The sequence below is a fragment of the Cajanus cajan genome, chromosome 5, assembly GCF_000230855.2.
Source record: "Cajanus cajan strain Asha chromosome 5, NIPB_CcT2T_4, whole genome shotgun sequence".
Taxonomy (NCBI): Eukaryota; Viridiplantae; Streptophyta; class Magnoliopsida; order Fabales; family Fabaceae; genus Cajanus; species Cajanus cajan.
This window is the reverse complement of record NC_138521.1, coordinates 61455663-61527751: the sequence shown is the minus strand read 5'-3', so window position 1 is coordinate 61527751 and position 72089 is coordinate 61455663. Positions and strand designations below refer to the sequence as shown.

Genomic DNA, 72089 nt, shown 5'->3' with positions numbered 1-72089 from the left:
ATTTTATTTTATTATTGTTCCGGTCTAAAGAACATATTAGAGATCACTCAATCTCCATCTAAAAGTAGAATATTCAAAAAAAAAAAAAATTATATCTTCCCTTTAATAAAAGGATTGTATATCTAGTTATTATATTTTTATAAATCCTAAAAATTTTAAAATTTTGTGATAGTTTATTTACTAGTTGTTAGAATAGTGGATTGAAGCCTAACTCAACCTTACAAAACCGGCTTGTAAGGTGAGGGTTGCTTTCCACTTATATATTATTCAATTGCCTAATCTCTAGTCGATGTGGGACTTGGGTTTTTCCCAATACACCCCTCTCACGTCCAGCACTATTGGGCTTGGTACGTGGATAAATGGTGGGTGACCCTTTTTAATGATCTAGGATTGGCGGGACTTGGGTTTTTCCCAATACACCCCATTCACACCTATGAGGCATGCATCAATGGTGGGTGGCCCATTTGGGTTTTTCCCAATACACCCCATTCACACCTATGAGGCATGCATCAATGGTGGGTGGCCCATTTTTAAAGTGGATCTAAATGACTCTGATACCATGTTAGAATAGTGGATTGAAGCCTAACTCAACCCTACAAAACCGGCTTGTAAGGTGAGGGTTGCTTTCCACTTATATATTATTCAATTGCCTAATCTCTAGTCGATGTGGGACTTGGGTTTTTCCCAATACTAGTAAATATTATATTTTGAAATATTAAATAACTAAATTTTGTATCATTATTTATATATCAAATTCATGTCAACTTATTCTTAAAGTCGACTTACTCAATTATACTCTTTTAGTCAAATTTCAGTCTAACCTTTTTAGTTAGAGATCAAGACTTACTCGATTATACTCTTTTAATCAAATTTCAGTCTAATCTTTTTAATTAGAGATCGAAATGATATGTTTGTCCACTAAATACTAATCTCGAGTCTAAAACGCATATAAACTAAATTGAACTATTTTTCTTAATCTAATCATCACAATCAAAAATTGTGACAATACACTTATCCACCAATCTTAAATTTAAAAAACGTAATAGTTAAGGTCGAAACACCCTCTAGATTAACCACCATCTCATTTTATATATTTAAAAAAATTTAAACATAATATAGAGAGATTAAAAACCATTTGTATTTACTAACTTCTAATAAATATTTTTAGAAAGACATGTTCACTATTTTAGAATTATGTATTAAAAAGAATATTAAAACTAAACACGTCTTAAAATAAAAAATTTGTCTTACAATCTCGTTTTAACTTTGCCTATGTTAAAGTAGAGGTTTACATCATTCCCCTTAAAAAAGGTCAATCTTTGCCCGTGTTAAGTGTGTGCAAGTGGGTGACTCATTTATTATAACTCACTTTGTTTAAATTTTTTGAAAGTTATTAAATTTTATCAATTTAACTACTAAATTGATAAATATCATAAAATGAATATGTATAAAACTTTATGTTTGATTTAACTTTAAAATAAGTAGAATTTTTATTGAGTAAAACCTTTTAAAATATAAATAAATACCAGCTAGAAAATTCCTTTGCTAAGAATAAATAATTTATCTAAACTTTTCCATACATAATCCCAAATAAAATATCCCATCAATAAAATTAGTGAATTTCATATTTTATAAAAAATATTAAATTTAAGATAAAAGTAATTTAAAGGTCAAAGATATAAACTTATAAATTAATTGATATAACAAATGTTTTAATTAATGATTCAATTTTCTTAAATAAGATCTCCAATCCAATATTATAAATGAAAAAAGTGATTAAAAACTTCCATTAATAATGATTAATTTATCAAGAAAGTTAATAAATATTTCACTAAAAAACAATTTGAAAATGAATTGAGTTGATAAAAGTAATACACAAAGAAACCAAATTGGAATAGGAAACCAGTTCCTTTATAAACCAAATATGCTTCCATTCCAGTAACTATTTGTTTTACCATTGAAGCAGGTAAAAAATAGACAAGGAATGAAACTTTTGAGTTGGCACATAGGGAGATGCAGATATGATATGATATGATATGGGCAATGACACCGCAGGGGAAGGGACTAAGGTGGGGTCCATAGGGTAAGAAAACTGATTAAAGAGTCAGGGTTACGGTGCTGACACTGCAAATAATTGCACGCACGAATAAGCCACCGACACACACACCCCCACAACAATACTATAAAATAATAATAATAATAATAATATCACCTACTACTCAGCACAATTTGAGTGAGGGTAAGGTAAGGGTACCATTTGTATACATACCCTATTGCCAAATTATAAAACTCAAGAACCACACCACCACTAGTAATTAGCATGCCACTGAGCATGTAGCAGATTTTACTGGGACTAAAACATCACCACCACCTTCATATTGGACACTAGAAGTAGCAGTAACAGTAGCAGCAGCAGCAGCTTCTAGGCGTTCCCATGTTAGTCTTCTCTTCTCTGCTGCAGCACTTGCACTTGAATCTTCTTCCTCAATCCTGCGTTGGCATGCATCCACCAGCTCCTCGTCCATCTGAGACAGCATCTTCCTTATGTTCTGAGTCAGGTTCAGCACTGCTTGGTTCCAGTGACTTTCTGCATTATGTACAATGGCTGAGAACACTAGAGGCAGTATCACCTGTCGGTTTTGCGTTATCAGATTCAGGATGTGCTCATTGTTCCATAGCAAATGAGCTCGCTCAGCCACCTGAATCAATAATTCAACACATCAATATATGGCACATCACCAAAAGACATTATTCAACTCACTCTTGTAATGCTATAGTCAATTACATTATAAAATCATATACACCCTCTTCGGATAAACTTCTCTATAACAACTTACTAAGATGCACCAAGTTTCTTCACGAGTTAAAATCAACTTTGAAGAAGTTAAATGAAAAGAACCAAAGAACCTTATCTGATTCATGCTTAAAAGAGTTTTTAGAACTTATGTACTGATGATAATAAAGAGATTATTCCAGTACACAAGATCTCCAAAACTTTTCTAAATTTGTTTTCTACTAAAAAAACTCTTCTAATTTGTCTCTCTAAACAGACGTTAACTTCTTATTATTTGTTTATGAAAAGTTTATCCAATCAAGACGTTAATCTACCTGATAATGAGAACTATTAAGGCAGCAAGCCATTCGTCGAAACAGCGGGACCATGATCTTCTGGAACTCAGCCATGCTAGTCATTTCCAAAATCTCTTCCAACTCACTTATCAACATTAGCTCCTTCTGGCTATTTGTTACTGGCCAATACTTCAATAGTCCCTTTATCACAGTGCTAGCCAGTCTTTGATCCTTGTCTATGAACTGTACAACACAATATGTTAACTGTTGATGATAAATGCCAACAGATTTAGGTTTGTGCAAAGGAATTAAAGCCCTACACAAAAATATTTTATGCTCTTCCTTCAATGGCAAAGCAAAACCACTAATAACACTCCCAAAAATCTCCAACAGCTCAGCGATTCCATTATGCCGCTCAGTCTCAAAAACAAACCGGTAGATGATGTTGCTAACGGATTTCCGAATGAAAGGCCTATGAACCATGAATTTCCCATAGATTCTATGCAGGATTGTTTTCAAGCAATCTCTTTCTCTAGGGTCCTCAGAATCAAAAAGGTCAAGTAATCTTAAAATAAAGGCATGATCTATATGCACTTTTGCCAACTTCACATCAAGGGAGTTATAATTGATGAATTGAAGGAGTAGATCATAAACAACTTGTAGGTGAGACCAGGCAGGATCAAACATAGGTTCTTCATCTTCTGTTTCTCCACCCGTGGTACTTGTCCGAAACTTAGGTGGGAAAACCCTGAACAAATTAGCTGCACACATTTTACACAATGCAGCAATTGCCGGCTCTGTGAACTTAACCGATCCAGAAGAAACAAAATCAACAAGCTCCAACAACGTTTGTCGTTTGAGATCTTGCTCTGTACTGTTCTTATCAGGATCACTCATATCATAAACTTTGCAGCAAAGATTTAACTTACTAATGAACAGGCTTTGCTTCTGTGTATTTGAAACATCTTTGAAAGACAGACAGGGGTCAACTGCTTCCACTCCAGCACTCATGCTTGCAGGGAAAACAACGGAAGATACCCTCTTCACAACATTTAATTTGCTTGAAATGGTGCTTCCGACATTTGTACACTGAAATACATTCCCAAAACTAGTAGTATTGCTAGAGTCACTCCTTGCAGAATCTGATGAGTCGGATTTTGGCACCTTCTTTGGCAATTTGCTAAGAATTTGCTTTATCATGGTGGCAATCTAGCCGATAAACCCTGCATCCAACTTATCACTCTCAATTAAAAGCTCAAAAGCCTAGGAATTCTTTTAAGTTGATTCCATGTGACCAGAAAATCAGCTCAAGTTAATGTAATCTTTCAACAACGTAACAAAAAATGGAAGCAAGGCATATATATACAAGAGTTTCACAGACCAACTTAGAGATTACACCAGAGCATCAAAAGGTAAGAACTAAAGAAAATGAACAAATCTTTTACAAGTAAGAATATTATTAAACCAGAGATGAAGACTACCAATGTCATATGCCGGAGAAGGTTAATAATCTGAAGAGTAACGCAAGTAAATGGGACATTAGCACAGAGAGAGGGAGAAGATCAAGAGAGAAACACTACTCCTTGAACAAGGGGATGTGCCAAAGGAATTGAGGATAATCAAAACATAAGTTTTTGAAACATGGTATTAGGTATGTCTTTCAGAACAGTCAGCAGCATATTCCAGCCAGATCTAACAATTGTTTATGAATTTGTGCCAAGAGATATCATAGAATTCAGTACATTTGGGTGAATCTCAGTAATTCCTCAACCACAAACAACAATTAAGCACACCCAAAGCTGTTGCAGAATACAAAACTAATCATGCCCTGCAGCACTGACCGAACATAAAGCTGTAACTAGTTCATTTCAACAAATTTTGGAATGAAACAACAAGAGAAAGGAGGGAAGAGAAAATACAAAAAAAAAAAAAAAATTGTAAACGACCCGTTTAAAGCAAGAAATTGACAAGCCTAGAATCAATAAAAATTTGAAGACTTTACAGAAGCAGCAATAGTGGGTGGGTAAAACCGAGATCTGGGTCTGAAAACAGAAGAAGAAATAGAAGAATCACAACCACCTGAAGAACCATTAAAGACCTTGTACCTGACAAAGATCATTACCAGTACTAGAAAGAAATTAAAAAAAAAAAAATCAATACTTGAGTACATAACAATTCAGTTAAACTCCAAGGTGAGTTCAAAACAGGAACCCCACCAAAATTAGTATATTTAAGAACAGCTGTTGAAAAAGAGAGAGAGAGAGAGAGAGTGAGTAGCAGAGAAGACCAACCTGATTTCTATGAGACAGAAGCAAACCAAGTTCAGAGAGAAAGAGAGAGAGAAAAGGGAAGCTAGTCAAAGAACAAGAAGTAAAACTTTAACGGTTAGCATAAAGATGGAGTAAGTTGCATAGGTGAAATGAGAAGAGAGAGAAGTGTTGTGGAGGTGAAGAGAGAAATGTTGTTTGATGAATGCTAGATTTGGAAAATGGATGGAGAGGGAACATTTTGATGAAGCAAAAACAAGATGGATCCCTCCATGAATGGCACTATGCTCAGAATTGCTCCCTACTTTCCTCGATTCAAGAGAATGAATAAACGACGCCACATGTTAAGTTAATGTCATTACAACCGCAGCTACAACTACATCACCACCCAACCCTCCATCTTAATCTTCAGTTTACACTACAATCCTGCACAGTGAACTCAATTATATTATATTATACAAATTATTTTACTTTAGTACACATTGTGGAACCGATTAAACAAGCGAACTGCATTTCTTTCTAATCTAATAAATTTTCTAATTCCTAACTTCTCTTGCCACATATATGACCGCCTAGATACTAGATTAATCACTTATCAAATAAAAATTACGGTGCGAGAGTTTATTTTAAAAAACAGTGAAATAAGTATAAAAAAAAATATCTAATGAACTTTATTTTGTTAAAATAATAATAAAAAAAACTTTAAAAATTAACAAGTTAAATTTTATTTTTATATATTTATATAAAATTTGCATAATATTATAAGTGTTGTTGGTATTAGAAATGAAACTTCACCTACAAATATTGTATATCATAGTATCTAAGTTTTTGTGCAATGCGACAGAGCTAGTTACGAAGGATGTGGTACTTAGTGTGATTATTGTAAAAAAAAAAAAACATTATATATGATATTTGGTTATTTTTGAATACTTATTTTGGTGGGACAAAAAGGTTGATAGGGGTAGCCCTACTTAGGGTGGCTTACGTAAAGTGAAAATGGATGAGCGATTTCGAGGCAAGATTTTTGGAGTTGGGAGTGAGAGAGGTAAATGAATTGTGGATTATGAATGAATGAATGTGGAATGAGAAATTGAGAATTGAGAATTGAGAATTGAGAAGAGAACAAAATAGAGAATCACAAAAAGTAAGGGACAGAATCACCGCAAAGACAGAGGGAAGAAAGAGAGGAAGAGGGTAAAAGTAAAATGGGGCAACAATATCATCATTCTTCAGCACAGACGAGACATAAAAATAAAGGGTTAACTAATGCCTTGTATTTTTATTTTTATTTTTGGTTTCTCCATGAAGTATCCACCGTGGCTGCATACACAATGCAGGATTCGAACTCCTGACCTTATTTAAGCGTGAATCAACCCTTACTGTTGAACTACACGCTTGGGGTTAACTAATGCCTTGTATGCCACTCATTAATTACATTTTTAAATTTTTGAATTATTACGATTTTTTGTTTTACATTCATTTCTCTCTTTTCGTGTGTCTGGAAAAAGATAAATACATTAACTACTATTTGAGACCTAGTTCATTTTAATTGAAATTAAAAAAATTATATTTACAATTTTTTGTGTTTTTTTATTTATTAAAACGTGTGTTTTTTAACATTGTTTTTAAATTGATATCTAATCATACACATAATTATTAAAACGTTGAGAATGTATTTAGCATAAGATTTAACATGATTAAATCACTCAATATCATTTTTTTAAATAAAAATTATCAATAACATCTTTAAAAAGTATCTTATTATTAAATGAAATTTATGTATGATCTAACGTGCAACTCTCGTTCTATTTAGTAAGACTTGCAAAAATATTATCTAACAATATAATTGACGTTGAAAAATGTTTTAAAAAAATTATGCTTTTTATTATTAAAAAGATAACATAAAATTTTCTCACTTTTGTGCGAAAATTTTTACATTTTAGTGTGACTGTAGACACATGATAAACAAAATTAAGAGATATTTTTATATTTAAAAGAAAAAAGTTGTCATTATAACAAATATGTAAATAAGTGATAGTTATGAGTTATTACTAGGCATAACAAGTCATTGTTAATAGAGGGGTTTAGTGTTTGTTAAACAACTATTTATAAGTTATTGTTAACTAAATTAATGTTAACCGATTTGCAACAATGAAAAGAGATGGACATAAAAAAAATAACAACCTAGTCATTGTGTAAGTAAACATTAAAATCCGCAACTAGAACATAAAAGAGTCATCAATCTTCAATGATGTGTTTTTAAAATTTTCAAACTTTCGTCCCCATTTTAAGTAGGAAATGAATTCAGTGGCTTTGAAAAATCAGAATTATAGTGATTTTCTTAATTTTCAACCATCATATCAATATTTCTTTCAAATTTTTGTTAAATGTCCTTAAAATGTTACAAAATAAATAAAATATTCCAATAAAAAATAAAATATAAAAACAATTTTATTTTCCAGACTTAAATATTTTTTTCCATATAGTGTACTTATTCTTTTAGACCCTACACTATTCAATTAATAAATAATATCATGACGAGTATATAACAAATAATCTCTTTTTATAAATTAAAATATACCCTACTCTAACTCTGCATGTTATTTATTAATTGAATCATTTATTGTGACATGGAGCAAATATCACCGCATTTTTTCAAAAATTGTTCAATTTTATCATCAATGTTCTAAAAATAAGCAATTCATTTTACATTTTTTTTAATCTATAGATGCTACCTCAATTGTAATTAAATAATTCACATAATTCTTATTTCAATGCAAGTTTTTATTTTAAAATTATTGAACTTACAAATTTTTTTTTTCTCTATGATTTTTCTCTTATATGTATATTTAATGATGAATCTACGTTATAGTGAGGGTAGAGAGATGCACTTCCTCACTTAATTAAATTATAAATATATGTTTACAAATATTATATTTACACTTTTTAATTTATATGTTGAACTTATTGATATTTTTTTTACATTTATATTTTATTATATATATATATATATATATATATATATATATATATGAAGAGAGTTCAAAAGATACTGGTGTAATTTTTATTAAGTGTTATATCGTTCAATAACTTTATATTAAATGTGAATTTTATAAATTCAACCGTTAGATTGAAAGTTCATATCAATTTATATGTGTATGTCAAATTTTATTAAAATTGAACAATAACTTGAAAGTAATCAAAATGTTCATATTTTAGTATATTTTAAAATAAATATATTACGTCAATTTTGTTTTATAAGAATAAAGTATCAAATTATCTTAGATTATACCGGTGTCGTATGAATCCTCCTCTTTCTATATATATATATATATTGATGATTATTATTAATTCTTATTTTCTTAAAAAAAATTATCTTCACTAACTTAGGACTTGGATTCGTGTACACTTACAGATGTCAAGCAACTCACAAAAAATATAACTATTATTTTTAACCAACCCAAAATTACATATGATATATTAAAATAATATTTTATTATTAAAAAAACTCATACCTAACACTCATAATGTTCTTGCACGTTAATTTCAAATTGAAAGTTGATCTTATATTTTCAATCATTTAAATCTATCTCTACTGTTTCCAACAGACGTAGTATATCAGATTTTATATGGAAGTTTAATAAATATACATCGTTATTATAAAAGCTTTTATATTAGAAATTATAAAAACTTTTATATCAGAATTATATTGGATATGATTTGTAAAATAACTATTATCAAATAATTTTTTTTTTATATATACAATAGTTTATGATTAAGCAACACTGTAAAAACACTTTATATTCTAATTTCTATTAAAATAACATAGTGGGATGAAGCTAATTTATAATTAAAAGTTCATGCACTTTATAATAATATTAAATCTGATGGTTATAATATAAAGAGAGAGATGAACTTTTTGCAGCATGGCTTGACTTTCTCATAAACATGGCACGGGTAGATAGATGGAGATCAAATTAATGCAAGACATTACTAATATAATGATAGTCGAGTATATATACTAATGAAACCGTGTATCGACCACGAGGATCAACTGAATATATTAGATTTCACAAACACCCTAGTTCATTCAGATTTGAAACCAAGAGCAAGTACCTCTTGTCCTCATCTATTCAGATCAAACCATGATTATTTGGATGACTAGGGTTTTACATAAATGTGTTAGTAACACCCAACCACCCATGAGATTGAGACTTGTGTATATAAATATGGTATCTCCTTTGTTATTCATACTGCATATGATGCATGTCCAAATATATTTATAACAGCCTTACTTACTTTTCATTGATTGAATTAAGCAATTACTGAAAAGATAGTTTTAAAACAAAATTAACAAATTAAGTAGCATATCAAAATACGACACGTAATTTCATAGCAAATATATATAATGAGCACCTTCACATTTATAACAAGAGCACAATGCTTGTGAAAGTCCCCTTATCCCAATTTGAAAAAATCTAGCCATTTCATGAGATGGAAATGACAGTTCCAACTGTTGTTGTCGTGGTTCAATATAATTATATCTCGCACTGTCACCCTTGAACAGGTTGATTATGAAGATGACTTGTTCTCTTTTTTCCCTAAAAGATCCTTACTGTGACTCCCATCTAATCCAATATGATCATGACATTCTTCCTTTTCATGCCTAAAGCTATGGTTTTAATCACGAACTAGCTTATTCAAATAAGAGAAATTTTACCGTTCAATGAATGAGACAAAGTGAAGGGCTTATATGTAACTATCTTTACACTAGCGAAGTAAATTACGAAATTTAAGTTGTATTTGAATGCATAATAGAGCCAACCGAAATCAAATATGATGTAATAAAATTATTATATATTATTAAACAAAATGGAAGGATTATTTGTTTTAAATTTAAATTGATCAAATGATAATAATTTTTAATGTATATATTCATATATATGTGACATAAAAAAGATAAAATTGAAAAGGATTAAAGGTTTCTATTAGAAAAAATATACATTCAGTTGAATTAACATGTAACTTTGAGTTTGAATTATATGAATACAAAAAAATTATTGAGGGTTAATTATGCCATATCTTGAAAATTTCTTACTCCAATACCAATTACGGATGTTATAGTTGCATGCTCCAACAACAATTATTTATAAAAAAAAAAACTATGTGTTTAATACTTTAACAATGTTGTTTTACATAAATATTAAAAGCATTGTTTTTAATTCCCTATATTGCAACTATGTAATTTTACAATTTTGAAACTCGTATGAAACAATATATTTTCCACAATTAATAAATAAGTATTATAAATTTAAATCAATAGATTATATTTTAATGATTAAGATTAAAAGACAAAAATACACATAATTTTTTAAATGATATGTAAATTTTTAATTTTTACCATTCATGATTGTACAACTTGAGTTAAAATTGATTATTATTTCACATACCAACTAGAAATTCTTATTTGATTCACCATTTTATAAATTTAAATTTTCTTTTAAATATTGTCAAGTTTAAAGCTAATTTTGACCAAGACTTAAGTTTGACTTTGACCAAAGTCCAAGGTGGATTGACAATTATCTCTCATCTATTACAATGAAAATAAGTTGAATACATGAAAAATACTTCAACACTTAAGTTAATACTGATTTTGACAAAGTAATAATAGGTAATAAATATGTACCTAATTAACACTATTGATGTCTATATTTACATAAGTTAATAGTGACTTTGATAAAGTAACAATAGGTAATAAATATGTAACACTATTGACGTCTATATTTATAGAATAAAAGTTGCGTTGAGTTGAAGTGGGTTCTCTCATAACTAGGTGCACTAAAATGGCCTTGCACCTAAGTTATTAATTGTATTGTGATTGAATTCTATCAACTTTTCAACCAACAACTTAAGTTGACCTTTTTTTTTGGGCAAAGGTGAAACATTTTGGCATATTCAGCCTCAAGCATACGTTTGACACAATTGTCTCCTAGCTCGACCTATTACTGAAATCAAGTCCAAGGTTCTAAATTCTAAATTACGGTTTACAACACATGTTATGACCATAATATTATTGTTGCAGTGCTTTTTACAACCGCAACAATCCGCAATTGCGGTGTGTTTTTAAATCATCGAAAATTTTACAACGCAACTGTAACAAATCCATAACACCATTTTATTTATTTTTAATCTAATAAGTTTGGTAATATGGGATGTTAAGAGAGGGAGGGAGGTAACTAATGATGGTTAGTTGGAGTGTTGGAAAGTGTATGATGCATTTTAAGAAAGAGAGAAAGGAGTTTGGACTTTGAAATGAAAAATTAAGAAAAAAAGATGTTTGATTAATTTTTATTATTATAGAACTATTTATTTATGTTTAGTGCAAATATATAATAATTTCACGTCGCAATAATTACAATTTACATCACAGCACTCACAATGGCCATAATTACAACTGCAACCGCAATTTAGAATCATGGTGAAGCCTTTTAATAAAGTGAGCACACTTGTTATTTCTTTGGTGTTGGGATGTAGGTCTTTTAGAAGGTAAAGGGGATAATTCAATCTAGGCATTGTTTCAATCACACCTCTTCATATGTTTGAGTCATAGATGTTCCTGTTAGTTAATTAGAAAAACATGCATCCCCTTCAAATTGGAAGTTGTACCTCGAGCCTTCAAAAATATGAGAAAATGTGGGGTTTTGTGTTACAATCATGGTAATTTAAATTCTTAATTGTGGTACCATTGTTACCCTTAATTTGAAACTAGAAAAATTGGTTTTACCCCTACAATAATGCATGTAATTAGGGGATTTCTTAAGCCACTCCCATGTTTTTCCTTCTTTGAGATTTTTATACTCTACAAACCTTTCTTCTTCAACTTTTCGATCATCGAGGCTACTATAAATCATCATTACTTGCAAAGACAATTGAACAAGTATGTCATTTCTAATAGACTCTATCATAGTATATGTGATATCTTTTGACAAACTTGACACAAGTGAAATCTCCATATATAATCTTGTAAAATTGTTGCTAAGTGTTGTGTTGCGAAGTGAGAACCTTAAGGTGACTCTCTTTTTGAGATGAAAGGTCAAGCAAAGGTTATAGTGAGGAGATCATAATTGTGGACCAATCAATAGGGAGAGCTTAAAACCCCTCTCCCCTCAAGGTTTAGGGAAAGGTTCTACATAAAATTACATAAAGGGCTCTAACAAAAACATCTCATTCAAAAAGGTATTTACATGTTTGTTGAGATCCTTCTCACCTATATTATTCTAATATCCCACGAGACAATATGCTTAATAAAAGGATGTTGAAAATTAAAAGTATGATCCAACATTCCAACATGAAAGTGTCATAAAATGCACTACCTTAAGCTCAATTCATATCAGGTCAAATCTTTAACATGATCTTGCTAGAACTTGCAATGTTGTATTGAGGTTGTTCATGGCAAGGACAATCCTACAAGAAAGGAGTATAATTTTAGGGCAATGAGTGTTCTTAATTTATGCATTTGTCTAATTTGTTTTTTAGGTGTTGTTGCAACTAAACTATTTGCTCCTCAAAGTTGACAAATGAAGTCATCCTTGTCTTAAGATTGACTAAAGTAAGACATTTATCATTTATGCCCTTTTAAGATGGTTGTAGCATGACTAAGGAATGCATTTTTCTCATGTGACCCTCTAAGTTCACCTCAAGTCGTGTATAGTTACGTATTGATGTGATTCCAACTCAAATTAAATCTAGTATCATTAATCTCATTGAAAATTGTTGAGAAAGGTTAATAAACAATTGAAAAAATAAAATAAAAATTAATGAAATTATATATAGTATATGAAAGAAAACATCACAATCACATTGATGAGTTGATGAAGATTTGCCATAAAGAATGGATATCTTAGATAATAATCCACGTTCCATGCAAGAACCAAGAAGAAAGTTATTTCTCACATGCTCAAAGCTTATCAAAATCAAAATGATCAAAAGTGTGCTCTAAAAGCTAGTATACAAATACAAAGATCACTAATCATACTAAAGGATCAATACTAACACACTAAACCAATTATAATAAGGCTCGTGATATAAATACATCATATTTTTTATAAATACACCTCTTATCTTTTTTTATAAAAAATTATAAAACGTGCTTTTAATTAATTTCCTATTTTAAGTTTTATTTTTAAAATTATTTTTTTTCATTCACCCTTTCCTTCATTCTTCTTCTTATTATTATTTTTCTTTTAGTTCATCTCTCTAGTCACTCTTTCTTGATTTTTTTTTTGGTTCTGGATTTTTTCTCTATGACAATCAAGATAGTCATACCATATCTTTGTATTTTTTAAAATTCTATTTTTCACTTTCAACTCTATCATTATTTAAATTCTAATTTTTCACCCACCTTTAATAATGTTCTCCACATTCAATACAATGTACAAATTAATAATGTGTTAAATTATATTTTTATTTATTAAAATTTTGTAATTTATTTAATACTACTTATGCACAACAAGAAGAAATAGCTAGTTGATTTTTTTTAGTTATGTGCATCGATAACGTATGAAATGGATGTCACATGACAGAGATATTTAGTTGAATTTAATTTTTATCATGCTTTCAAAAAAACATTTTGAGAGTTTGTTTTTAATGTTTTAAAAAGTACTTTTTAAAATTGTGTTGCTTTACGTAATTTCAAAAAGTTTTTTTTGGAACATTAATTTTAATATTCCTAAAAGTATTTTTCAAAAGCATGTGAAAAATAAAATTTTGAAAAATATTTTTTAGAACGCTAATTTCACTATTTCAAAAAATATTTTTAAAAACACTAAAATTAATGTTCTAGAAAATTTATTTTGAAACTAAATTTAATATTATGCTTTATAGAAGTGTAAAAGGGGAGAAAGTGCTTGGAGAAAAAACACGCATCAGACTGGACACCTTTAACATTATCAAGGAAGTCACACCCACCTACAACATTATTGCACACTTTTTTTACGACTTAAATGCATATGAAAACTAAAAGAGGGGAGAGAAGATAACAATGTAAAAACTAAAAGGGAGGTGGAAGAAAGTAATGTAGAAAATAAAAGAATTAAAACTACTTATTGAAAACCATCAACTTTGATACTACTGTTACGCATCCGAGGTTCACACATGATTCTATATTGATATGATATTGTCCATTTTGTGCTTAAACTTTTATAGGTTTTTTTTGTCATTTTTCAAAAGTCTCATACTAATAAAGACTATACGTACTTTATAGACCTTTATTTCTTTTCATAATTCAGGGACTTTATTTATATCTCAACACCATGGTTGACAACATTGGTAGTGTTATCGCTATTGCTACTCCTTCACGTGTTTGCCTCTACAAATCTTAACAAGGAAATAAGACTTTATGTTAGGGATGACAACGGGGCAGGTCGGATACGGGTTTCATGATACACATCCCCGTCCTCGCGAGTCAAACCCATTCCCGTCCCCGTACCCGTACCCGTCGGGTATATGATTTTCATTCTCATCCTCGTCCCCGTGGGTATCGGGTATACCTGTACCCATCAATTTTTTATTTTTATTTTTTATAAAAAAAATATGATATTTTTAAATTAATTTTTTTATATTATATTATAATTATAATTAAATTATTTCTCTATCTCACATTATAATAAATAATCATACATAAAAAATATTAAAAAATTTTAATATAATTAAATTAAAAGTGAATATTAAATTAAAAATGGGAACGAAGACGGGTACGGGTACAAGACGGGTAAGTACATACCCATACCCGATTTAATATATCGGGGTTTACCCGTACCCGTACCCGTACCCGGTCAAATCAGGTATTCTCTGTCAAAGTCGGGACGGGTTCAAGTATTATCCACGGGTACGAGTATATTTACCATCTCTACTTTATGTAATGTGTTAACCTATTGAGACTTAACCCGCTTCATATGATTGTGCAGGCCTAACACAATCTCATACATCATTTTATTCCAATGTCTTTTTTGGTTTGTGTTTCCATATTTTGATTCAAAGAGCAAAGCTGTGGTAAAACATTGAAATATGAAACATGCAATAACATTTTCAAAGCAATACAAAATCATTTTGAAAGCTACTTAAACGAATGGAGGATGTAGGGAAGTTTGAGTAATGAATCTTGGCGAAGTGATAAACAATTGACAATTAATGTTGCAATAATAGTTCATTTCAAGAAAGACATGCATTGTTGCCAGAAATATTAGAAGCAATGCATGTGGTGGATCAAAAGAAAAATCTCAACTCATCCTTAAATCATTGGGTGTGTAACATCGCAAGAACTAACGAGGAAATATATAAAAAATAAATAAAAAATTGATACAACTACCCTTCAGTTCTTATTAGTGCTACATACCTGTTTAATGTCTCGTAAGTCTATTCAAGTTTTTTTTTCATAGCAAGCCTACTCAAACTTTTTGCATTTGCATGTCAATTTATTTAGGTGATTTATATTTCATGACGGCTACTTTCATTTTTTGACGGCTTATTTATGTCACTTTCATTTTATGTTAATTGTCTAGGCCTTTAATTTCTGCCTATTTAGGTTCTATGCATTTTTTTCGCTATTTTCTTAAGTCTCATAGTCATATGTCATTTTAAATCTTTGTGGTCACTCTTTATTTAGTTTTGGGTTTCATACCCATTCTTTTTATGGTTTTAAGTCCATTTTTATGATTGTGAGTCCTTGTGCCCACTAAATGTTTTTATGTTTTTAGGTCCTTGCGCCCACTTTTTTATGATTTTATGTTCATACACCCATTGTTTTCACGGTTTTGGGTCCTCATGTCACCACTTTTATATATTCAGGTCTTTGAGCTCATTACTTTCGTTTTTTTTATATCTATATCCATTATTTCAATGCTTTCGAATTCTCACAATCGCTGCTTTTATTATTGGGTCCTCCGCACATTGCTTATATGTTTTTGAGATTTCACGCCCACTAATTTTATGTTTTTAGATCCCTATGCCCATTATTTTGTGATTTTAGATATTATGCCCATTATTTATATATTTTTGGGGTCCCGCAACCACTATTGCACCATTTTTTTTTTTTAATGCTCGAGTCCTTATAGTTATTGCTTTTAAGATTTTGGATCATCGTGCCTACTATTTTTATCTGATGGAGTCTTAATAGTCATTGTTTCATTGAATAACAATAATTTATTTTATAATAAAATTTACTAATAAATAATGAAAATAATAATAATAAATAAATAAATAAAATATTATCCTTTATAATTTTACTAAAATTTACGATAACAAAAATCAAATCAATAGAGGTTTGGTTAGTTATATGGAACATCCTTTTAATTCTTAAGAGGTATTGTAACAGTCCGTATACACCAAAATGAGAAAGATTTAGATATTTGTATATGTGTGAGACCGTACAGTGAAAGGTGATTTAAAAAAATTAATTAGTATTACCTATTCCAACATAATGCTTCTACTTTTCAATAGTTCATTACTTAAAAAGTTTTGTGTTAATATGTGTGGACAGTTGCTAATTCTAAAGGCAGACGAACATCTCAGAAAGGACTATCTATGAAGGATTTTAACCAATAAAGGAGTTTGATTAGCAAGGAGTTGTGTGAAATATCAAGAAAGTGTCGTGGAGTGGAGCCGTTGGGACATCAAATTTGAGGGTATTACAAATGGTATTAGAGTCAGGTTCTCTAGCTTAATATGGTGTGGTTCGAGGACAAACCAAGCGAAAGATTGTTAGGTCAAAAGACAATTTTAGATCTCTCAAATTATAAGTTTTAATGATAACAAACATAGACACTTTTCTATAGAAAAGTTTTTCAAATCATTCATTAAGACAAATAAATATAAAATGAATGCACCAAGACGTTAGTTATCTTGACATAAAAAGTCTAACAAACGAAACACTTCATCTATAGGGCATTTATTTTGAATTCATATCATTTATGATATTTGATAACTAAATCAATTTTCGTGCATATGATTACTTAACAAATCAAATTAAAATAGCTTCCTCGGTACCCACAATAAAATAACAAAAAAGGAGGAAGACATCCTTTTCAAAATAAATAAATAAATAAAAAAAACAAGCAAATCCCTTGAATTATGGAAATTCTCCAAAAAAAAGACTATTTTGTATTGGCACACACATGGCTTCACCTATTTTGTACCTAAAAGGTGATAACTAGCTTTCTTAATCAGATAAGAAGTGACAATTTGGTGACATGCATTTAATGCAAGCAATTAATGCACTAACGGATACTTCTTTCCACAAGAAATAAAAATTGAAAACAGATGAAGCAAACATATGAGAGACGCTCAAGGATTTACAACAATTATCTTTCCTAAATCACGTATATAAGGAAGTTTGTAAACATCATAGAAAAAGAAGAACACACATCGTAAAAATCACATTCATCATTTCTATGTATAAACCTTGTACTTAATATTGTTATATCAGGTCTTGAAAGTAAGATGAATAACACAGTTATCTTTGCCAATTTTAACTTTGTATTATTACTTTGAGCTTGGAGAGACTTATCTGTAAAAAAATATTTGATTTCTTTGAGCCTGGAAAGACTTGTTTGTAAAAAAATACTTAGTCATTTGAAGCATGGAGAAGCTTTGTATTAAAAAATACTTTGTTAGTTGCTTGAAGAGGCAAGTCAAAGAATTCTTAGATTAAGCCAGAAGTAATTTGTGAAAAAATAATTGTATCTTGGTAAAAGATACTGAAACTTGATCAAGTTTGATCAAGAACTGGATGTAGTCTTAGTGGTTGAGACGAACCAGTATAAAAATACATTGTATTATTCTGACTTATTCTTTCATTTGCACTTTCATAGTTTCACTACTACTTCATTGTTTCGAAAAAGTGTTTTTTTGATTGACATTATTTAACCTCCCATTTTAGTGTCTTTCTTTTCTCCATAGAACTGGTGGGCTTGTAACAGCCCAAAGACACCAAAATGAGAGGAATCTAGAGATTTGCACAGGTGTGAGGTTGTATAGTTAAGGATGACTTAATACCTTAAAGGAATTAATTATTACTATCTATATTAATAAGATGCATCTAGTTTTTGGTAGTTCATCACTTAAGAACTCCACAACTAAGCGTATTTAACTTGGAATGATTTACGAATAGGTGACCTTATGGAAAGTTTACCTAAAAAAATGTTAAGTGGGGACAAAATACGCTGGAAAGTCTTTGTTGGTTTGTAAGGATAATCGTTATTTCTAAAGGTGGACAAGCACCTTAAAAAGTGTTATCCATGGATAATTCTGACTGGTGAAGTGTTATAACTAACAAGGAGTTATATGAAGTATCATTATGTGAAGTGTTATGAAACTGAGTCGTTGAAATTTCAAATCTGGGGATGTTAGAAGTAAATTTTGCGACAATTTGATATCTTAAAATCTTAATTTAAAACCTAAATTTTCTAAGCAAAGTTTAAACTCCTTTGAGGAAAGTAAAAAAAAAAAATTTAAAAACCTTTAAGGAATTAACTTAGGTGTGACACCTTTGTTGATTTTATTATAGGACATAAGTTGTGATAATTCGAGAATCCTAAATTACAATAAAATTATCCAACACACAATAACACAAGAATTGTGGAAACTTTAATTCTCTATTCACCGAATGTAGGAGCATGAAACTACTTATTTCAAGCCCCAAAAGTACAAAATTAATCATTATAAAAAAATAAATGAAATTCTCATTTTTGTCATAATTTTTATTTTGTTTTAGAGTAAGATAAATAAATACTTTAAAATTTATTAGTATTTTCTTATTTATAAGAGGCAATCATTTTCAAATAGATGTTGTAGAATGTTTATACATTTTTTTTATACTATTATGCAGCGGGGGTTTCTATGCATACACATGTTTGTGTATTGGTAAAATATTTTTCACTTTAAGTTTAAGTCCTCATGGTTTTCCTTTTGTTCATCACCTAAAAGACCTCTTACCAATGAATATTGTGTGTTTATAAACTTATATTCATCCTATTATTTTAATAATGTGTGACTTTAATTGTATCTTAACAATTTTTAAATAAAGCACCGCGGTTTACCCCTATTTATAGTGGAAGCTAATCCACGAGTATATTCGATGGTGACCCATAAAACTTAATCACGTTCTACATACTTGCATCATCGCTCCATCATGAACTCATGATATTAGGACACACATTTTAACCCTCTATGTTACCTACAAGACTCTCCTCCATATATGGATCCCACCTACCAATTTCATCATACTCACCGACTTAGTCACCTAGTCGACCATTGACTCTAATACTACTTATTGAGCACTTACGGTTACCATATACACATGTCTCCACATTACTAAGTTATTGTCCACTTTGAACATTAGTCTTTATGATTTTACTTTTGGACATCATTCAAATGTCCTCTTGTTTGAACGATATGGCATATGGGACTTTGAAACTTTGATTATATCCCAACATATACAAAATCAACTCTCGAACCCAAATTTAGTTTTCAAAAACTATTTCTTTTTTAAAGGAGTTTTCTATTAAAAATATCGGTGACCTGCCTTTTTTTAAAAAAATATTATTGAGTTTTTGTTATTTCACCTCCACGTGTCTTGTTATAATAAATGGTGTTCCCAGAGTTTAAATAACTCGTGAACTTAAATCATTCCAAATATCTTATAACAATTTTTTATTCTTAAACTCGCAATCCAATGACTCCAACACAAGTGATAATATATTTTTTAATTGTTGCTATGTCTTAGATTATTTTATACAGATTAAGAAAAATTAATTAATAGATGAAGTGAATAATTATTTTACAAAACTAACCTTGTAATTGACATTCTTTATTAAAAATGATACAATGCAATAATATTTTTTACATAATATTATTAAAAGTATAAATGGAAGAAGAAAAAAAAGTAATCAATACTACATTAAAAAGTTAATACGACATTTTATTTTAGAACTTACTTTTTCTTTTAATATGATACTTATGGATAGATGAAGTATTTTATCTTTTATATTTATTTATTTATTATTATTAGTCTTTCTTCTAGAATTTTTAAAATATTTTTAACATTTAGAATCTTATGGACCAAAGATTGATCAAGTTGGTTAAGTTCGAATTTGACAAAAAATATATATAAACCAATCCAAATCAAAGTATTTTGGATTATTTAGATCACTAGTTTAGTTAAATTCAACCTAATTTGGATGATTTCACATGTTCGTGATAGTTTAAATTTTAAACATAAGTATTTTTTTAAAAATTATCTTAAAAATCAATATGCTTGTTAGGGAGTCTCTTAGCTTAAATTCGTTGTTTCTAGTACCAATGTAACACGAACCTATTGAACTAGACTGGTTGCGTGTAATTTGATTTGTCTCCTACACCCGTTATTTGTATAAATGTTTCTAAATTACCCTTACGACAATGAGAACTTCTAGAACACCTAATTTGAAAATTGAAATGTTAAAATTGTGTTCTAGAATACTCGATCTGAAATAATAAATGTATTCTGAAACTAGGCCTGAGCAGAAAATCTCGCCCCGACCGAAACCGGAAGTTTCCGAGGTGAGTTTCTTAGTTCGGCCGGTTATTTTCGGTTTTTTCAATTTTGCGGGTTGTTAGACTCAATTTATAATGGGTTATCTTGGTCGGGTTCGGGTTAAAATATTTGAACCCGTCGGTATCCATACCCGATCGACCCAAATTCTGCTCACAAACTAGAAATCCTAGCCACCGCTCCCGCTACCTGTCCCGTCAGGATCATCCCCCTGCAGCACCCAACCACCACGTCCTCCTCGCCCACGCTGAGTGAAGCCTTCGCGTGCTGGACCGCGAGGCTCCAGCGAATGACGTCGCTCAAATGAAGGGAACGGTTTCGCTCGCATGGACAACGAGGTTCATCGTTGCAGCCAGAACGAACACACTTACGCTTGCTGCTGCGAGCTTCGTACTCCTCACTGCGACGCTATCGGATCCACCGCAGTCATCACTGTCATCACGCGGAAGAAAATCGTCGTCTCCAACTGCGGCGACTCCGGCGTTATCCCCTACCACAGTGAATTTGCCATCCCTCTCTCCTCCATTGTTGTTATCTATTTTTATTGTTTAGATTTTGAAAAAATAACAAATAAAAATAGGACCCAATCTGACTAAACCGACCCAGTAATCCGAGACCCGATAAACACGAAACATTGTTACGATCGAAAATGGGTTAATTTTTTTTTGGTCGGTTTAGATTGGGCTAAATATTTTTGACCCGAACCCGTCCGAACCCGACCCGTGCTCAGGCCTATCCGAAACACTTATGCTGAGTTTTGGAACACCTATTCTGGATTATTAAAAATATATTTCAGAATTGGCTTTCCGTAATGAATTCTTGATACTATTACACCTATTCCTTTTCCTTTATCCCAACCAGCAACCTCACAGTTTTAACTCTTCGCCTCCGTAAATGGATTCCGAAAGGTAGTGGAAGAGCCACCTTTTTTCTGTTTGGAAAAAAGCCTCTCCTCAAGAGTTTAGAAAATAATCGACGATTCAGATTCACCTATATACACGAGTCTGAATTGGAGGAACTATAACTTGCAATTAGAAATCAATACATGTCTCCAGTTATAACATTTAGTCAACTGGATCAAATTTAGATGATAAATCTCTTTAGATAATTTTTTTAAAAATTCTACGATATCTTTCTTGAGGGATACCGGTATGAAATTACTAATTTCATTCTAAATTTGATTTTTTTTTAATAACTTATTTATATAATATTTTATATTTTTTAACTATTTCTATATTTTTTTAAGTATTTCATCCTTTCATTTTTTTTTAAATTATTCATTCTACTTTTATTTAATATAATACAATTTTTTTGTAACAGTATCATTATATACTTAAAAAAGTTTAATTTTAATAACTTTTTTTAACATAATTTTGCTTTTTCACCTTAAATTTTTGAATTTTTTTAATGTAAATTAATTTTTCACTTTTATTATTTGTTAGTTCTTTTCTTTCATTTAATGTTTTATAACATTATTAGTCTGGTAATTTTAATCTTTATAATTTTGTCTTACTTTTCATCGTACAAATTTAATCTAAATTATTTATTATTATATAATTAAATTAAAGTTTTCAGACCTTTTAATAGTCCAGGTACCAAAGCTCCGTCATTTTTAAGGGTATAGTAACAACTCATTCATAAGCACTACTAAGAAAAGACTACAAAGAAGAAAATAAAAATAAATAAATAACCTAATAAATTAAATAATATCTTTTGAAAAAAGTTATTGAGAAAACTTACAGAAAAAAAAAATCATCCATGAACTAATTTTAACTTTTAGAAAAAGTTATTTTATTTTTTTTTATTTTCATACAAATCCTTATGAAAAAAATTATCAAAAATTACAAAACATTATTGAATCTTTTAACAGTTGAAATAATGATGAAAATCATACACTTTTTTTTATAAACTATAAATAATAATATCTACTCCCTCTACATGTTAATAAAAACTATAATCATGTTTGTTTCTTCTAAGATACACATTTCAATTCATAATAACCAAAATAAATACAAACTTAGATCAAGGAGCAAATAATTTCAGACTAAAAATAGTGTTCTAAAAGGCACGGCTCATGAGCCCAATTATAGAGTCCTAACAAAATGTGGTCTACACATACGTAGGACAGCACATGTACGTGCCCCCACATATTCGAGACTCACCCATATGTATTATTATAACACGCTTGAAGGAAAAGGGATATTTTGAGCATAATAATTTCCATGTGGCATAAATATAAGCTGGAGCATAAAATCACGAATGTATAGGAAGGAAAAGTCATTCTTGCATACAGGCTATACAAAATTAATAATTATGCCGTGTTCACAAGGAAAACTGCATCTTTGATTTGGCCAAGAGAAAAGAATAATAATATACATGCCTAGCTATTTTAATAAAGCAATAAAATATTGAAGACAGCCTAACAGTAGTGCAATCAGAGATGAAATGAAATATGGTGCAGAACGAGAGAATAGAGCAGCAGCTAATTACAATGAGAATGAGATTTACTGCTTCTTTTCCCCTTACCCACCAAAGTAACACAAATTAGAAGGTATATATATATATATATATAAAGACATGTAGATTGGACAGACACAAGCAAAACTCTCCAGAGGCCTGAACGAGACTAAACATAGCAAGGAGACTGATGCAACTCCGACCATTAACCATTCAAAATCTTAGGTACTTTCTGCTGGAACCTGATTGGCAATATCAAAGTTGTTCACAGGTTTGGGCCTCCACTCAGTTCTAGCCCTCACAATTTCCGCACCATCTTCAAGTCGAAGCAAATGCTTGCACTCAACATGTCCACTGTGAGCTAGATTGCCAGTGTCGGCACCAGATACAGCAGTAAGGGAATGCAGCACACTGTCCCTACCACATTCCCTCCTATACTCTAAAGTCATGGCACAAAGCTCATGACTCTCCAAGATTGCCTGTGGAGCACTCTGCAACAATCAAAGGACAGTCCATTGGTTAAGAGGCCTGGCCTGATCAACCCAATGCATAACGAATAAGCAATTGAGCATACCAATCTATTTATCTCCAAGCATAAATCAACAAATAATAATTATTAAAAGGAAGAATACAAGTGATTTACATAAAGGATCATACATCACCCCTATTGCTCAACTTTCTGTAACCCCCCAAGTACTGCATATTACAACTCGATTATACCACATTTCAATTTTCAAGCCACCACACTGTTCCTCAGAGGCTCACAAATGAATACCAACGAGCCATCAAATGCCCATAACCATAACCACTACAGAAAATTGAACAATGACTTCAACCATCATATCAGTCATTTCCATAAACCAGTTAAATTACTGGTACTCAGATACCTAATTCCCTCGCACAAAAATAAAAAGACACTTATTCACAGACCCAGCAAATGACCTGATTCTAATCAGGTGACAATTTTCATTGACCAAGAATTCACTTGGCCTTCCACGTTTATGATTACAATTTAGAAGACTCCAAAACTTGTGCTATAAGAGATGTGCCCAATGAAGAATTGAATAAGAGAAAAAGAGGAAAAAAAGATTGAAGTTTATTAGAATACAGGAACAGAAGACTACCTCCAGAATCCAGCCAATGTACTTCACATTGTTGACATGCTGATTGACATCTAGATCACTCCATCTTGGCTGGAAAAATTAAGATACATTATGGAAACTAATTAGAAAACTTCTGAATTAATTTAAGAAAATAAATTAATGACAGCAATTACAAAAACCTAGTTGACATACAGTTAAACCAGTACGAATATAATCTGCTGTTTTGTCATCAAGTTTAGGCAGTTTTCTATTATCCTCTTCCAGAATTGGATCAGAATCCACAAAATAAGATCCTATCTCCTCTCTGACTTCTTCTGGAATTTTAGACAGCCTCCTTGTCAGCTTATTCATCATGACCCAAACACTGTAGATCACCAAAACAAAACAACCAGCTCAGATAATGCTTACATGATACTAATTACAGGTTCCAGGGCGATGTATGTGTACAGATGATAAAGTCCCAGACTTAATAATCAACTAAGAAAATACTAAGTTTTGTTTGATCAATTTGAGGCTTTCACCTGCAAAATATAATACACTTAAATCTGTAGTTCACTAACTTTTTTAATATTGCAAATTGCAAATGATTACCTCAAATTTCAGTCATGACAAATTTGTGTCTTAAGAGAAAATAAAAACAGTGGTTTCCATAACTTACGTAAAAGTTTGAAAGATTCAAATTGTGCCCAATCACTCATCATGCACATTGAAATTCACATCTTAAAATTTGCTGGAAGCAGAATTGAAAAAGAGAATTCCAGAGAACAATTTCTACCTGGAGGCTCTTGTCAAGATTTCACCAGTTTTGCAGTCACGTAAAACCCAATCACGACGCATACCATTCTTCCCTGATTTAGAAACCCAAGTGTCTACTTGAACAACATCACCCCTGAAGCAAACAAAGACACTCAATTTCAGATTATTAGATTCAGAATAACCATGATAATACTCTCCTCGTAGCTTATCTAACTTCAACCCAACACCAAGATGCCAAAATAATTGCACACTTTCTACATCTACTGCTCAAACAGATCCGATCATCATGTATAAAGCTTGTGTTTATCTGATCAAGTGTCATCCCAGAAGAATTTCACAAGTATTGTGGCTTTCATAATTAAGCTTCCATAATTACCATGTGTATTTAGAGTGATCATTTCTTAAAAAGATTCACTAAAATGGATAGAGACATAGCATCTTAGCAAGGATACATTGCAAATTGCACATATAACGGGTGAATTTGGGCAACTTACCACGTAGGATAGCGATCAACCACAACCTGCATCCGAGTAACTACCCATATCAAGTTCTTCTTGCACATTTCTGGCGTAGAACCAAAGCCATCACCAAGAATCCCAGCGGTTTTAACATGATTAAGTGCGGTTTCCTGTTGTTAAGCAAATAGTTGAGAACTATAAATCTAGTATGAAAAATATTAACAAGATGATAGTATCTAGTAAACATACAACCGTATTCTTAGTTATAACATATTCATATCCGAAGATCATAAAGATTCATTTTGTATGAGAACGAACTTACCTGCAAATGGTTCATTACTGTTTCTATAGATGCTGTTCGATCAGCACCAATCTCATATGATCTAATAGGAAAGTTTTCACGAAACACGAGACCGTCCTGAACAATTTTTCCTATCCCAAAGGGGTCAATAAGCATGTCAGGTCGCCTTGGCTTCCAATCAAGCATCATCCACTGCTTTTCAGCTGCCAAGAAAATTGTTGTGATAGCAGCAAGAAGCATGCTCCAATCAGGTAACTGGTTGATAAAAGTCCTGGGGGGAGGTGAAGGTAAATCATCCTCATGCTTCAAGCTTTCTACAGATGTAGCAACTGTGCTACCATTAATTTTCGAAGGGGCTTGCGCCTTTGCCTTAACCTGCAAACCACCAGAAGACGCAGGTTTGGATTTTAGTCCTCCAAGGTTCACATGACAAGAACCATGTTTGTTGCCTGCTCCACCAGAGTCTGGCGAGGGTGTGGTAACAGGGAAAAATGAAGAAGTAGCAGCAGTTGCCACCATAATGAATTTCTACGGCAGCTGCATGTAAAGTTTAAGCAAGTTAGATGGAAAAAAAACAACATAAACATATCTTCCCTCCCACCTTCCACAAAAATGGGGAGAAAGAAAAATAGACAACGAGAAAGAGGCAAACACTATAAATTGAAACAGAGAAAAAAAAAATAGAAAATGCGTCAACCGGAAACATCATTATACTTCAGCCCAAATAACAAATAATCATCACAGACAGAAGAGAGTGATAACAAACACAAACACTTTGCTAAAATCAATGGAAAAATAGAGTAAAATGAAAGACAAACTTGTTTTTAATTAATACTATTAAAAAAAAAAAAGTTGTCATATTCCTACGACAATTCAAATAATAATTTATACAACAATATTTTTCTTTCTATTTCTCTCCATCACATACTCATCACACCCCCATACTTCTCTATCTTCTCTGTCTTTCTCTCTCATTATTAAACAATTAGTTGTAAAATTAATTTTACAAATAACATTTCTCTTTGAAAAAATAACAACTCCAAACAGTAGCTCCATTTTCAGAACAGATCCATAAAATTCTCCTTACTCATGCCCTCTATATTCAATCTCATTAGAAACTCCTAATTGAGAACTACAACCTACAACTTTAACCAGTCGTGAATCTCAACCTCCGCGGATAACGAACCAAAGAGCTCACACGCATTTTTTTTCGATTTACTATAATCCAATCAAGCTTTAGTAAAAAAGAATCGTAGAGGGAAAAGGCTTATAACCCTCCCACCCCCTCCGAAAAACAAAAGCCCAATTCAAAATCAAAACCACCAGTTTAAGTATCTTAAAGAAAAAGCTACAAAGTTAATAGATTCTATTTCGGCTAAAATGGCAAGTCCATTCCATCACGTGAGAGATTCCAGAGGTAGAAATCTAGAAGGTGGAAAAAATATACGACAAAAAAAAAAAAAACCAATCAATCAAAAAGACGCGAATAAAAACAAAATCGTCGGATAAGCCGGCGCAGATCTGACTCGGAATCCTGAAAACATCGCGAACCGCAAAATGCACAAACGAAGCCGCAGCTGTAAACACCCCCAAAAATAAAAAACAAAAAAACGAAGAAACAAGACAATGCAACCACAGCGAAAATCAGAACTCCATTGCCTCAAAAATTCAGAACGAACACGCACGACGCATCCAGCTTTGGCTAATTTTTTATTTATTTTTAAATAACTACAAAGCCGAAAACTAAAAACAAAAACGAGAAGGTTCGCGTGAAACGCGGAATTTCATACAGTATGAGTGGAGTTGGATCTCAGAAGATTAGGGAAAGCGAAAACGGAAAAACCGAAACGGTGAATTGAGTGAAGCGCGGAGGTGCAGCTAGCGAAGACGTAGATCAGAGAGAAGAGAGAATGAAATAGGAGATTTGATTTGCATACCTGAAAGAGAGAGGAGCGGTGAAGAAAGCAGAAGAAGAAGAAAAGGTGGAATGAGAGAAGAAGGGCTATTGCGTCATTTGAGTGTTCTGGGTTGGCGTTGGCGAGTTGTTTCCCTAATATTGAAAGAAGAATAAATGGAAAAAAGGGCTATACGATACTCTCCAATTATTATTATTGCGTTATGTGTTGGATTGGGTGTAAGCGAGTGTGTGTGAGAGAGTGAGAGATAAGAAATAAGCGTTCCAGCCACCACCTTTTATACTCTCCAGCTGGCCCTCCCGCCTCTCTTTCAAAGCTCCCACCTAGTCTCCTCTTCATATTACCATATTGCCCTCTCCCTCTATATAAATATCTTTTTTTTATCTTATGATTAAATAATTTTAATAATCCTATGTCTATAAATTAATTAATCACTTCTCCATGCATAGCATACGTTCACGAAGGAAACGTATGGTTCAGCGATAAAGATTGATTTACACTTAAACAAGGTCAGAGATTCGAATCCTGCTTTATATATATAGCCGTGTTAAATCTTGAGACCAGCTATCCCACTTTTTGAGGTACCTCCAATGTAGCAAGAAAATTAATCACTGCTATTGATGGTGAATATTCTAAAGACAAACCAAACTTTCAGGAAATTTAATATAAAGATAAAAATTGCTAAATGAGGTAAAGTTTTGGAAGTTAAAATGTAGGTCAAAGAAATCATAAAATAAGAAGTGAATAACAAAGAAAAGGGCTATATGTTTCAAAAATGTCTATAAATCATGGTCAATATCCATTTCCTCCTCTTCCATAAGAAAACAAAGAAACTAGCTAGAGGAAACAAAATCAAAACCTTCTTCTATTTATTTTACTTTTTGGAGGAGTCGCGTGACATCATAATCAATGGCAGTTCGGTGAACGACATTTCCCCATCCCATGTTTCTTTTTCTTCTTTTTTTCCAATTTACCTTTTTTATTTTTTCCTTTTTCACTTTCTTTATTATCATAATTACTGAATAAATGTCATATAATTGATGAAGAGAAAAAAATGTTTAATTACTTATTTAAGTTTTTTTTAAGCAGAAAAGTATTTAAGTTTAAACAGGGTCTCTTCCACGTAACCTCTTGCCTTGGTCTCATTCTCATATGTGTGGAGAGCGGTGACTTATCTTGCCACACTGAATCCGTCTTTAAAGAAAAAATGTTATTCTTTGTTTAGGTTTTTAACGCTCAAATCACACGTGGGATCGACGATTTTGCCCCAAAAATAGGGGGGTTACGGAAAAATGGAAGGTTGGTTATTTATTTTACTTTTTTCAATGCTCTTATGTGGCTAAGTGGTTAAATTTTATTGGATTAACAGTGTTAGTGTAAAAGTTACACCAAAAATAGATATACTATTTTTTTTTCTACAAATTAGGTTATAATGAAAATGTATAATATTAAGTATCTTATGTAAAATATATGTTACATTTATACTAAATAATTTAAATTTTAATATAAAGTTTTTAATTGACTATTAATATTTTTAAAATATTAGAATTTAATTTAGAATATTGATAAAGAAAAATATTATATTGAAAAAGATAGAGAATTAAAGTGATTGAGATAGAATTTTTTTAATTAACTATGAGGGTGATTTGTGAAAAACAACTACAAATGAGAGAAAGGAAAAGATGTTAAAATATATAATTGAAAAAGCGGGAAAAGTGAAAATCTCACTTTTCAATTATATATTTTAATTTATAGTATCTGAATAGATATGTTATAAAATATAATAACTATTGCATTAAACATTTTTATTAATTCAAAAACAAATAAATAATCACTTTCTTTTTTGAAACAGAATAGTTATTTTATTTTTATTTTAGCAAATAATTATTTATAAGATATTTAAAAATGACATATCATTATGAAACATAATTATTTTAACTATTTTTCTACCAATTCGTATATATGAAAAACACCTGTTAAAATAAATCAACCTCTTTATACTATGCACGACTTCGTGCTTGTCGAATCTCGAAAGACATATACTATGATTGTTGGTGTGGATTTAGTTTAACGATAATAATTGGAACTAGAGTCCCAGAAAATATTTCACTGGGAAATTGAGTTGGATTTGTCTCGGTAAAGTTAGAAATTTTGAATGAAAATAATCAATGAATTTACAACAATATATCTAACATCTGCATTGCTTGTTAAATGTTAATTAGTCTCTCTTGATTATAATAATGTAGGATTAGATTATTATTAAACTTTTATTTTCAATTGAGTTTGAATTTTGAAGTTTGAAAAGTTGAAAGCAGGTGAACCAACATATTTGTTTTGTGGTAGCGTAGAGTTTGACCTTTTGGGTCTTCAGAATCTAAAAAGCTTCAAAGGAACATATTTTACTGCACTCTAGATGTTTCCATGGACGAAAGAGCTAATGCACATGCAAAGTGCCTATCTCCTTCTTTTCTTTTCTTTTCTTTTCTTTTCTTTTCTTTCTTTTTTTTTAATTTCGTTATCCCATAATGAAGTGGTTACAAAATGAGTCTAATTATTAAATAGGATTTATAAAGTATGTCTCTGTAACATGGACAACTGTTAGAAAGCCGTCACCAAAAGTATTTCAAAATTTATTCTTTGTCGGTCTATATAGTATTTATAAACTCATTCTTTCTTTTAAAAAAATCAAAAAGACTTTTTTATTTTTTATTTTTTGGATTCAATGTATTTTTAGTAACTGTAAATATGGTAAATTTTATTTTTAGATTTAGAAAATAAATGGACGCTTTTTGAACTTTTATTTGTAAGAAATATATAACATGCATATCCCATTGCAGGTTCTTAGAACTTATCTCTTGTTTTTTTCATGAAGCATATCTACGCAGAAGTTGAGTGTAGCCAATTCTCAAATAAAGTAGCTTATGTAAGGGCAATTTCAAGAATAATATAACTTATTTTAGGTTTTTAAGCGGGTACTTCAATGCCACTTAGAATATAAAAAAGTTTATTTATTTCTGTTTTAAGGAAAGACTGTGATTAGAGTTCTCATTTAATTTTATGAGCTCGCATTTTTTTTATTTAAGTTAGAATAATAATAAAAATGGGTTTTGAGAGTTTTATAAAATAACTATTCTTACACATGTCAACATGTATCAATGGTAAAATTTATAAGAATGGTTCTTATATTTAAGAACTTAGTTAATAAATTTTATTGAAGATGTTCTAACTAATTGTTGTTTAACATGAAAAAAAATAACTTTTGATGACTCTATTAAGAGTTATTGACATAAAAATTTATCGAAGTTCTTTAATATAATGTAATATTATTGTAACACTATTATTTTATAATTTTATTGTTTGATTTGGTAGATGCTGCTAAGAGCTTTAAAGATCAAGAGACTTTAAGAGCACGTTAATCTTCTGGGGGTTAGACCAAAGGTAAGTATAGTCAGCTCAAGAAAGGAGTAAAATAAAACCAAAAAGTTAGCTCATAATTCAAGTTTTTCAAGAACTTTAGAGAGAAGCTAGAGAGAGATTTTTCTCTTCATTCTCCTTTCTTTTTTCTTCTCTTCCTTTTCTACCATTTTCTCAGCTGATTTTAGGAGAGGTGGTAAAGAATCCGAGCTTTAGGGTTGGAACTTCAAGCTAGTGGTGTGTGAAGTCGTTTCTTCTCCTTCCCTTCTTTGCAGATTTTCTTCGAGAGGCAAAGGAAGCTGTGATTTTGAATTTAGGTGTGCATTGTGTGGTTGTGATGATTGGAATGAGTTGATTGAAGGTGTTGAGTGATTAAATGATAAAGTTGAGAAGATTTTGTGGTTTCAAAGTGAAATATGAGAAGATTAGTTTATTCTTAATTGATTTTAGTTGCGTGATGTTTTTGATGATGAAATTATGTTGTTTAGGTCATATATGTGCTTTTTAAATCATTGCATGTTGGAAAGTTTGCTGATTTTTAGGTAGATTAGAAGAAATTGGATTTTGTAGAAGTTTTGGTTGTGTCGGGCGTGAGGAAAAAGAGACTCATCTCAAGTTGGATTCACGTCTAATGTAGGTTGAATGATGTCGGACATGAAGTGAGAGACTTGTCTTTGCTTGGATTCACGTCAAGCATCAATGGAGTGGCATCAGGTGAGAGTCAAGTATAAAGCTCTCTGCTTGATTAGGGTCGAGCGTGAGTGGACAAGACGGAGAGCTCCCTACCTCAATTATGTTGGGAACCTAGTGAGTGGAGTCAAGCACAAGTCATATGATGAAAATTTGTTATTTAATGTTGTTTTACAATTGATTAATGATGAATAAGTTGTATGATGTAAATTTTCTTGTTCAAATTGTTTAACAGTTGATTTATGATGACATAGTTGTATGAATGATGATGTAAGATGATATATGTGTTGTTATGTAATAGGTTGGTCATGTTGAAAAGTTGTGTGTTGTTTTAAGTTGCTTAAGTTGATTCTTGATGTTCTACCAAGTTATAAATGTTGTAAAGATTATGATGTTTAAGTTGTTTAATGTGATAAGTTGCAAAGTTGAATGTTGTACAAGTTGTATGTTGCTAAAGTTGTTAAGTTATTAAGTTATAGATATGTAGGTTAGGTACATGTCTTAGCTATGATACATAAAACTATAAGTCTCATTGTGCAGATATACGTTGTGGTGAACCCATTTGAATTATTTATTTATTTAAACTTATTTTTATGTGATTTTAACTATGCATATAACATTTTTTGTTTGAACTTCAATTGCATTAAATATTATTTTTATACAAGTGAATAAATGAGACAAATTTCAAATTTTGAATCAATCAATAAAATATTAAAATATTGTCTCAAAATTAAAAATAATAATTATTTTAAAATAAAAAATTGACCTAAATTTAGAACGTGAAAGACTAAAAATGAACATTTTGTAAAATAAAAGACCAAAATAATTTTAACAAATAAGATAGAGGATAAAAATATAATTTAACCCCTTTTTTTAAAAAAAAAAAAATTATTATGTTTAGAACTAGATCCAGCTAGTGGTGAAATTTTGGAAAAATTTATTTAATATTATTTAAAACATGTACAACATTAAAAAAAATATATAACAAAAGAAAAGGTAAAAAAAAATTGAACTAAAGGAAGTAGTAAACATTTAAATTTTTTAATTTATGAAAAAATTAATATTACCTTCATTTCGATATATTATAATAAGAAATAAATGTTTAATTCATCAATACTAATTAAAAAAATTAAATTAGTTAATTTTAATTAATAATCACATAACTTAAAATATTATTCCAAATGTGAATTTAAATTGTATCCATCGTAATTACAGTTATTGACACTGTATATTCATAAATAAAAAAAATAATATTAGTAGCCTAATAAATACATAAACTTTCATGAAAAATAATTAAATAATTTATTAATAGATTCATACCAAAATAAGGAGTAAAAGGATATTATCACTTAATATATAGGTACGTTGGTATGTAGATAGTTATGTTTAATCACGTGTTATATAAATATTAGCTAAAATTACATTAATAACAGGCTACCTAATACTTTATTGATTAATTAACTTTTTAATATATTTACATCATATTCAATGAATTTATTTTCTAATTTACTAGTTTTGAATAAATTTTAATTAATAAAAAACACTATTTTGATATAATAAAAAGAGAATTATTAAATATTTTTGACACCCCTCTTGTCTATGTTGATATCACCATACAAAGTAGCTCTCAGTACCTTAGTTGATACATTTTTTAACTGTTTAAAGGAAGAAAAAATGTTCTTGCAGCAAGTAATTCACAGTACACTGACAATGAAATATCACCATACATCTCCCAACAACTATACCAGGGCCAATATTTTGTCCACGACAACCCTCTATTAACAAACATCTTAGTAATAAGTTAATTTTTAATGAACAAACTGGTTATTTAAAATTTTAATGCAAATAGCTCCTCGTATTTTAATTATTCATATGATTCAGTACCTACAACATTAGGTGCACGATAAAGTTAGTGTATCGTAAAATATAGTTTAATATGAAGACTAATTTTAATGTTTATATATATACATTATTTTAACTATATTATTAATTACGAGATTTTTAAGGGATGGAACTGGGTAGTAGAGGTGTAAATGAGTTCAATTAATTCGTAAATCTAAACTAATCTAATGAATTTAGATTTTTTTTAGTGTTCAGGTTTAACTTGATCAAAGTCATCAATATACAAGTCGAATATTGAATTTTTTTTTTACTTGTGACTTGACTCGACTCAATCATATATAAGAAAAAAAAATAATAACCACAATAATAGTAATAAGTTAATGTTTAGATGATCGCATGTTAAACCAACACTCTTTATTACTTTTTTTTATATATTTTTAGTTTATAACATTGTAACAATTCAATATATTTATTTTAATTTTTTTATTAATGTTAGTTATTTGGACAAATAAAAATATAACAAATAAATAAATTTAGTTTAAATTTTAATTTATATCATTATTTACTTTATGAATTAATAAAATTATATTTATAAAAAGATATCAAATATATTACACATATTATAAAATATTTAATTTTTATAAATAAATAAATAAATAAATTTAATTATATTAACTTAATTGATGTAACATAACCTAAATCATGGATATTCATATTAGATTGAATTGAATTTTAGAAAATATATAAACATGACCAATTTCAAATGGTTAAAATTTGATAAAATAAGATAACAAATTTATTTAAACCCAATCCAATCTAATCTAATCCAGTTATAGATGTAGGGTTGGAATTAAATAAATAGAGAAGGTAGAGGCTACAACAGGTATGTACATAGATATGGTGTTAAGTTAAAAAGGTTAATTACCCAGTTTTTGACTGAGATATCAGATATGACGGATATATGTCAAAATCATACACGCTTGCCTACATATGCTTAGGAAACAGATAGAATCGACTCGGTTCCCAATCAAGTTTTGTTCTATAGAAATTCTTACCACTTTGAAACAATATGTAACACCCCCAACTATTATATCCACAACACATTAAAGTGAAATGTAGATAAATTTTCTTATGCAAAATTACTTTTATAATTCGATAAACTCTGCAAAATCTCTTGTTCGTATATGTTATGTCGATAAAAGTTGAATTTTTATCACATTTAGTTTGTACCAAATATTCAAAATCAAATCTATTTGTTCTAGATATTTTCGAGCTTGACATGTGGTCCAATGATAAATGTTTAATTATTATTATATTAAATATTTTATATATACAAATGCCTTACTTATTCAATGCTTATTTAACAAATTTTACATAACTGCTAATTTATGCATTAAAGTATTTATAGGTAGTCACTATTGTCTTGATTTTTACCACTGCGGTTATCACAATGAAATTAACATTTACGGAACTTCATGAAATGTTATTTAATTTATAAATTAAAGCTAGCAAGAAGGCTGAAACATAATTTAAAACATTTTTTTAAAGGTTTGTAATACTAATATTTAATTTAAAAATTTTAGAGTTCAATTATTTTTAAACATGTCACTGTTATTACAACTTCAAAGTAATCTAGTCTTAAAATATCTGCACAGGTTCACAAATTAAAAAATTCTGTTATTGAATCTAAACCAAGCGGATACTATTCCCTTAATAATTACGTATTATTTTTACATCATATTCTGGCTAATAATTCAGTGGAGTGTAAAATAGATAACGTGGTGCGATCCATAAACTAATTCTCCTTTCTGAAGTAATATTTTTATATTTAGTTTCGCTTGCTTGAGTTGTTATCTTACCATTCTTTATATATATATCTAAATATAATTAGCTGTCACATGCAAAAAAGAAAAAGAAAAAAAAAGAGGAATAATAAATGAATAAATAAAGCAATATGACTTTGCTCATTAAAGCTGTACATTTGACAAATAGACATTTTGATGGGTCTGGAATCTTTGCGAGAGGCCTAGCCCATGAATTGGTGGACAAAAATTAATACAATACCATTAATGAAAGATGGTTGAGAGAATGAGAAAAGAAAAAGAAAAGAAAAAAAAGAGGTACATAACAAGAAGAGACATAAATTGTAAAATTAATTTGGCCTCTCACTATTAAACATCCATTAAAATTAACAATAATATCTTATTAATATTACCCCAAGACATTTTCTTTCTTATGGTTATGGCCTATGGGGCTCCATAAATTAAAGGGTAGGTTGGTTTGTTGAACTGTAGTCCACACACATCCTCTATAACTTCATCTGCTACTTCATTATGCCCACGTATCGGTTTTGGGCTGGCTTATTATTTTGACCTGAAAAAAAAACACACTATGTATATCTACGAAGTTTTATTTAAAAATAAAAAATAAAAATAAATAAATAATTTAAATAATAGTTATTTATTTTAGTTGGATTATCTAAATAGTTTGACCGGAAAAAATAAGATAAAAATGTGTGCAATAATTTTACCTAAAAAAATAAGTGTAGGTTAGTAAAATGCATAATTAGCATCTATATATAAAATACAAACAACTATTTTATATAGGAATTTTTTTAGGAATTTTTCTTTGATGAGAATTTTAAGAAATTATTTTAATTTAATATTTAGTTTAATTTTTATTTGTCATAATTATTTATAAATTAAAATTTAATATTTTAAAATAAATTATCAATAAATAAATATAATATTATGTTTCAATATAAATTATTTATCATAAATTTATAATATGATTCATATATTTAAAAATATTTATTTATTCAAAATTTTAAGCATAATTTATATATTTAAACATATTATTTATTTATATATATATATATTATTTAAAATTTTAGTTATATATAATAATTATTTAATATATGTATTACTCAATTAAAATATTATTAGTATTAAATTGTAAACCAGCATTAGTATTATCTTAATTTTATCATATAAATTAAGTGAGATAATATATAATTAGTAAAATATTAAATAATCTTACATAAAAATGGAGGACAAAGATGATAAAAGGAGATAACTTTTTTATATAATAATATAAATTTGATTGAGATTTTAAACTTATTTAGATAAAAATTAGAAGTATTTTTGATAATTTTTTTTATATAATGATATAATATTTATATTTTTTAATAAAAAAATTATCAAAAACACTTATCTTAACATATTGTTTATAATTCAACCAGCTGTTAACGTCTGCATGCATTATCGCGAAGCATATATATAAATGATGGGATATCTTTACAAGGTATCGTGTCATGAATATTTAATTGATTGAATTTTTAATACTCAACTATAAACTGATTACCACCCACCTAACTAATTTTTGAGGAAGATAAAGAATGGGTCTCAATCTTTGCTTAGTAATTGTTTGGACCCTTTTTCGGCCATGCACGTTGAGCTAAGAAACACTTCATTTGTAATATTTTATAATTCACAAGTATTTAATTGTAAAAATGTAAAAATAGATTAGAATATTATATTTATACCCGTATGTAAAACACGATAAGAATCACTTGTTAGATTAATTATTTATTTAATAAGTTAAATAGATCAATATTAATTATATTGATAATTATTTCTTTAATTGTTAACATATTGATTATGAGTTGAGTTATATTCGATTGATATATGAAATGAAAGTCTCTTTTATCGTATAATATGTTACTTAATACTTTCCTCATTAGACTAATACATTATTTTGACTGAACCAATAGATTGAGAGTAATTTCTTTTAATTTTAGTGATCAATCAAGTTATTTATTTTATTCATATCTCATGAAAAAAAGGCTAAATGCTTAATTTGGTCCCACTTTATTTTTTGGTTTCAATTTAGTCCCAAATAATTTAAAAACACATCAATGTAGAACTTCTATCCAAATTTCACAAACGACGTTTACAAGAGTCCTACGTGGAAATTCCTACGTGTCTTCCTTTCTTGCGTGGAGAGAAGAGAAGAATCCTCCATTATTCCAACGTGGCTCCATTCCCACGAGAGAGAAGAGAAGAATCGCAGCATTCGTGAAGAAGACGTTGTGGAGAAGAGGAATCGTTGATTGTGAGTCAGTGGTAATGGCTTGGTGAAGAAGACGAACTCGGGTGTGGATCCTATTGACATCGGGTAAGTGTTCTTTTAAGGGTTTTTGATTTAGGGTTCGAGTAATGGTATTATTGGGTTGTTGTTTGAAGATGGGTTTTGGTTTAGGGTTTGAAATCGTGTGGGACTGAAAATTGGGTTTTTAATAAAGGGTTTTGGTTCGTATATGGATTTTGGTTTTGGGTTTAGGGTTTGAAATCGTGTGGTCCCAAACAATGGGTTCCTGACATGTTGTAGTGTGTTTTGCATATGTTGGCCTGTATAGATGCATATGTTGGCCCACTGATACAGTCATAGACTGATCCTAATTTATTTGCATATGTTGGCCCACTAATGTTCAATTTTTTACTATGTTGGCCCACTTGTGTGTTGGTTGTTATCTATGCATATATTAATTATGTTTTGTATTAATTTTTAATTATTTATTTATCTATAATTGAAAATATACATTACAATAGGTTTATATTAAATTATGTGTTGTGGATTTTTATAGGAGTTGCTTGACATGGAAGAGTATTTTGAGGTAGTTGTCCATCATGGGGGGAAGTTTGTGAATAGAGGGAAGTTAGATTATGTCGGCCATGATTTCACATGGTCATGTGATCCTGATAGATGGTCCTATTTTGAAATATTGGATATTTTAAGGGAAATGGGATATATTACAGTGGATAAGATGTGGGTGGGGTTGACTTTGAGAATGGGTTGAAGTTGTTGTTTGATGATAAGGGGGCACAGAAATGATAAGGATAGCAAGACAGTTCGGAAATGTTAGATTATATGTTGAACATCCCACATTTGAAGCTGAAACTATAAAAAGTTTAGAATCACCTGCTGTTGTAACAAATGATGGGCCGGTGCCTAATGATAGTGGGGCTGGTCCTTTTGTTGATGATGAGATTATGATAGAGGTTGATGTTGGTGGTGATTGTGGGGTTGGGTGTGTTGCTAATGATGTGAGTGTGGCAGAGGATGGTGTTGGTGATGAATGTGGGGTTAGGGCTGAAATTGTGCCTGAGTTTGGGACTGTTGGTGCTGATGAGAGTGTGCCTGAGGATGTTGTGGGTAATGAATGTGAGCCTACAAAGGGTGATGATGTTTGTGATGATAATGAAAGTGAAGATAGTTATTGCAGTTATCCTTCAGTACATTTGGGTGATACAGATGAAGAAGAAATTTCAGATATTGATTTATTTGAGGTACTTGTTAAACCTAGACATAATGTTAATGTTGATAGGGTTGAAGGACCATTGGAAGTAAATCAGGTTACTGATAGTGATGAGTTAGATTAATTGAATGATTTTGAAATACCTATGCCTGAACAAGTACCTCAAGAACAACCTAGTTGTAGTAGGAAGAAGAGAGGTAGGCCTAAGAAGATTGTTGAGCCTACAGTTGAGTCTACTACTACATATGATAATGAATATTCAGATGATGACTTGTTCAAAGGTGATAAGTTTGGAGGAGGAAAAAAATGTATTCCATGAGTAGGGGTATTTCAAATGAAGAATATGAATAAGAAGAATTAATAAGTGAGTTGGATGACAATAGTAATGAAGAGGATACTGGAGGTTCAAATATGTTTCCAAGTTTTAAGATGCCCAATAATATGGAAGATTATAAGTGGGAAGTTGGATTGTATTTTTTGAGTAGAGAACAATTTAAAGAGGCAATTACAACATATGTTGTTCATTTATGAAGAAATTTAAAATTTACAAAAAATGATAAAAGAAGAATAAGGGTCATATGCAAAGAAGGATGTCCATGGGTAGCATATTGTGCCAAAGTACCTTATGAAGAAAGCTGGCAATTAAGGAAGGTTGTTGATAGACATACATGCAGTAGGGACCACAAGGTGACTTTGTTGAGTTCAAAGTCGTTAAGTGGATATTATTATTATTAAGTTTGATTTATGTTTTGAAATTTGGACTTTTAGTGTAAAATAAACCCATTCAATATATGAGAATTCCTCAATGACTTGTTTTGTGGTGTTGGCTTAATGAAAAATTTTGTTGAGTCTGTAATATTGTCGAACATAATAAATTTTTAGATTTTGTTTTGAGTTTGTAATGTTATTGACAGTTGACAAATTTTAGATATTTTATGATGTTTAGTTATTGACAAAGTAGTAATATTAAATATTTTATCATTGATGACATGACAATATAGTTTACAAGTTGTCTAGTGCTTTTTATTATTATTTTTAATTATTTTAATGATAAATCCAATAAATTGATCTATATCAAACTAAATGTAATTGGGTTGAATAGGTTTGAATTTGGAAAAATGAAAAAATCAAACCAATTTGAACTAATTAACATCGAGCAAATCGAATTAAAATATACCTAAAATTTGATCCAATTTAAATTGTGTGGACCCCTACTATTTTCTATGTAGTGATAACTTTTAATGAAACTTTTTTTTTTCCTTTTCTTACTTTGCTATCATCTTTGTTCTCTCACAACATTTTTTTCTTCTCTCACTCTCTTTGTCACCTCTCATAGGGTGTGTTTTGTCCAAACAATTGGAGGAGAGGAATTTTAATGGAAAGAAGGGGAAAATTGATTAAAAATTACATTTGATTAAAAAGAGGGATGTGTAAAATTTTGTGGAAGGGGAAGAGATAACTTCTCTTCTTGTTTAGTTTACAAGAGAAGAGAGAATTTTAAAAACTAATTTACTTTTGTATCTTTGTGATTTAAAAACTTAAGTAAAAATGTTTTAGACATTATACTGAAAAAATTTTAAATTTCTTTCCCTAAAAATTCATCAATATTAGAAGGGAGTTTTTGTTGGGTAAATGTAAAAAATATTACAAAGATGGTTGTAATGGGAATCAAACCTAGGTCTTCATAATCAAGGAGTTGGGTACAAGTGGTTACTGTATTAAACTTAAAATTGAATCGTTTGATTAGTGTCTGAATTAGAGTCTTAGCAAAAATAATCTTTGATCAAACTTTACTTACCTCTTAGTCGAGTTAAATTAACCTAAGACGGAACCTTAGGACATTGATGCGAAAAGAAAAAAAAAAGCCAAGTCTCCATACTTTTAATTATCTAACTCTTTTCTCCTTGACCAATATTAGGAGTTAAAAGACAAGAGAGAAAATTGAAAAATAACTTACTTTTACAATTTTGAATTTACTTTTAGTTCACGTAATATCTTAAAACTAATAATTAAGGACTAATCTAATTTCGAAGATCAATTTCTGTTGACTAAATATTATTTTAAATAATTTTAAATTTAAAAACAATTAATTTTCTTAAGACATTAAACTAAATATTTAAAATTTCCTCCCTTCCAAATTCTTTAATATTAAAAAAAATTAAAATTAAATAAAAAATTATTCTTATATATTTTTATCCTCTCCTAAAAATTAAATCAAACAATAAAAATCTCTTTCCATCCGCCAAATACCGATAGTCATAGCATTGCTTCTTCGGCAGATTCTACTGTGACCTACGTAGGAATTAGGTGGTCCATCGGTGACCCGGAAAAAAAAATAAAATTGCTGCTATTGTTAAAAAGTATTATTTTAATAAATTAATTAAATTTATTTTAAATTTATAAGCTAATAAATAAATTGTAACAATGATTCAATAATATTTTAATAGTTTAATTAAATTTATTTATTGATTAATGAAATAATAAATAATTTTTTACATTAAATAAATATTATTTAATAGAAAATTAAAATTTATTTAAATTTTATAAAATAATAAATATATTATTCCCTTAAATAGATTACTTAATATTTATCTTAATCTTATAAAATATTAAATAAATCAATCCAATAATTTTTATTATTTACCATAATATTTTTTTTTTTAGTTTTTTAGACAACTGTGTTATTATTATAAAATACTACATATTTATTAATTTTGCTAATAAATAATATTTGTAAAAAAAATCTATCTGACCACCTTTAGTTCGTCTCTCTTCTCTATCATTTTTTCATCTACTAAATTTAAAATGAAGACTTCAATTTTAATTGAATGACTTATTTGATTACAATTGGTGTTTATATTTATAAGATTAAAAAAAATAATTATAATAATAATTACTGCAAGATTGTTCATATTTCTAAAAGAAATTTGTTTATTATTTTAATTTTAAATAAAATATAATTAAACCCATTAAAATAATTTTATTCATTATGAAAATTCATTTATTATTTTATAATTTTGAAATTAAATTATATTAACACATAAAATAGCATTTATTCATTGTAGTACTTTTATTTATATATTTTATGAAACTTAATTGATTTATTAAAATATTAACATTTTCACTGTACATCAACACTATAGCACCTTAAACGGTAGCAATCGCCTGCTTCTTCTATGCCATTTCTTGGTATGCATTCCAATGCAATTCAAAAATTCACACAAAAAAAGATGATTCACATATCCAGGGTGTAAGTGGATATAGCTAAATCATCCAAACTGATCCAATAAATCTAGATTCGATTGGATTGTTTTTGTTGTTTGGATTAGATTTGATTCAAATTAATCAAAACTTAGAGATTATGCGAGTTAAATACTAGGTTTTGTGTTTTGACTCGTGAGTCAACTTGATTCAATCATATAGATAATGATTAAAAATAAATAATAATAATAAGTTAATGTTTAAATGATCACTTGCTCATAACAATATTCTCTATTACTTTTATTCAGTAACAAATTTTGTGTTGTTAGGTTAATAATATTGTAAGAACACAACATAGTTATTTTTAATTTTATTTTGTATTAATGTTAGTTGTTTAAGCTGATAATAATGTCACAAATTAATAAATTAGTTTTAAGTTAATGTTTGGTTGATCATTTGCTCATAATAATACTCTCTATCACATTTTTTTAGTAAAAAATTTGTGTTTTTTGATTAATAACATTCTAATAGTATAACATAGTTATCTTAAATTTTATTTTAAAATCTATTATGTATTAATATTGGTTGTTTGAACGGATAATAATTAACAAATTAATAAATTAATTTTGAAATTTAGTTTATATTATTATTTGGTTTATGGGTTGATAATATTACATTTTGACAAGATATCAAGTGATTTACATCTATTATAAAATATTTAAAATTTTATTAAAAAATTAATTATGTTGACTTGATTTACATAACCTAATCCAACCCACTCATGATTAAGTTGGGATGGATTTGATTTTTTTATAATAATGCACAAATCTAACCTGTTGAATTTTAACCAAATCGAGTAATATATTCATTCAAGCCTAATCTAACTTGACCTGCTTACACTCCTATACATATGGCTAAAAGTGTCAAAGTGGATTTCAGTTCGTAGATTAACCTAGCCTACCTTGTAAACATGTTGAGCCAGACTAGGCAAAAAAATGAAAATTTTCATAATGTGTAAAAAAATCCAACCCGACTCACCGTTGATTCCACCCACTCGAGTTGAACTCGTGGTGGGTCGGGCTGACCTAACCCACTTACATCCCCACCAACCCAACCCACTTACATCCCCACCAACCCAACCCACTTAATCATGTATTATTTTAACAAGATATCATTTTTTTATTGATAAAGATAAAGTCGATATTAAATAACATGAAATCGTTATAAATTTTTCTACTTAAGCTTCTAATGAAGCTTAATATTAATGACCAATCACTCTCATGAAAGGAATTTGTTTTTGTTTTGATTATTTAAAGTTGTACACTTTTTTAATTAAGTTTAATATTGTATGTATGATACATAACTTGACAATTTTTACTTTAAATCAGAGATTATTTTATAAAATTTATTTTAAATTAAAATATATATTAAACTAGATTTTTTTTTTAAAAAAATAGATAGGTTGATGGGCTAACCCATTTAACCCACTAACTTGTAATGAACTAGATCAAATTAAAAAACATTAAATATTAAAATTAGTGGGTTAAGGTGAACCAGGTCAAACAGCCTAAATTAACCCATTTTGAACATATGCCAACCAGGACATTAATAACAAACATTAATAGCCTATTTTGATATGCTCCATCACCAGGTTACCAAAAGCAAGATTAGATAGATTCACTCATCAAAACTAAAAAATATATTAATTTAAATTGATAAGTTTAATTAAAAAACTCATGATATAAATTTATCTGTCAACTTCAAAACCACAAAAATAATAAATTACAAACTATTAAAAATCATTCTCTTTCAATCAAAAATAGTAAAAAATACTATTGATAATCTTTTGATAACATAAAATTATAATTCTTAACTACAACAAAAGTACTAATAATCTTTCAATAATAAAATCATACTACAGTACAGTGACACAATAAATTGCAAAACAAATAAAATATTTAACTAAATAAACCGGCATACTAATTCATCCAGAACTGCCATTTGACCCAGCAGGCTAGATGGGACAAATAGAACTGACGCCATGAAATGTCAATCCTTCCCACTGGCTACAGCCCCACTTTGCTACCCCTAAACGAGTGAATTGATGTCATTAAAGAAATTTGGCTAGTTTTATCAATTATAAATTTGTACCAATTTAATTTCTTGTCTGATCAAATGAGATGCTTGACTAGTTAATTGACCTATTCTCTAATTCATTACTAATCCAACCATCTGCTTCGAACCAAGTTTTTAAAGGGTGCACATTTAAAAGCGACATTCAATAATTAGAACACGTCATTAGGTTAAGCTTCTAATATAAAATCAATGATTCAAAATTAGCATTTAGACTAAGTAAAAAAGAAAAGGTCATCAGCTTCAGAAGTAAGGAAAAGTGATCGTGTAAATAAATAAAGCTCACTTTAACGAAATGCGCAAAATAACCTAACTATTTTGTAGCATCATCCAATTTACAAGGAGAAACGAGAGGGAAGGTGGAGAATCCCTCATTACACAAACGAAAAACCCTAGAGAAAATTGCACATGCTTCCTAGTTACTAAGCCAGGAGCAAGTAGATAACAAAACTGTACAGTGTACTATACAGGTGAGTTACAAGTATAGGCTTGGCTTTGGGTATATGCTCCATCATATGAAAAAAAGGTATTATTTTTTTACTATGAAAGTTGATCCTGCTTTCCATTGAAGTCAGAAGGGGATGATGGAGGAGGTCTAGAAGTAGAAGTAATGGATTGTGGTGGAGCAGTAAGGGCATAAGTGAGCCTCGACGATGATGAATTCTCAATGAGACCAGCAATGCCAGCAGCTGCAGATTGAGCATTTGATGGAAGGAAGAGATCATGCTTCTGGTCTTTATAAGCACTCCAAACCTGGAATGCACGAGTAATAAATGATTGTATAAGGTAAAAAATTAGATATGGACAATAGCACACTTGCAACAGGCATGCAGCTAAACGCAGAAACAACATTTCTAGTGCCAAGATCCAAAAGAAGAAAAAAACCATGTTATATTACTAATCAAAATGTGTCGAGACTTACATCAGAATTATTCAATATTTCTCGCACTTTAGTGCAATGGGCTCCTTCAGTCGCAAAGGCATGCAAGACCTGATTAAGCAGACAAGTAACTTGTCAACAATAAATGATGAATAATCAACAGAAAATTGGTACAAATTAATCATTCTAGAATTTTTTCTTTAGAAACCACAACTACAAGTACTTTCTTTAATGTCAGTCAAATTGTGCAACTAAATGAGTAAAAATAAAATACTTGCAGAATGGAACACAAAAGTCTAGACTCAAGTAAATGCAACAATAATTATTTTGAAGAGCAAGATGCCAGAGAATTAAGAAATGGAAAACTTAAAGTAACAGTTGATTGTATGGAAACTAATAGACATACAATACAAACAAAATGTGAACTGGTTAAAAACCACCAAACAGCAGGCAGCAGCCGAGTTTTAACTTAATAAGTGAACTGGAGCATAAAGAAAAATAAAGAAAAAAGAAAAATATGCAAGAGAAACTTAAACACAACAGGAAGAATAAAACTGACAGAGATTCAAACCTCAATTGCAAGCACCCTTCCGATAGATGCTTCAGATTCATTCCACTTCATCTGAGAACAAAATCCATTCCTTCCACCAGCCCTCCAATCAAGAAGACCAAGAAGAACATCAACTAGACCAACTCTGCGTTGCATGCAAAATTTATGTTAGTATTTTGAGAGAGTTCGTAATTCTATTCCCATAAACATATAGGCAGTCTTCAGACATGCAGCTATTTCAAACTTCAAAGCAAACTATTGTGGGGCCCCAAAGCCCTCAATGACCTTCCTAACAAGTACTTCCTCCAGTTTCAAATATAAGAAAAAAAACTAATTCATGCTAAAGAAAGTTAATTAACATCATTTAATTTCACCAATCTCATTTAAAAAATAACTGATTTTTATATACTACCCTTCTTTGGAGCTTAATATTAGCAATAAAAAGGATAATTGGAAATACAATTTCAATTAAATGAAGAGGTATTTTGGGGATGGTAGTATTAAATAAAATAAGATTAGCTGAGAGTTGTTTATATTTGAGATCAACAAACATGGATTTTTTCTTTTTTTGGCTTATATTCGAAATTAGAGGAAGTACATTCACTTTTCTACAGTCTCACGAGTCTCACCACAAGGAATTGTTAAAAATTCAAAACCAGACACAGACCGATTAGGCAAAGTATGATACACCACAATAACACAAATATTGAAGGCCATGAGAAAATCTACAAAAATCACTCATTTTAGATACTAAAATTTGTTTCAATTTATGTCACTTCAGTCCAAGGTATTAATTATTTTTTATCTGTCTTTTGGCATTTCCACTTAGTGAACAGTGTGAGAGCAGTAATGTGTCAGATGATAATTTAATAAAATGCAGCTATATTTCTGTAAAATGATGTCATAGTCATACCACATGTTTCTAAATTTAAATATTCAGGACCAATGTTACAAAATGATGGAGAAAAAATGGGGATGTCATACACAGGATACAAGCAAGATGGTTAAAATGGAAACAGACATCAGGAGTTATTTGTGATTGCAAAGTACCAACCAAACTCAAAGGAAAGTTTATCGTACTACTATACATTTGGCCATATTCTATAGTAGTGAATGTTTGGCTTTAAAGAGACGAGAAAAAGGTGAGTAACAAAAATGAGAATGTTAAGAAAGATGTGTCGCAACACAAGAAAGAAATGAAGAAAAGATGACAAAAAATAGGTTAAGATAGTTTGGACACGTACAAAGAAGATAGTGGGAAACACCAGCGGGAAAAGCAGATTGCTTAGTTTTTAGCCTTGTGAAAGAGGAGAGGAAGACCAAAAAAGACATTAAGGAAGTTGTCAAGAGGGATCTCATGGTGAATAATATCTTTGACTATTGTCTATAACCAAGCCTAATGCATCATATAATTTATGTAGTCAACCTCACCTAGTAGGATAAGACTGTTGTTGCTTGCAGTCATATTTCTATAAAATTAAGGGGTATTTAGTAACTTCTTTAATTGCTGACTCAAATTTCAAACACTTCATCACACATCACTACCATGTCTGAAATTCAAGGTTATCAATAAGGTTATACGGCGGATGGCGGCAACGACCTTTAAGTGCCATATTGCCATGGCGGATGCCATGGCGGTCTATGGCGGACATCATGGCGGACAAAAAAAAAAAAATATATATATATATATATATATATATATATAATATGATGCAAAAGCAGAAAAATAACAAACACAGCCACATTAAGAAACATAAACATAAACAAAAACAGCCATCAAAACAAAGCAACAATGTTAAAAAATAGCAAAACACAATTGTCATTCCTAAAACTATTTTGTTTAATCCCCTTCACTCTTCATCCTCATCAATGTCTGCATAATTAATTTCTACATGATGATGTTTTTCATTCAAAAATCCTTCAGCTTCTTCTCCATCTGAATGTATGAAATTAGCATTTGGTTCCTCCTCCTCACTGCTAGAGCTAGAATCCTCTGATGTCTCAACTTCTTCAACCCTTTTCCCCTTATTCTTTGAAGCTAATCCTTTGGCTCTTTTAGAAGGATTAGTAGATGTTCCTACTTGCTCCTCCCCACTTGCTCCTCTCCTTTTGTGACGCCTAGTGTATTGTCTAGGCTCATCAAGTCCTGAAGCTTGATAAACTTGTCTCCAAGTAAGGTCATCATCTCCTTCATGAACCCTCTCATCTTCACCTTCTTCCTCATCCATCTCTCCAATTAGCCACTCATTGCAATCATCAATCCCATTGAGACTAATGGGATCGATTTCATCCTTAAGGTTATACCTTTGATGGAGTGCTTGATTATACTTGACAAATACCAAGTCATGTAGTCTTTTATGCTCGAGTCTATTCCTTCTCTTGGTATGAACCTAAAACAATTAAATAAATACTTATTACTTAAGGAATAATAAGCAAAACATTGATTATTAATTTTAAATTGGAATTAAGAAATTAATTACTTGCTCAAAGACGCTCCAATTACGTTCACAACCCGAAGCACTACATGTCAAGCTAAGGATCCTTATTGCAAGTTGTTGCAAATATGGAGTATCTGAACCATACATCCGCCACCATTGAGCTACAAATGCAAACAAAATATGTTAACACAAACACTTGAGCAAATGACTTTATGACTTAGAGAATAATAGTTCAAAAGTTGCAATGTTTTGTCTCTTACCCGGTGCAACTTCACCCCTCATTGCTATGGCAGTTGTGCACCCAAACATGCCACTCGCAGCTTTATAGTGAGCCAACTCCTTATGAACAGTCTTTTCCATCTCCAAATCTCCCAGCAATTTATTGATACAATCATACAAACCCCTAATAATCTCACCATTAAACTCCATCTGTGGGTTGGCATAAAAGAACTCTGGGTTCAAAAAGTGACCAGCAGCATGTAAAGGGCGATGAAGTTGAATATCCCATCTTTTATCAATGATTTCAAACACATCCTTGTATTTGCTTTCATCTTTAAAAGATTTCATAATGGTTTCCTTTGCCTTGTCCATTGCCTCATATATGTAGCCCATGGCTGGTTTTTTCTCACTATCCACCAGCCTAAGCACTTTTACAAGAGGAGCCATCACTTTTAGAATGAAAACTACATTCTTCCAGAAACTAGGCATCAAGACAGTTTTTGTGGCTTCCTTTCCCTTGGCCTCCTTTGCTAGCTTGTTTTGATTCCACTCTTCTGACACAAACATCTTTCGGAGATTAGTTTTCTCTTGATGAATCCTCTCCAAGGAAAGATAAGATGTAGCAAATCGAGTGATTGCATGCCTGACTAATTCCCTCCCCCCAGTAAAGAACCTCAACATGCTCAAAGTGCTTGAATGGCTATAAATGAAGCCAACAAGAGAGATAGCTCGCTGAATGGTCTTCTTTATATGGGGCAGCTTGCCAATGTCCTCTAACATCAAATCTATACAATGTGCAGCACAAGGAGTCCAATAAATTTTTTTTCTTTTCTCCTCTAGCAACCTACCAGCAAGAACATAATTACTTCCGTTGTCCGTTATAACTTGGACAACCTTTTCCTCTCCAATCTCCTCCACAATAGAATCCAGCAACTCAAATATCTTTTCACCGGTCTTTACATAATCAGATGCATCAACCGACCTTAAGAACATTGTCCCAGAAGAGGAGTTCACCAAAAAGTTGATTATGCTTCTTTGTTTCCTATCAGTCCAAGCATCTGACATTAAGGAACACCCAAAACTTGCCCATTGATCTTTTAGTGGCTTCATTAATTCATTAGTGAACTCCACTTCTTTTTGAAGGAGTGGTACTCTAATGTCATGATAGGAAGGAGCTTTCAAATGCTTCCCAAAATGCCCAATTTCACGAATCATATCTTGAAAACTTTCCAACTTTATCAAGTTGAAAGATATGCCAGCTTGGTACCAAAAGCGTGCTATATATTGGTAAACCCTTTCTACAGCTTTTTTATCACAAAGCTCTCTTATGCCCGCTTGCACCACCTTGTCTTTCCTATTTTTTGCAGCTGTAGATTGAGATTGAGTGTAAAGGTCCATAGGTCCTTTCCTAGTATCCTTCAATCTAAAATCACCAATTGGAGGTAATCGAGAATCAGAATCTCCAAATTCCATAAATCCTTCTTCACATTGTACCTCAATCTCTTGCATTGTCTTTTTGAATGCTTCATTTTGCCTCTGCTTCTTACCATCCATAGCTGCCCTTATCTCAACTTTAACAGCTTCAGGAGCCATCAAACAAGCTGTAACATTGCCCGCCTTTCCAATCAAATGTTGTTTCACCCTTGTGATACCTCCTTTCATGACCTTTCGGCAATAATTACAAAGAATCTCATTTGTATCATTCTCTCTGACCGGTGTACAATGCTTCCAAGCAACGTCACTCCTCTTAGAATTAATGGAACTAGAAGATGACATTGTCGGTGGCCGAGAGTTTGAATCTGCCTCTCCTGACATTGTCGGATAGTCGGATGCGGTGGCAGTTGTGATGGCAAAACTCAAAGGAGGGGGAAGAAAATCTTGTCGGAAAGTCACGGTGGTGCTGTCAGAGGTCACGGTGGCGTGCAGAGGTGACGGCGGAGGTGGTGGTGGCTCCCGGGGAGGCTAGGGTGGCGTGCGCTGAGGCAGCTGCGGTGGTGGCGGAGGTTATGGTGGTGGCAGAGGTTTGCGCGACAGTGATGCTAGCGAAGGTTACGTGATGGTGGCGGCTGCGTCGGAGGCTGCGACGGTGGCGGCTGCGTCGGAGGCTGCGTCGGTGTCGGTGGCGGTTGCGTCGTCGGCGACTGTGGCAGATGCGGCGTGGAGTCGGAGCAGTTGCGTGGGGGGGGGAGGTTTGCACGAAAGGGAAGTGATTTAGGGTTTCTAATGCCCTAAATCATCTGTTGGGTGCCCAACCCGGAAACAAACCCGGCCCAAAACGAAAAACAAAAAAAAAAAAGGCCCAATAACGGCGCCATGTCCGCCATGTCTGCCACGCCAGACCCGCCATAACGGCCGCCACGGGCCGCCATCTCCAAAATGGCGGAACCCCGCCATTTTCACCCTAATCCGCCATAACGGATTGCGGCCGCCGCCGCCACGCCGTTATGGCCCCCTTATGGCGCCGCCATAACGGTTATTTGATAACACTGCTGAAATTCAAATCTACAAAAACAAGGGGAAGTCAAAGGACATAAACCAGGCTTCTATAGAAACAAACAAAAAAAGGCCTTGTAATTGAAATCGATTTGATGAGTTTTCTCTTTCACTCGCATCTAATGGAAGTTATCTGCAGCTAATGCAAAGTTCTATCATGAATTTGGATCAAGGTAGTAAAAATCGATATTCTAGTTAGACTCAGGAAAAAGTCACAGTATTGTAAATTGTGAAATTGTAACACAAAATGTAAGATTCAACCAAATTTATAAAACCCAAATATATCCATCTAATATAGCATAAGTTAGAGGAGAAAAAACATTATAACACATGGAATACTTAATGAAGCTTAAATTCATAACCTGAAATGATCAACAAAACATCTTAAAATACTGCACAGTTGCAAAACAACTCAAAACACCTAGTTTATACCTAAAGTATAACTAAGACATCTCCATTTTTTTTTAAAAAAAAAAAAAAAAAAAAAAAAAAAAACAGAACAGGAAGAGAACCAAGTTGGACTGTGGGAAAGAGAAACTGCAGTAGATACAGAAGGAAAGAGAAACTGCAGCAGGTGCAAAACAGATACGCTGAGGCAGAGGAGAAAAACCAGAGCAAGAGAGTGGGACCGTGACTATATTACCTTCCACTCTCCAAGGCTCCGTTGTGGCACAAAAGAGCTTGACAATGTGCAATTCAAAATGGAAATGAGAGAGCTTTGTGCAACTCTGAACAGAAATATGCAGAAAATAAAAATAAAAATAAAAAAAGCTCCATGGATAGGATCTTCAGACAACAGGGTGGAGGACTGGAATGATGAAGGCTGAGGCAGTTTTGGAGGCTGGGATGACGTTCGGTTAGCTGTTTAGGTCAGGATTGGATGGGTTTAGGTTTTTAGAAGCCCAAAACATTAAAAACAAAAGGCACCCAAATGTGAGAAGATGTGGCCATCAAGCTTGGAAAAAAGGCAAATCCACCAATTTTACAATCCTGCCTGATGATTATACAATCCTACATGGAAAACAATTCTGATCACGGACGAACTCACAGAAATGTAGAATCATGCAATTCTACAACGCAACTCGCGATTCTGTCTACCATGATTTGGACCTCCAAGTCATAAAACATTGAATCAGTTAGAAGTATATCAATTTTCAATAATACAAGGTACTCACTTAAGTCCTTGTGCAACAAGAGCATCCCTGGCTCGGTTTCCGGCAACCACAACACGTTTTAGAGTCTCAAGAGCTAAAATGCTTCCACCTTGCCACCCTATAGCTTTCATTAGCAGTGGAACAACCTGGAAGAAGAAATTTAAATAACAAAATAAAACTTTGGTTTTGTAAAGAACAGTTAAAATTAGGTTGATGCAAGTCATATATACAGGTAATGGATGTACAAGAAAGAAAAGCATACTAACATCAACAAAAAGAAACTCAGAACCATCCCTAAGTATGAGACTATCAGAACCTGTAAACTTTACAAATCTTTCTTTCCCATACTCATCAGCTAAAAAGTCACTCAAATCAAAATCAACTTCAGCTGAACGGCATGTCCTCCCATAGTCAATATTTGACCTTAATCCCCAACAGGAGCATTTCTAAACTCTCCACCCCACCATAGGAAAATAATAATAAATAAATAATAGTTGTCATCAAAATCAAAATTTCTCCAAAATAGCATGATTTTCCCTACAAGTTGTAAGACTTCACATTTGCCACTGGGGCGTATTTACCCAGAAGTTGAAAACTAGGGTTAGCAACTGAGAAACTGTAGAAAAAAGTCAATAGTTGCTTCTAGATCTAACGAACCAGGATCACATAATGAAATTTGAAGATGAACAATACAGGATCCAGAGAGAATTTGGGGAAACTAATATTAGAGAGGGATGATCCCTGAGTTGAACAAAGAATATTCTCATGACATACAAGCAAATGTGTCATGGTAATCTCTCAGTAGATTCATATGATGTTTCACATTTATTTTTCTTTCTTAGCAATAAAAGGTAAGGATTTTTGTTCAAAATATTATGGCATAAATCAAGTAGACAAAAGAGCATTTTCTTCAGCAGGCTCCAAACCAAAAAAGGAGCCACTGTAACAGTTTAATAGAAAGCAGACATTGGATAACCAGCATAAAGGAATGTAAAATTGTAAATTAACAGATTCATATAGAACATGTATTGACAGATACCTGAGGTGTACCGACACTGGTTGCTGCCATGGCTTCAGCACAGGTGGTACTAGCTGCAAGCTGATGCAAGACTCGCAAACAACTCAGGCGCACACGTTCTTGAGGAGTTTGTGCGTTCTCTGCTGATTCATTATCTGGGTCATATGTTTGTTCTGCTTGTCTCCCATTGTTTACCTCACCCGATGACATTGTTTCTCGCCTTCCCTCAAATGCAACAGCAGCAACTAGTTTGGGCACATATCCAAGATAACCAACATGATCTGCTAACGCAGGGTGCACACGCAGTAAGGAAACCAGTGCAGCCGACAGGAGCAAAGGAAGCTCTGGGTCAACAACCTGTGCTTCATAATGTGTGGCAGCAATGGATGACAAATACTGATCTAGTAGACCTTCCAAGAACCTTTTAGGGTTTCTCAGAGGGAATTTGGGATCTTTCAGAAACAGCCGAACATAGATGCCACCAACCTGCATCGCCACAAAAATTGGAGTCCAATTTTGAGAAAATATATTATTAATTTATTATATAAATCATTTTATCAAAAAAACGAATTTATATGACATATTTGGTGATACCTGTGGTTCATCTCTCATTTCCTGCTGTCCAGATGCTTGCTCAGGTACATCCCAATCAACAACACGCCCTTTCATCTGCTCACGGTATAGCTCTGATGCCATAGTGGAAATTTGTGCAGATAAGGAAGCCGCCATCGCTGGTGTCCATACGAGTTCTGGTGTCTCTGTAGTCTGCTCGAGGGCAACTACAACAGCTTCACCAGGTCCATCCCTAATTACTGACACAAGGCCATCAGGGAGAAACCTTGCAAGTGTTATAGCAACTCTTGGTCCATGCATTGGTTGGCTAACAAGCTTCCCCAACAATGAGGCTGCCATAGCCCTTTGCTGGAGTGGAATTTCTTCTGCATGGAATTATGATTATTATCAATATGTATAAATCTGCAAACAAATTCTAGAAATGAGAATAATAAACAAGACCAACTAAGATGTACAAATCTTCTACCCTTCAAAGGCAAGAGCAATTCAAGAATGTAGACAACACCACCATGCTTGGCAGCAGCCCAGGCCAGTTCAGGTGTGCTAGCCAATGCATAGAGAACATGGAGAGACCCTTCCCGACAACTTGGGGCTGAGTGAAGCATTTGTAATAAAAGCAGAAGACTAGATCCATCCGCAACCATGGCTTGCAAACAAGGAGCATGTGCTGTTAAGAGTGACAACACTCCTAGACAAAGTTGAGGGATATTACTGTGTGATGCTTCGGGCACAGAAAAGCATTCAAATAGAGGCAGTAACTTGTCTTTATTAGAAAATATGGATGCCAAATTAGGATTATTAGTCAGAAGGTTCTGCAGAAAATACACATTAGTCAAACAAGTTGAATAAAAAATGTATTTCACAACATAATAAGGCAGTTAGAAATTGACCTGAAGGGAGATCAGCGAAGAACGGAGATTTTTAATCAGCTCAAGCTCTTCCTTCCCTACAGATTGTTCTTCAGACATTGTGCCCGAATTATCCAGGACCTGCTGCTCATCGGCAGATCCATCAACAGCCTCACTCATATGCTCAGAAGTCTTAAAATTAGAGGTGTCTTCAACCTTATGATCAGCATCTTCAACCTTATGATCAGCATCTTCGACGCATTGATTGTGCACAAGATAAGATATAAAATCAATCAAAGCAAGGCAAAAAGTTTCTGGTTCACTAATTTCAAAGTCGGGCTGATCATTGTAGACTCTCAAGTAAACATTTCCAATGAATAATTCTCTGGATAGTGCTTTATATACAAATTCATGTGAATCCTTAATATCATATGAACCATCAGGACCTAGAGCTGCACGTTGTTGATCCACAAATTTCAGCAACTCTGCCCGTGTTGTAGAGTTCCAGATGATCTGCACAGTATCAAAAGATAGCATCAACATCCAAATACAATTAATAGACGGCTTAATTTTAACATAAAAACTTCATTTCTAATTTCCCGGGCTTTGACTGAAGGCCCGTGTTGAAGATCTATTCAGCTCTTCAGATTTTTTCCGAAGTTCTTTTCCCAAAATATCTAGGTTTTCTTTTTTAATTTTCAGCCGGACCAGTCAATCTTTATCATTAGCCAAACCAACAATTTCTTCATCTCAACATGCCAATTTATTAATAATAACATCATTAACTTATCAACAATTTATTTACATCCTAAACAATAATCTTTTTCGACTGATTCAAAAATTAATACATATTAAAACCTAGCTACTAATGACTATGCAATAGTTTCTTGTCCAACAGATTTGTCACTTAAACTATGATCCAACAACCAGTGCAATCAGACATCAATTTAAACCTTTACAGAGCAAAACATTCGATTTCCTTTTTATTCCAATGGTAGTCCCACAAAGAAAATAAGTGTCCCTGTGGACCCTGTCAATAAATTTTTTTACACAGGGTTAAGAATAATTAGAGAGAAAAATACCTCTGGTGACTCAAGGTTAGCATTTAATTTGGACAGTAAATCTTTGGGCATTTGATCTTTTAACATGCCAGAGAGCTTGGGGGTTAGCAAAACTCTGAGGGCATCAGCAGCCGCCTGATTGTACGGCGTTGCACTCTCATCACCACACAAACCACTGAGCCTTGACAAAGCCTGTGATGCTCTTACAGCATGCATGTTTTTGGCAATTTGAACACTAGCACCAACACCATGTGATTCTGTTGCATCAGATTCTTCTGCAGTTGAGTCATACTGAAGCAGCAGTGGCAAAAGGTACCTATTATGGACCATATTAAATAGATAAGTCCAGAAATAGTTACAGCTTACAAGTATAACTAAATAGGTAAAAAGTCTTTATGCACCATAAATAATTACTGTCAACATATAAAAGTTAGAGCTCATTAGCTAACTAACAACTAAAAAAGTCATACTTCATTGCAAGGATTAACTGAGATGCTTAGAGTAGTAAATTTTGAATTATAATACTAGGCGAGAGTTTAAAGGTATTATTAGGTTGATTCCATTTCTTATGCCTACAACTAGATTGGATCAACTTCGACGTAATGCTCAGTACAGCCCAATGAGGTATGGAATCAAACCAAACAAAATTCAGGGTCCAAAAAGATTATTGCAGATGGGAATCGATCCCAATTGAAGGGAAGCTAGTGTTTGAAGAGGAAACTCTATGTTTCTGTTTTAGTTGATGATCAGTTTCTGTATTCAGGAGAAAGGCGATGCCCCCAATGCCTCAGCTGGTAACTTTGTTACTGGCGACAATTCAGGCCAATAACTATAGTTTAGGCTAACATTTACAGGATTGTCTCATCCTTTGCCTATCTCAGCTTTGAACTTTGATCCTCTCTATTCATTCTATTACAGATGGCCAACATGAGATATAAGATTTAGGTGATGGTGTCCTACTTTAGGAGATTGAAAGAGTGAATCAGGAATGTCTTTGGTGATGTCAGAATTAAAAAAAAAAAAAATCTTTGAGATTGATAGAAGGCCTTCAGTTGTACAGAAGTTGCAATATGGTAAGGAGGCCATCACATAATCAAAGATCTTTCATAAGGCGGGTCATAAGGTGGAAAAGGAATAGTTTAAGAGTTGGAAACTACAAACAGTGATATGGTTTGAAAAGATGGAGGATATTGCTAGGAAGCACTGACACACCTAGTAATGGAGGTGTCCGACACTCCTCCCACACCAACACACTGTTGACATGCCATAGATACATGTCAAACACATTTTTGTGGTGTCTTTTTCTTTTTTTGTTTATCCAACTTTGACACGGCTTAAATGGTTGGACACAGTTATAGGTACAATTACCTTTTTTTACCAATCTTTTTAAAATTAAACATAGAATCGTAATAAATAAATTTCCTATTTTCTTTTTGAAGTATTTTTTTGGGACTCTTTATTAAAGATTCTAGCAAGTGTTAGTTAATTTTTTCATGTAAAGCAACATAGTTATAGACTTATAGTTTGTGGAATATTCTTTTCAATGATAATGATGTCTTTTAATTACCAAAATGTTGATCAATTTAATAATTTTTAATTATATATATATATATATATATATATATTCCGTGTCCCTGTGTCGTATATTTTAGACTTTAGCTGTGTGGAGGTATCCATATTAGTGTCAGAGTTGGTGCTTCATTTTGCTAAGGAAATTACTAGTTTCCATAAAGATCTACAAACTGAGGAGAATTTGTCAAGACTATTTCTGAAAAGTGAGAAACAGGGTTGGAATGCACTCATAACAGTAAACACATGACAAGCTGTACATAATACTTTTTGAAACAGACATCAAATAATTTGCTAATAAAACAATAATTGAAGAGGCATACCATAAAACACCAGCCTGCAATAAAGCATCTTGCAATTCAGAGGAAACAGAAACATTGGCAATAGTCTGTAAAGCAGCATCAACAGCTGCAGGTACAAGCTCAAATTCAGTGCAGTGCACAATGTCCTCAACTAGTCCAGAAAACTCGAGTATTTCAGCTCTGGCAGTCTCAAATTGACTTAGAACAGAAAATGTTCGCATGATGTTTGTAACAATGATGGCAGATGGTTCATTTCCAGGAGTAGTTGGCTGCACAACACACATACAACGGGAAAGAAGAGTTGCAAGAAGATGTACTCCTCCATCTCTTACCAGCTCTTCACCATTCAATGAAGAAGATGCACATCTAAACATATGAAATTCAATTAAAGAGCGAAAGTTACCATAGCGTTTTTAAACCAATTAACATAATGGTGAATGTAACAAGAAAGAACAGGGAACACTTACGTCAGCCAGACAAGCTCTGATGCAGCTATAAGGAGAGGTGCTCTATCTGAAGAAAGAAAATTGTTATCATCTTTGTCCACAGTAACAGCACTCAGTAACATGGGATAGCCAGCATATTTGAATGGCTCCAATACATCTCCATGTCTTCTGTATAAAATACATTGTCCCTTCAACAAAAGCAGCAATCTCCAAGGCTGAGGACCTTGCAACCCTTGCATGGTAGCCTGTGTTTTGTTCACAAGGTATAATTTAACAAATTATAAAATGCATAAATGTATTCTTGCTGGAAGCAAAAAAAAAAAAAAAAAAAAAAAAAGCTTTGCAGAATAATTCATTCTAATGGAGAATATAAACATGCACCAAGAAATCAAAATGAAAATGAATGAGTATTATGATTTTGATGGCTCATGTTTGTGCTTGTATACCATTATAGGCTTGCATGCACATTTTCTGCAGTTGTGGTTTATTAAAAGATTAAAACATATAAGCTAATAAATAAACACGTATAAATATGCAATTCTTTTCCCTATCAGGTTTTTAAGTCAATAACATACCCAAGAAAAAATCACAACTCCATTGCCACCTCTAGTTAGAAAAGAAAATATACAGATTTTAGATTTGTATGCACAAGATACTTGATTTCATACATTAATTGCTTAACAGAACACAGATCTCCAAAAATTTTAAGCTGAAAAAAACTATAGAAGAATGAGAATTGTTATGTAGAAACTTATGTCTACCTGGAGGCGTTCATAGGCCTTCTGTATAGCAAGAAACTTATCTCTCCCTTCTGGATTTTTGTCAGGATGATATTTCATAGCAAGTTTTCGATATTGCCGCTTTAATTTTTCTTCATCAATGTTCTCAATCTGCTTTGATAAGCTAGATGGTTCATCTGCAATCTCCAAAGAATTTCTTTTATTTACATCATCACTAGATACATCCTCAAAGGATATTTCAAGGATCTTGCAAGCTTCTTCTTCAGAAAGATCCATAGGCTTTCTAGTCAACTCTTCACGCCACATTACTAGTAATGATTGAAGAAACTCTACATGTTCAACAATTGGCCAATTTGGAAAACGAATATCATCACATAGGTTCCTGAGGTAATAACGATGACACCACATTTCATCTCTCAGCTCTGGGTATGTCACTGGAGGCATGGGAGCATAGTCATATAAAACATGGCAATGCTGTGACAGTTTCTGTGGAAAATCACCAAGATGTTGCAAAACCTGATAAAGTGCAAAGGAGCATGGATTCAATTCCACTACAGTGGATAATAAGAAACCAAGTACTCTTAAAAATTTGAGGAAAAATGAAACTCATCAGAGTGGCTACTACAGACAATGTTTAGTTTACCTGTCGAATAAGATTCTCTGCCCTCATTTTGTGAGTCCATATTATCTCTGGAGTGTCAGAATCAGAAACCATTGCTGCAGCAAAAGCTGCTGGACCACTACGCTCTAGTACATATAACAAAGATTCAGGGAGAAGTCCCCCAAGAACACTACGTTTTGCCAAAGGCAATGAAGTTGAAACTGCAGCCTCTTCACCACCATGAAATGCTTGATGGACATGGGTGACAGAAAAGAGTTGCCCAATTGAAAAAAGATTAGACCCAGGATATGCCAGTGCAAAATAAAATGCACCAGTGCTGTACAGACGGATCATAGCTTTCGGATTTCGGGTAACAATGGCCTTAAGCAATGCAGCAGCTGCCTCAACAATACTTGGTTCCCCGGAAAGAATGGCCTGTCCCCCCCCCCCCCCAAAAAAAAAAAAAAGTGAAATCAAAATATTATAATATTTGAATTTGTTTAGAAGTTGGAAGAGTAATAAAAAAAACTACAATTAACTATATGATCATATCAAATATCAAACAACTTGAATTAAGAATGACCAGAGGCAGCCAATAATACAAAAATCTAGCCAAAATAATTTTGAGAAAGAAATGCTACTAAGAAGCAAATCATAACAAATATCAATATTTCCCAACATGGCTGATTAACAAATGAACAATTCCTAAAATTACCTGTGCAATATGAGGAAGGCAGCGTGGACTTGACAATATTCGTTTTACTCTAGGAGTTGGAGTAACAATCTCTCCAGCATCATCTAAGTCTGAATGTGCAGACACCATGCTATGTAATATGGACAAAGCTGTGTCCCCAACCTGAATACAATATCCATATTCTATCTATTAGAAGGATACCGGGAAAATAAAATTAAAAAACGACATGTCAAAAAAGAACTGTTTTTGGCAAGTCAACTTTTTAGTCATAAACATTATAATCTTCTTTCACTTTTGGTAGATTGGTAAACAGCATAAACTTACAGTTATGAATGATTCAACATAAATGCACCTTAATATTGGTGTCCCATCTCAACAGGTACCCCAAAAAGATCAAGTTATTCAAATATAAATAAGCACATCTCTAGACTAACAAAAAAGAAGATCGACAAAAGATTAAAGAAAAGTTTGTTAGCACATGGGAAGAAGAAAAGAAAAAAAAAAAAAAAAAAAGCTATAGAAAACATCACAAAAACAACTATTTATCAATATTATCTTCCAGCTGCAACATGATTCTACCTGAGGCGGGGTAAGGACTGGAACTCTAAGGGCTAGTGCCCAGCGAAGCTCACGGATATCACGTAACTTCTTCCAATCTAGCATCCCAGAAGCCCAAAACCTTGTTGTCCAATCAATAGCCTTCTTGGACCACAGCCTTCTAATAGCATCTTTTTCCATAGGTCCAACTTGAGTACCATCTTTGTCAATATACGTCCATTCCTTGAGTGGTTCCATAAAAGCAGTAGCAGCAATTAAGTTTGATTGCAAGGGAATAGAAGTCCTCTCTGAAGTTTCATGGACAACAGTTAGCAGATCAACAGCTAATACACAACCTCCAACTAGAACACAAGCCTCTACATTTGATAAAACCTTCATCAATGCCTGAAATTCAGTAAACCATAGTTGATTTAAAATTTCAAACAATAGAGTTGACATACTAGTACTACAATGCTTCCTTGAGCCTTTTAAAAAAAAAAATCCATTTAGGATAATCATTAAATCAATATTGACCACCGATCCTATTACAAAATTGCAATTAGCAGCAACAAAGATCTGCATTTAAAATATAGTTTCTTTTGTCCCAAATACCTGCAAAAATATTAGTACTATATAGCACAAATATTAGGATGAACTTCAAATAGAGCTTTGATACAATAGCAAAGCAAATTAATCCTTCCTAGTTCTTCCCACTCAGAGAAGACAAAGTTAGGAAAAAGTAAACACACCTTCAGAAGTAAAAGAAGTCTGTGCCTCAAAGCTCTGTCATCTGTCCTATCCAACAGAACAGTGATGTGAGCTGTACCTTCAAAAGGGCCAATGGTCATGTAATGCTGCTCATATACAATTGCCATTGCCCTTGCACAAAGCTCTCTCACTGATGATCCACCACCTCCACCAAAACCATCTAATCTACCCATGTCACACCAATCATCAGATGCACCTAATTCATCAGGAACAGCACCATCTACAGTAAGACCAGTGTCTGCATCACATAAAAATCGATGGTAAAGCGCCCTGAAGAAAGCAACAGGATCACGCAATGGAAAGTCTTGTGCCCTGCCACCACTGCCACTCTCAAGCAATAAGCGCAGATAATATTGACCCACACAAACTTCTTTTGACAAGCTTGGGTAACGAACAGAAAATTCTGGGTAGTTCCAAGATATTTGTGGCACACTCTCTACCCCTGATACCATTTCCAAGGTAGCACCCCCTGGAACAATATCTTCAGTACGCTCCTTCTCAACATCTAGTTTATGAACTTCAGCTTGCAAAGATTCCCTCAACTCTTGCCTGGTACGCTCATTCCAAATTAAGTCTGCACGATTGTGATCAAGATCAAAAGCTCGCCAAAATTCAGGCCAATTACATAGAAGCCGACCAGATCCTACAGGGGTGTTCTCCACAACAACTTGAGCAGGAGCAGGAATGCCTGAATTCTGCAAATCAACAGCATTTTTGTCAGGATCAACTGAATTTGAAAAATCAGATCCTGGTGCTTCATTTGAGTTTGTTGGTGCCGCATTAGCTGAAGCCACAAAAGTTGAATGCCCATTTTGCACTTCTCCTGTAGAAGACCCATTATTCAAATGTTCACTAGTTTGAACTACTGAAGCTTGAATATTTGAAGCCTGTCCAGAACTTGGGTCCATAACAGTTTTATGATAGTTGTCTGAACCTCTAACAATAGCACCAACTGTATGACTAGCGGAATCAGAAACATCAAAGTTATTTGCTGAAGGGAAAGGTTGTTCTTGAGAGATAAGTCCTCTCCCAATACGCCCTTTCCTTTGCTGAAGTAATCGTCTTTTTTTTTTTCCAATTGACAATTCTTCTTGATTTGTATCTTCAGCCAGAACTCCTTCAGCACGTGTGTGCAAGTAAGCAACAAGACCAGGAGGCAGAATTCGGGACAATAGCTCCAAAGCTGGCTGATAGGAATCTGCCCAAAGAGCAACAAGTTGTCGACTAACTTCTCGTCGCTCACCAGCTGGAAGGAAAAATGCATGCAATAAATGCCTCAACAAAGCACCATCACGCAGAGAAGCATCCCGCATGGACTCTGCAGCAATGGCATCCTCTTCTGCGATTGATCGCATTATCATTGCTACTGTTTCTCTAACACTTTCAGCAGGATGACCAAACAGTGCAAACAAGCGACGCTTCAACCCTGCAACTTGGCGCAATAATTCAACAAAAACAGTATATTGGGTAGTCTCACCATGTGGATCACAAATCATAGCCTCAAGCACTTCAACAACAGTCATTGACAGTAAAGGTGATACTGACGTTGGCTTTAATCTGTTGACAAGAATGATGATATAATTATGATTAGCAAACAACACTGACTTTGTATGCATAATTGTGGCATGCCACTCTCCTTTAGAATCTGTTACATTTGCATCACCAGGCCCACCACCAATGAGTACAGCAACAAGCCCTGCAGCCTCAGAAGCCACACCTTCTGAACCATTTCTGAGTAAACCCATTATCCTTCCAACTGCTGCAGGAAAAGACATCACATGTGATGCTGCACTTCTTGAGGCGAGTAGTCTGCGTAAACATGCAATAAAACCCATCACAGTTGCAGCAGCTTTTGGTGAAGGGGGTGGCAATGGAGGAGATTCCGGAGGAAGATTTGGGGCGGCGGGAAGCATGGTAATCAAGGCCATCAAAGTAACCTCTGGAACTTCAATGTTTGGAGGCACACCGCTATATGGTATACAGGCATTGAACTCCCTTATTCTACGCCACAATTTAGCCCTGGATCCAGGAATAGAACCACTTTCAGCAACAGCATCTTTGGCAGCAGCTGCTAAATGCTTCAAATGCATGGATGCACTGTCTGTATCAGTAACAGGCTTTTGTTGACCATATTGCAAAAAAACTCTCCCACAGGCAGGATCAATACGATGACCAGGCATTGTCAGTCTTGGCAATACAGGTATGGCACATTGACCCTGTAAATAAACATCATCAGAAGTCAAACATGCACTTGGACAATCATTTTTGCAATGAAGCATGCTTTATTTTTATAATATCATCACAATATTGCCTCTGGTTCAGAAACAAGTTCAATTGATATTATGAGATTTAACAAGTATTATATGACATAAATCATCATGCTTCAATGTATGTATACAATTATAAAACAATTCTCAACCCAGATGAGATATATCCACCTACTTCAGTTTGCAAAACATCACGAACTGCTGCAAGTAAGCTATCACGAGATGTGCTTGCATAAACCTACAATTCATGCCATATGTGTGAGAAAGTTTACAGCATAATAAAGCACAACTAGAATAGCACAAACATAGCTTACATGGATGGGGCATCCATCACTAAATTCAATTGCAAACATCTGGGGCTCTTCAGCAAACCGAACAAGAGCACTTACTGAAGATAATGGACGAACAGTAACAGCCTGCACACATCTAGTAAAAATTCTCAACATTTGACATAACCCTCCTGATTCTAAGTAAAACTGTGCATAACATTCAAGATTAATATATCCACTTTAAAATCTGTTTTACCTAAGACAATGATGATGCTTGTTTGCTGCTAGCATAACAAGTTGAGGCCACATTTTCTTAAGCTTTTTCTAGTACAAAGAGCTTTTCTAACTAAAAGGACGTTTCAAAACAAAAGTATAACCACTGGATAATTTTTCCAGGAAATAAAAAAACCTCACGCGTTTTTTCTCAGAAGAAAAAGTTATACATTAAAAACACTCTATTTCAAAGCTTATGCACATGTACGTACTTAAGCGCATAAATTGGTAAAAATACTCTAAAGACCTATTTCACACAACAATATCTTATGCTTTTATCCTGTCATTCAAGACTTATTCAAAACAATATTTCAGGAAACAATTGTTTATCAATGCTCAATTTCTCAAGCAAGAACATCGGCATGTATCAATGCCTGTAATATAATAATAGATTGGCATCTACAATGGGTACATTCTACACACAAATTGACTTGATAAATGCGTCACTTACTTCATAATTCTCAGGTCGCCTTTCTACAAGTGAAACCTTTGTAAGAATGAGCTGACGAGATACAGCATCACCATGCTCACCTAGTCCTCCTTTAGGGCCAACACCTAAGCTCAATCCTGGAACATTTAGAGTTCCATGGGCAGCAGAACGCAACCTTGTTACGGACCAACCCCCCAATGGGGTATCTTCTGCTCCAACTGCCTCTTTTGCTGCATTCCATTTGTTTGTTCAAGGTTAAAAAAAATTGTTGCATGTAAATAACAAATTTGAAAGTGGAAGGAACAATAAACAAGGTTATGACTAGTTACCCCTTTGTTTTATATATTCAGAAATGGAGAGAGTTTGAGAACTCTCCACAGACAAGGACAGCCCAACAGTGGATTTTGCAGTTTTTGTCTGCAAGAAAACTTATGCACTGTTATTACTGTTGATAGCTGCTCTAGGTAAGTATAAGTAACGCATTCTCACAAATGATGCTCTAATTCAGTGCCTAAAGGTAACCTAATTTAAGGTGCCAATATCTCGCAGAATAATTATTTAAAGCTTAAACGATGTCATCCATACCAAATTTGAGATAATAGCTGATGTTGTGCATCCAGAAGCAGCTTGAAAAGCTTTAGATTTTCTTCCATATAAGGGGCAAAGAACAAATCCACTACCATGATCAACATTTTTCTTTCCAAAAGCATCAGAGAGAAGAATAATTGCCGGGGAATCCATGTCTCTAAAATCCAAACACCAGCGAAGGTCACCCGACTTTGTATCAATAAGCTCAACACCAACATAAGTCACTTTCAATTTCTGTGAAAGCCACCAGCCAAACAGGATAATTAGTTCAGCTAATCACCAATCAACCTTTTTATATGAGTAAGCTTATCACACAATATATCAAAGACAACTGCCGGTTGTATTAAAAAGAATATATATATATATATATATATATATATATATATATTCCCACTGTCCTAATATAGGCTAATCTCTGCAATCCTCACACTATGAAACATTAAGGTAGTTTTTGGATTATGGATTTCAAAATTATAAGGAATTTGGCATGCACAGAAATTTAATTGCTTTAATTAATTTATTTTCATTCCCAAAATACTTTGGATAAATCAATACAAATACCTTGTGTTTCAATGTATTTACTTTCGAGACAACCTTGGTCAAGTGTTTTGTGGAGCAATAAATATGAATGCCGCTCCTTGCAAGGATTCGATCCTTGGTTCACCATGTTGAGGAGAACTAACCCTTCCACTAGACTCGATCCCCATGGGTAAATTGTTTGTTTAGACAAAGTAATTCAATGTCCAAATGTAAAATTTGATTTGTGAATATTTATTTAAGAAAATGAGATTTTCATATAAATTTTACCAAAAAATCAACATAGGCCAATTTTAAATAATAAAATTTAAAAAGTCATTTGAAAATTAGAAAATTGCAACAAAAAAAAGTGTTTATTTATACCCTTTTTTGCATAGATAATCAATAACAACATAATCAAATATTAAGTTGTTGATGTTATAATGTCAACATAATTTGTGCCTATCAAAATACCATTTAAGAAGGAAAAAAATGTAAATATGGTCAATTTTTATTATGAATACAAGCATAAACTTGTATTTTATATTGCTATTGGATAGGGAGAAAAGTGTAGAAGAGAGAAATAGAGTTGCAAACTAGAGAGCCAGAGAAAGTATATCAAAGCTTTAAGGTGAGAGAGTTCATGGTTAAACTTTAGAAGAGAAAAGAAATCTCTAAATTCTTTTGTTTTAGATTTATTTGAAATCCCTTCAGTTTACTTGGAAATCCCCTGTAAAATTCTCATCATGCTAAAAATCATTTGGATTTAATATCCAATTAAGTCATTTTTTATGGGATCCGATTCTTCAAAAGTGAGATAAAATAGGGAATCTCAATTGTTGATGAAAATATTATCAGTCTATCTTACGTGACCATACATAACACAATGTTTTAGAATACATTACTATACCACTAAAAAACTAAATTCCTCTCAAAATTCTCCATCCAACACATTTTTTCTCTTAATTGGCATGGGACAAAAGAATAACACAAGTGCGCATCCTCAGAATCCATCATTCATCTTACACAACAAACTATGAAAAACACACGACCAAGGTTATAAAAAACGATCTATAACCATGATTTTGTCCGCAACGTCCAGGTTTTTTAAGTGTCCACAATTGCCCACAATATAGAGAAACGCAGCATTATCTGCAGTTTCCCACTGTATAAAGAAACAGAACATTGTCTACAATTTCCCACAATATCAAGAAACGCAACAAAACTGTGACCAGGACCACGATTTAAAACCTTGCACACAACTACTAACAAACAGTACCATACACTCTTAACCATCCCAAAGCAAGCACGAATCCCACAATCAAAATGCATGCATATCCACTCTACTCTGCTATCCTAACGTACATACCACACGAAGTTCACATAAAAGCCTTTTATTCCATCTGGAAAAATATCAAAATCAAGAGAACAACAACTAGCGAAGCAATCAACAAAGCAATGGTGTGTTGTGACTTACAAAAGCAACCCACTGAGACGCCCGTCGCCGAAGATGAAGCACCGGGAACTCAGCTACCGGCGCCAACCGGTTCCACCGTATCCGATGCAACTCCGTCAAAATACTCGCCCTGTACCGTGACGAGAACTTCATGCCTTTGAACTTCCCGCGGCCATCAGTCCTCACGTTCATATTGAACTCGTTCGAATTCTCATCGCGGCTGAGAACAGGCGCGGCGCCCTCGAAATCCGTCGCGACGTCGTACGAGTTCGTGACGTTGAGCGTCGTGGGATCGAGAGTGGTGACGGAAACGCTGGAAATGCAGAGTATCCGCTTGTACCGTCCGCGCCACGAGTGTTTCACGACCATGTAGCGCGCCAAGTACTCGGGCTCCTCGAGCGGCGGAGGAGCCGAATTAGCGGCGGCGGAGGCGTTGCCGGCGCTCTCCATGACCGGCGGCGGGCGGAGCTGGACGGGGCGGTTGAGATCGGATGCGTAGCGGCTCACGGATTCGACCTGGGGGAGATGCGCGAGGGTGTGGACACGTGGCGCATTGTGGAGGCGGAGGAAGAACCAGAGTCCCTGCTGCTGCGACGATGGAGTTGCCGCCGCCGCCGCCGGGCTTCCGAGAGGCCGAGAGTGATTCGCCCCCAGTTCTGAGACTTAAGAGCGGTGTGGATTACATTCAATTCGCGATCGATCGAATCGAACCCTAACTACGGCGATTTGTTCATCCAATGTGAGGTTCGGATTGGAGCTGCGATGGGAACGAGAACGGTTAGGGTTACGGGAATCGGAGAATGGAATCGCAGCAAGAGATCGAGTTGGTTTGGAGTGGCAGAAATGGCGAGAGCGAAAGAGAGAGGGTTGAAGTGAGAAGAGGGATAGGCGAGGACCAAACGCACCGTCTAACGCTCATCAACATGACGTGGCCATTTCTTATTACTCCATAATAAGACAATGTAAAATTAAAATTCTTGCTAGTGCTTCTATATGCCTTAAATAGGTGCTAAGTTGGCCTTTTTTTTTTAAATTTAATTTCTATTTTTTTATTTTATCTTTTACATTCCTTTTTAATTTCATGTTAGCATAGTTAGTCCCTATAATTAAGTTATATTTGTTAATAATGTGGCTGATGAAATATTAATTAAATGATAGGTGTGGTCAGACATGTGTTGAAATTTTTATATTTTTTTATATATCCAAAAATTTGTGACACAATGTCGAATATTATAATTGTATTTTTCATTTCTTCTCCTTCATAAAATAGTTAAAAATTATTGGAACTGATTACAGACTTAATAGTAATATACTAAGTTAACCTTGAATGATCATTTTCTAAGTGAGTGGAGTAAATTATTGTATGACGCACTAATGTGTCAATTATTTCATAACTAAAATTTTAACTTAACAATGAAATTTTAGACAAATTATGTTTATATACAATATAAAACTTTATAAATAAAAAAACATATTTCCTTTCTAATAAATGAATCAAATTTCATTTATACACATTAAAAGGATACAATTCGACATAAGTCATATCAATTTTGGAAATATGATTAAATATTTTTAATTTATAAAGGAGAATAAATTTGTTTTATATAAATCTTTTATTTTATGTTTTAATTTTAATTGTAATTTTAATTTTAATTTTATTTAATTTAATTATTTAGATTTTGTTTCCTTATTCTTATAATAGGATAATATCAATATTTTATTTAATTTTTGTATCACAATTTTTTTTATGTATACAGAGAGTTCATAAATAAATAAATAAATAAAACATATATACTCTACTTAACAAATATATTTTTATAAAAAATGTAAACACAAAATAATTCATTGTTGGTATTAGAAAGAAGGTTCTTGAGATCGGTAGAAATGAAAGTTGAAACAAACTTTTCATTGTATATTAAGTTTATATTTGTTTTATATATATATATATATATATATATATATATATATATATATATTTATATTAAGAGATAATATTATATATATTTGTTGTTTATTATAGTATTTAGGATTATTTTTACACACAACTCCACATTAGTATTGATATTGTTCACTTATCAATAGAGCATGTGTATTTTATAAACTCTTAATTTTTCTCTAGTTCTAACAACGCAGATCCCTTATTTGTATCCCAACAATTATTTGTATGAATTATGGATTATTGGTTATCATCGAATTCAACCAACAAGTCTTATACCATTTATGGGATTATTTTGTCATTATTTGTTTGGGTTGTAAATACATTTTTATCAAAAAGGAGTTTACATATTTTTATTTACCAGTTATTTGGAAGTATTTGTGGACACAACTCCATATTAATTGGTATTGATATTGTTTACTTTGAGCTTACATCATCATGGTTTTATTTTTAGTTATCATCCAAAAGGTCTATTATCAATGAAGTATATATATATGTTTTATAAATCCTTTTTTTCCTTGTTCTAATAATACAAGATTTCTTGTTTATACCTCAACAAAAATACAGATAAATATTTAATTTTATACAAATATTGTAGTTGCATATGTTGATTGAAAAGGACTTACATTACATTATAATAACTTTACAATATAGTTAGGTACTTAAACATATATATCTTCAAACTATAATGTTATTATTCCAACATCGAGGAGATATTAAATCAAACACAAGTGAGTCACCTATTAGGACCCAAGGATCTAACATCGTATCAACAATCTCCTTTAAATCATCCCAAAGCATTTGTCAATGTGAGCCATAAATCACAATTAGCACATATATATCAATTATAATGTCACAAAAACATAAGCATCAACTCATTAAAGAAGAAGAAGAAAACTTAACATGGTCATTTCATGTATACATCTAGTTGGCATCCACGTGGTCAAGATTTGACACCATTTTGTGAAATTTGGATGGAAGACCCAATTTGAAGTATTTTAAAATAGTTTGAGACTAAATTGAAACCAAAAATTAAAGTTGGACCAAATTAAAAGTTTTTAATATTATAAGGGACCAAATTAAAATTTTAGCCATATCTATAATTACTTTTTTTTTATTGTACGTTGTGTAATGCTCAAGCTATCATACAAATGTTTATATTAAGCACAAAATAGCAAAACCCTTTAAACAATAGTACAAAGTTTGATTATTTTATCAAAGTTAGCTTATTTATAATGATTAGATATCATCCTTTCTTGAATTTCAATGGAGACTAAACTTGATCGTGAGAGTTTCACTTTAGATTCGAAGTTGTTATTGTCATTTTAACATATATTGATTAGGATGGGCTTAATGATTCATTGTTTTAAATCTAAAGCCTAACTCTCATAAAAAAAAAATTTCAATTGAAGACGAGATAATTGACGCAAGAGAAAGGTGAACAACAACATACACTAATACCAGTTCCCACCAAATATAAAATTAGACAAAATTTACTCAAAGTCAAATTATTTAAATTCACTCCAATGTTTGTTTTGCATTTGTAAATGAACAAAGAGCATATGCTCATATATGCTGTGGAAAGACAACAAATAAAAAGGACAAAAAAAACTAAACATTAAAAAGAAAATACAATCACTTTAATAATCTATTTACCATATCGACGGTTGATTGTAGTGTTCTTTCTCTTTTTTCTTGGTTGCAATGAACTTTCCATTCCCTACAACAACCTCTTGAGCAGCAACATGTGCAACAACATCCATTTTATTGGTTGACTTTATTTTCTTCATTGAAGCAACTTTCTTAAGTCATTCTTTAACATCAATAGTAGATGTATCATTGATAGCGGTGGATATATGGACTCAAGCCTGCAGACCAATTCGTTTAGCCTATAGCCTACACAACTATGGTCCCATTTTTTTAAGTATAGCAAAGTTTTTGGCCTGGCCCTACAAAGTTCATGGGCTTCGTGGACTTAGTCTATAAACCTCGCGGGTAGTCCGTGTAAGAACAACATTTTTTTGTTAATATATGTAAACTTTGTGTTTTCAAAAGTTTGATTAATTATTAACAATGTCGATGTTGTTACAAAATATATTTATACCAATTCTTATGTATCTTTTCCTCCATGCTTTCATAAGTTAAAAAAAAAGGAGAAATAAAATTTATTGATTTTTCAATATTTATTAAAAAAAACCAACATAATTGGGTCCCCAAACTGATCCGTCAAGTTGCTAAAAAAAAAACAAGAAGAAAAAAAGGAAAAAATTGTATATTTATTTTAAGTTACTTTCCCAACATATTCTTTCTCAATATCTAAAGGATCTATATAAATTAGTGTACCTAAAATTAAATAAAAAAATCTAAAATCACATATAATAAAATAAATCAAATGCATAACATATTTGTTGTACAATAAATCACAGATTATATACAAAATAAATATGAAGTGACCTAATTAAATTTATATTAAAAATAATAAATTTAAAAAATTTAAAAAAAACATTGGCGAGCCAACTTGCCTCAACTCGTCGTTTGGCCTAGTGGGCCATAATACTTGGCCCGACTTGCAAATTTTTGGCATGCCAATAGGCCAACCCATAGATTGTGACCTATTTTGCCACCCCCTAACTACAATGATAGTAGTATGTGATAAAGTTATGTGTAATATTTTAATCTTAGTTGTTTATTTTTAACAAGGATTGTTATTAGTTGATTTTATATTAGCAAGTGTTCTCACTTGTGTTGTCTCCTATACATAAACACTGATTCAAGCGTCTAGTCACATCTTATATATATAAAAAAATGACTCAAGTGTTACCATGTATCATTGCTATTGTAGTTATCTCTATCATTGTTGTTTTCATCTCCATTATTGCAAATCATCACCTCCACCTCCATGGCATCATCGCCACATCACCATTGTTGTCACTACTACCATTATCATCAACGT

The 72089-nt window shown here is 32.2% G+C and overlaps 4 protein-coding genes across 7 annotated transcripts; all 4 read right to left on the bottom strand.

The window, feature by feature from the left end:
• Positions 1-2181: 2181 nt before the first annotated feature.
• On the bottom strand, positions 2182-5804 carry LOC109808565 (serine/threonine protein phosphatase 2A 57 kDa regulatory subunit B' kappa isoform). 2 transcript variants are annotated; one of them, XM_083075590.1, is made up of 4 exons: positions 5361-5804; positions 4551-4905; positions 3109-4292; positions 2182-2699 (listed from the first exon to the last, which is right to left on the bottom strand). In XM_083075590.1, exons 3-4 carry the CDS (start codon positions 4267-4269, stop codon positions 2316-2318), a joined length of 1545 nt encoding a protein of 514 aa, XP_082931716.1. In that variant the 5' UTR covers positions 4270-4292; positions 4551-4905; positions 5361-5804; the 3' UTR covers positions 2182-2315. The 2 variants fall into 2 exon arrangements, with proteins under 2 accessions (XP_082931716.1, XP_020227199.1); XM_020371610.3 differs by lacking the exon at positions 4551-4905 and having other exon boundaries at positions 5361-5802.
• A 17380-nt stretch (positions 5805-23184) lies between these two features.
• Positions 23185-28172, bottom strand: FATB (fatty acyl-ACP thioesterases B). Of its 2 annotated transcripts, none has more exons than XM_020370854.3 (7): positions 27935-28172; positions 26019-26534; positions 25733-25866; positions 25258-25371; positions 24675-24846; positions 24504-24572; positions 23185-23870 (listed from the first exon to the last, which is right to left on the bottom strand). In XM_020370854.3, the coding sequence occupies exons 2-7, from the start codon at positions 26514-26516 to the stop codon at positions 23601-23603; spliced, it is 1257 nt and encodes a 418-aa protein (XP_020226443.1). In that variant the 5' UTR covers positions 26517-26534; positions 27935-28172; the 3' UTR covers positions 23185-23600. The 2 variants fall into 2 exon arrangements, with proteins under 2 accessions (XP_020226443.1, XP_020226444.1); XM_020370855.3 differs by lacking the exon at positions 27935-28172 and adding an exon at positions 27788-27928.
• A 16606-nt stretch (positions 28173-44778) lies between these two features.
• Positions 44779-68148, bottom strand: GRV2 (DNAJ heat shock N-terminal domain-containing protein). Of its 2 annotated transcripts, XM_020370383.3 has the most exons (22): positions 67222-68148; positions 65226-65462; positions 64970-65057; positions 64662-64870; positions 63983-64084; positions 63844-63906; positions 61383-63617; positions 60676-61038; positions 60118-60258; positions 59445-59837; positions 58823-59317; positions 58083-58306; positions 57637-57981; positions 55766-56060; positions 54726-55196; positions 54302-54647; positions 53857-54200; positions 53284-53748; positions 52266-52390; positions 45962-46085; positions 45433-45501; positions 44779-45263 (listed from the first exon to the last, which is right to left on the bottom strand). In XM_020370383.3, exons 1-22 carry the CDS (start codon positions 67648-67650, stop codon positions 45051-45053), a joined length of 7776 nt encoding a protein of 2591 aa, XP_020225972.2. In that variant the 5' UTR covers positions 67651-68148; the 3' UTR covers positions 44779-45050. The 2 variants fall into 2 exon arrangements, with proteins under 2 accessions (XP_020225972.2, XP_082931714.1); XM_083075588.1 differs by lacking the exons at positions 64970-65057; positions 65226-65462; positions 67222-68148 and having other exon boundaries at positions 63983-64094; positions 64662-64803.
• LOC109803485 (uncharacterized) lies at positions 47717-52259 on the bottom strand. The gene is made up of 3 exons (XM_020365089.3): positions 48639-52259; positions 48421-48539; positions 47717-48330 (listed from the first exon to the last, which is right to left on the bottom strand). Exons 1-3 carry the CDS (start codon positions 50410-50412, stop codon positions 47791-47793), a joined length of 2433 nt encoding a protein of 810 aa, XP_020220678.3. The 5' UTR covers positions 50413-52259; the 3' UTR covers positions 47717-47790.
• Positions 68149-72089: the final 3941 nt, after the last annotated feature.

Excerpts from the sequence above, each read along its gene's own strand:
- GRV2 (XM_020370383.3), bottom strand. The coding sequence starts at position 67,650 with ATGGAGAGCGCCGGCAACGCCTCCGCCGCCGCTAATTCGGCTCCTCCG. Across the intron at positions 63,618-63,843 it reads GTGATGTTTTGCAAACTGAA|GGTCAATGTGCCATACCTGT; the intron begins GTAGGTGGATAT and ends GTTTATTTACAG. Across the intron at positions 52,391-53,283 it reads CCAGTGTCGGTACACCTCAG|GTTGTTCCACTGCTAATGAA; the intron begins GTATCTGTCAAT and ends TTCTTCTTCCAG.
- LOC109808565 (XM_083075590.1), bottom strand. The coding sequence starts at position 4,269 with ATGATAAAGCAAATTCTTAGCAAATTGCCAAAGAAGGTGCCAAAATCC. Across the intron at positions 2,700-3,108 it reads TTAATAGTTCTCATTATCAG|GTGGCTGAGCGAGCTCATTT; the intron begins GTAGATTAACGT and ends TTATTGATTCAG.
- FATB (XM_020370854.3), bottom strand. The coding sequence starts at position 26,516 with ATGGTGGCAACTGCTGCTACTTCTTCATTTTTCCCTGTTACCACACCC. Across the intron at positions 25,372-25,732 it reads GTTGATCGCTATCCTACGTG|GGGTGATGTTGTTCAAGTAG; the intron begins GTAAGTTGCCCA and ends TGTTTGCTTCAG. Across the intron at positions 24,847-25,257 it reads ATCTTGACAAGAGCCTCCAG|TGTTTGGGTCATGATGAATA; the intron begins GTAGAAATTGTT and ends GGTGATCTACAG.
- LOC109803485 (XM_020365089.3), bottom strand. The coding sequence starts at position 50,412 with ATGTCAGGAGAGGCAGATTCAAACTCTCGGCCACCGACAATGTCATCT. Across the intron at positions 48,540-48,638 it reads GAGGGGTGAAGTTGCACCGG|CTCAATGGTGGCGGATGTAT; the intron begins GTAAGAGACAAA and ends TTGCATTTGTAG. Across the intron at positions 48,331-48,420 it reads ATTGGAGCGTCTTTGAGCAA|GTTCATACCAAGAGAAGGAA; the intron begins GTAATTAATTTC and ends TAATTGTTTTAG.